Source organism: Aythya ferina, assembly GCF_964211825.1.
Source record: "Aythya ferina genome assembly, chromosome: 3".
Classification (NCBI taxonomy): Eukaryota; Metazoa; Chordata; class Aves; order Anseriformes; family Anatidae; genus Aythya; species Aythya ferina.
In genome coordinates, this window is record NC_140298.1 from 13,804,369 (window position 1) to 13,864,418 (window position 60,050).

At 54.8% G+C, this 60,050-nt stretch overlaps 2 protein-coding genes and 1 long non-coding RNA gene across 5 annotated transcripts; 1 reads left to right on the top strand and 2 right to left on the bottom strand.

The window, feature by feature from the left end:
• Positions 1-3,350: 3,350 nt before the first annotated feature.
• LOC311434568 lies at positions 3,351-3,987 on the bottom strand. The gene is made up of 2 exons (XR_014691572.1): positions 3,855-3,987; positions 3,351-3,515 (listed from the first exon to the last, which is right to left on the bottom strand). It is a non-coding gene; the product is annotated as an uncharacterized lncRNA (long non-coding RNA).
• Positions 3,988-4,084: 97 nt separating this feature from the next.
• On the top strand, positions 4,085-14,584 carry DSTN (destrin, actin depolymerizing factor). Its single transcript, XM_084514805.1, has 4 exons — positions 4,085-4,223; positions 11,421-11,728; positions 11,961-12,037; positions 13,216-14,584. Exons 1-4 carry the CDS (start codon positions 4,221-4,223, stop codon positions 13,323-13,325), a joined length of 498 nt encoding a protein of 165 aa, XP_084370931.1. The 5' UTR covers positions 4,085-4,220; the 3' UTR covers positions 13,326-14,584.
• A 1,733-nt stretch (positions 14,585-16,317) lies between these two features.
• RRBP1 (ribosome binding protein 1) lies at positions 16,318-36,145 on the bottom strand. Of its 3 annotated transcripts, none has more exons than XM_084514806.1 (24): positions 36,048-36,145; positions 30,752-31,456; positions 29,194-29,342; positions 28,805-28,927; positions 28,197-28,349; positions 27,767-27,885; positions 26,907-27,060; positions 24,520-24,658; positions 24,182-24,369; positions 23,994-24,031; positions 23,261-23,351; positions 22,532-22,624; positions 22,065-22,157; positions 21,873-21,953; positions 21,683-21,772; positions 21,136-21,228; positions 20,302-20,373; positions 19,999-20,094; positions 19,625-19,708; positions 18,707-18,799; positions 17,852-17,935; positions 17,517-17,615; positions 17,159-17,302; positions 16,318-16,898 (listed from the first exon to the last, which is right to left on the bottom strand). In XM_084514806.1, the coding sequence occupies exons 2-24, from the start codon at positions 31,434-31,436 to the stop codon at positions 16,860-16,862; spliced, it is 3,000 nt and encodes a 999-aa protein (XP_084370932.1). In that variant the 5' UTR covers positions 31,437-31,456; positions 36,048-36,145; the 3' UTR covers positions 16,318-16,859. The 3 variants fall into 3 exon arrangements, with proteins under 3 accessions (XP_084370932.1, XP_084370933.1, XP_084370934.1); XM_084514807.1 differs by lacking the exon at positions 36,048-36,145 and adding an exon at positions 35,497-35,560; XM_084514808.1 differs by lacking the exon at positions 18,707-18,799.
• Positions 36,146-60,050: the final 23,905 nt, after the last annotated feature.

The window sequence follows — 60,050 nt, forward strand, 5'->3', positions numbered from 1 at the left end:
GTGCACAGCAATGGGTTTCTCATTGCTTTGTTTCTGCCAGTGAAATAGCAATGACTGCAAGGTTTACAGAGACTTTCTGTTCCTGTCTAAAATTATCTTTGCTGAGCCTTGCGACGCCAAGAGCACAGAGCCAATATTCCATAAACCCCGAGAAATATGGACTACTGAATTTCAGGCACACAGAGCAAGTTAGGTTACAGCAGCATCCATCAGTCATGACCACGGCTCAGAGCCCCCGCCACGCCGTGCACAAGGGGACCACTTGTTTCTTTGCTGCATGAGAGCACACAAAGTCAGGGCCTGATCCTGCCACCCAGGGGCTCCACGGTTGTGGGGGGGTTGTCCAAATGAAGAGGAATCTCTGCAATCCCTGCTTGAAAAGCAGTGAACTGGGAGAGGGGGGCAAAAGGGTATGAAAAGGCAGCAGGTGGGTCTAGACAGATGGGGGAAACGTGGGGAAAAAAGGGAGACAACAGCAATTAGCATAAGCAGCAGCAGCCTCAGCTCACCAGCTGCTTTGCCAATTGTCTGCCTCCCTGAGTTGCAGCAGCAAAGCCAGTCAGTAGCCAAAACTGCCCCTCAGAACTGAAAGTATTGGGGGAAAAAAAATTGATTTCTATGGTACAAAAGCAAGGCTTGCAGGGCTGTCATGTAGGAGTTTGCCTAAGTAAGGCATGGAACAGGCGGCTCAAAACAGCTACCAAATACTTGAGAGCGAAAGGCTAAAAAAGGAAGGTTTTAGAGGAGGAAATGAGTCAGTAGCTTGGAGGACAGGAGGGGGAGTTCACATAGCTGAGGCATATAAAGTAAGCAAGTAGTCACCATCTCAACTGCTAGAAACACAGCGAGGTGGAGGTAGTATTGATCTCCAATGTCTGTAGATGCAGGGGCTCATCCCCAAACAGGAATCCGCAGACAATTTTTTCTATTGACCGTGCTGGGTTTTGAAGTGGCCCTTCAGCCGACAGAAGCTTGCTGGCTGCAGTTCATCCAGCGTTTCAGACTGCAGCCAAGGCAGAAAGCAGCCATGAGCAGCAGCAGTGCTGCTGAAGCTTCTCAGGCTTACTTGTGGCTGGGGGACAGATTTTTCTGGAGGGAGGTTTCAGGTTAATTGCAAAGGCAGCTTGCCTTGAGAGAGGGAGGGGAATTTGGAGGGGGGGGGGTCACATTTTGAGGTGGTTTGTCTGGACATCCAGCTGGAGCTTTCCACCTAGCTTACTCATAGCACTAATACCAGGAGAAAAGGACAGAGCTTATTCAGTGCTGGAAAGAAGCACATAAAAAAAAAAAAAAAAAAAAAAAAAAAAAGGCGACTCCATTTCCACAGCACAGTTGTAGCAACTGACGTGTTAATTTCTTTCTCCTTAATAATTTTGCTCTGCATTTATGTCCTGGGGCTGAAGGGGAAGGCCTGGGCTCCTGGGATCGTGGCCCCACCCAGGCAGGTGAAGGGCACAGCTTCCTCACCTCTGCCCCGGGTATCTGTCCCATCAAAGGACAGGCCCGGCGATGAGGGAATCAGTAAAAAGAAGCCCCAAAATTCCCTCCCCAAACGCGGGAGCTTCCCCTCGGCTCAGGCAGCGAGCAGGCAGCTATGGAGCAGCCTCACAGGGCCCTGCTGCCAGGCCTCTGTGAGGAAAGCCGCAGCGCCGCGAGCATCCCGGGCGATGCTCACGTTCGTGGGGCTGCAGAGAACGGGCTGCTCGGCTGCCGGGCTGGAAAAGCAGACTCCCATTCCCCGTCACAGAAGGTTTCTGTGGAGCAGGGGTTCCCAAGCTGTGACAAAGCCGAGCTGTGTTGCTCAGCGGTGCCTGTTCTGTCTGCAGAGCCAGGTCGTGCGCATCCAGCCTCCTCAGAGCACTGCACCTGCTGGGTTTACACCCCGCCGGGCTGCACCGTTTCGTCTTTTTGGGCACAAAGCCTTTAAAAAAGGCATCGTGGCTCTCTGTGACCTGCCCTTCACAGAGGGAGCACATCTGTCACACGAGATGGAAACAAGTGAGAGTCCTTGCAGAAGCGCTTCCTCGCTGAGGCGCCTTTAACTTGTCAGGTACCTTCTCAACCCGTTGCAACGTTTCCAAAAACACAACAAAACCCTCTTGAAACAGCCTGAGCCAAGGGGCCGGTTTCAATTCATTTTCCCTTATAAGTATACAGCATTGAAACAGCCCCGGCCCTGTTCTCATGGCCTTACATCATCCCTTCCCCTCCTCCCCAGGACATCTGACTTCTGCACCCCGCTCTCTCATAGTGAAACCGAATTATCGAGAGTAAGCTCAGAACAACGGCAGACAAATCACCCACATGAAGGAACACCGAAAAGCACAGCTGCCCCAGGTCCCAATCTCCTGCCACCAGAGATGGAGGTCTGCTACGACACCGTGCAGAGGCTCTGGCAGTCAGCATGTGCCTCAATTTTCCCTCCCAATACCGATGAGCTGTAGCTTTCACCCTCACCTGGCCAACAGCTAGTGTCAAAATTCAGGACCTGAAAGGGTTGTCTAGAGAAATGTACTTATAGGTCTGGTGCTCTGTTACAGAGGCATTTTACCTGACTTGTTTTAGAACTATACATTTAAAAAAAAAAAAATGTTCCCACTCAATTCTTTTTACTTTCAAAGACAAAGACTTTGCTCCCAATTTAAACATTCCTTGATTAAATACATCAGAAGGGCGCACAGGGAGGAACAACCCACCCACTCCCATTTCAGTCTAGCAAAAGACTCACCAGTACCACTTAATTTCACCACAAATCTGGTGGAAACACTTGCAAAAGAGACCCCTTGCCAGCATAAGGCACCTAACAATAGAGCCTGCCGGCACAGGACTGCTTTTTCAACACATGCATTTTCAATATGTGATCTTTCAGCAACCCGTATCTTGAGTGAGCGGGCACAACAGCATCTAAAAAGGGAAACGACAGGGCTATGCAGCAGGGAGGTTAAAAATATATATATGTGTGTGTGTGTAGCTAGAACAGAGGAATATGGATAAAAACTGTAAGGTACAGCTTACACCTTTGTTGTTGAGGCTTTATGTTAGATGTAAGCCAGAAATATCGCTGCCTCACACCCTGGCCCTGAAAACAGCCACACAAGTCCTGCTTTGTTTTCTGCTTAGAAGCAGGCACAGAGAGAGAGAGAGGCCCAACAAACAGGCGTGATGCTGGGGGTTCTGCGCTCATCGATTCCTGGCAGCACCCAGAAACGAAGCCAAACCACCGCTGCTTTTTTGCATTAGACGCTTCTGCAACCAGCTAACAGCCTGATCACAGAAACCCCGCAGCACGTCGCCCAGAAACGTTAAGGAAACGATGATATCTTTATTATTTTTATTGTGTTTTTTAGGTGTTTGTTTTTTTTTTGCAGCATTTCGGGGCGGGCTCCCCAGCAGCAGCGGCGGGCGCTTTGTCTGGGCCGGGCGCGATGCACAGGGTTTCCTCAGCTCGCCGCGGCCGGCGCCAGCCAATCACGAGTGGCTGGCTGAGATCGCACCAAAGTAGGTAGTGAAAAACCCTGAAAAAAAAAAAATGTTAGAGAGAAAAAAAAAAAAAAAAAAAAAGCGAGCGAAGCCACCTCCCCCTCACCGCCTCCTCAGCCCTCAGCCCGCCGCCCCCGCCCGGCCTCGACCCGGCCGCCTCACGGTCGCTCCCTGCCCCTCACAGCTCCCTTTTACCCCCCTAAATCCCCTTTTTACCCCCTAAAATCTCTTTTTTACCCCCTAAAATCCCCTTTTTACCCCTTTTTGTCCCCCTTTTGCCCCCTCACCCCCCCCATTTTTGCCTCCCTTCCCTTTCACCCCCCTCCCCCTTTTGCCCCCCCCATTCCCTCATGCCCCCCCCCCACCGCGCACACCTTAGGGCAGGTAGCCCCGCCCCTCTCCCCCCTCCGCGCGCCGCCATTGGCCGGCCGCCCATCCATCACCCGCCAGCTCCTCCTCCCATTGGGCAGCCCGCTCCCCACCCCTCCCACCCCTCAGCGGGCGCGCATGCGCTCTGCCTCGAGTGAAGCCATCTGGGCGTTGCCGCGGGGGGGGGTGGGGTCTCTCCCACCCATAGCAACCGCTTCCTCCTCCGGGCCCCGGCGGCCGTGACGTCGCAGCGTTTCCGCCCGGCTCGCGCCCTCGCCGCTTCCCTTCCTGCCGCCGGAGCCCGCGCCGCGCCCAGCCGCCGAGGGGAGCAGCCGCCGCCGCACCGCGCTCCGCCGCCCGCCGCCGCCGCCATGGTGAGGACCCCGCCGGGCTCCCCCTTCGCCTCCTCCCCACCTCCCCGCCCGCTCCCCGCCGCCCTCCGCTCCCTGGGGGCGCCGCGCTGTGAGGCGGCGAAATCCCCCCCACCCCCCCCTCTATACCCCCCCTCATGGAACCTTCCCCCCCCCCTTAGCTTCGCGGTGGTACGTTCCATCCCCCCCCCTCACCCCTCAGAGTGCGCCCCCCCCCCCCCATGAGGCGCGATGGTACGGCCCGCGCCGCGTGCGCGCGCGGGGGGCTGAGCGCGTCCATTGCGCGGCGCGGGGGGGGAAGGGAAGGGGGGGGGGGGACGGAGCCGCGGGGCCCCTCCCAGCGCTCCCCGCCTGTGCCGCAGGGCGCGGCCGCACCCCCCCAACCCCCCCCTCACCCCCTTCCCTTCCCCGTTATGGGGCTTTTTTGTAGGTCGGGGGGGTGGGGGGGGCCCGGCAGGAAGCTGCGGCTGCCCCCGGCCGCATCCGGCCGCGCGGCGGGAGCCATCTTCCTCGGGGCTGGGGGGGGTGGGGGGTGCTCAAGGCCGCTGGGGGGGGAGGAGGAAGAGGAGGAGGAGGAGGGGGAGGAGGAGGAGGGTGCGAGCCCTGCCCCAGCCCCCAAGGGGAGAACAACGCCCCCCAGAGCCGCCCAGCCGTTGTGTCCCGGCGGATTGGGGGGGGTGAAGGCGAAATTTGGCCCCCCACACCCCCTCTGTGTAAGCCGCGCGGCTGAGATTGATGAATTCGCATGAATTAGGGCGTAATTATCTCCTTATTCTCGCGCACAAACGCCTTCCCAGCGCCAGACATCCGGATCTCTGAGCACCCTCCGTTAGGTTGTTCACCGCCAGCTCCGAAGGGCATCGCAGCCCACCCGCAGCCTTCGCCCTTAGTGCCCCTGGCGCAGGGCGCAGCTCCCCAATGCGCTCCCCTCCCGCACGGCCCCGGCGCACAGGATGTGCTGGCCATCTCCCCGCTTCCTACACAGCGCAGCCGGAGCATCCCCGGGCCGCGGCGTGGAGCAGAGCTAATGGGAGTTGCAGATGAAGCTGCCGAAAGTCTGGCGAGACTTGCAGCTCTTGTTTAAAATAGGCTTGTCTGAACAAGCTAGCTACCACCTCTGCAGTACGCAAACCTAGTTTGAAATGACTCCTCGGCGCGTCAGGCTGCATCTTGCTTCAGAAGCAGGCAATTCCCAAGTTGGCCAGAACTCGTATTTCTCATAGTGATCTCCTTTTTGGAACAGGGTGTGGGGTTTTTTTTGGCTTCTTTTTTTTTTTTTCGGCTGTTACATTTTTAGATGCTTTCTAGTTGCAGCAAACGATCTTGCTTTTGGGCAGCGTGTAGGCCTTTTGGCAGAGTACCATAGCACCAAGCAGCAGGGCATCACTTTACATCCAAAGAACCTGGGATTTGCTACTTTTAGCTGTCTTGCCACAAGGTTCAGATTCCTTGCTACTGGATTAAATGATTCCATGGTCTTTGGGGGGCTGTGCAAATCATTTTTTCCTCGTTAGCCCCCGATCCGTGTGATTACAAGGTACGTGTGCCTCATATGCGAGCTGACAGCCTCCTGACAATGGGTGGTGTGGGTGTGTGGCGTGTTCCTGCTCGCAGCGCCGGGATATCGCTACCAGGAGGCTCCGCTGGGGAGCGAGGGCTGAGCTCAGCAATCTCAGAGCCTGCGGACAGCCAGAACTTGCATCTGAAGCTGGTTGGAGCCTTCTGCTCACCTGACTGCTCGCTGCTGGCGACAGTCTCAAGGATATCTTGATAACCATTGTCTGGGGTGCCTAGAGAGGCCTTCAGAAGCTGTTTTTAAGGGTGATCTTGAGGTTAATATAGGAGTGCGGAGGACCACGAGGAAATTCCTGCGGACAGTTGGGCTCACACTGGCTGATTTCTGTGCTGAATGTGCTGTAAGAAGCTTTGCTTTCCGGCAAGAGCCCCGCCGAGTGCCGGCTTATACCCTCATTACCTCACAAACGTGTGTTTCAGAGAGGAATGGGCGCTGCTCAAAATTTCTGCCCTCCCCCTGGCTGCCACGCTTCCTGTTTTTCAGCAGTGCTGCTGGGATTGCCTCTCTCCGCCCGCAGTGCTTGTTCTGCCTACCCAGGCAGTCACCGGGAGCTGAGTGCAGGGGATGCTTTCCTCAGCTTTCAGCCAGAGGAAATAACCTCCAGGAATTCAGCAGGGATTTATTTTTTTGTTCTGCCTCTCTGTGATTGCTCGCGTCATCTCTCCTGGTCCAGTGGGTAACCCCCTATTGGCAGGAAAAGAAATCGCTGAATAGGGTTTTGATTCCCTTCCCCGTGCCCTCCCTGCAAAAAAAGAGACCCAAGAAAGCAAAATAAAAGAAACTCGAGTCCAGCTGGCAAGGTCTGCCTGCAAGTGATATGCAAATAACCCCGTACTTCTTGCTGCTTTATGGTGTGTAAATAATGGCCTCTTACACAACAGCAGTAAAAAAAAAAAAGGCAGTTACATTTCCTGTTGTGCTTCAGGTCGGAATTGAAGCTTCGGGCTGCTCCAGGTGCTCAGACTGCCTGGTGTAACGTGGGTGTCTGGCTGTGGGGCCGTGGGCAGGGGGGGAAATCGTCCTGCTGGGATTTGGAGGTCGCCGCCGTTCCCACAGCGGTGCCGGGAGGGAGGAAGTCAAAGCAGTGCTCCTCCTGCTGCCTCCTCCCCGCCCTGCAAGGTGGGAGTGCTGCCGTCCCGGGGGTTATCGTGGCAGCAGACGAAAAGCAAAGCCGTGTTTAGAGCCCAGCCGTGTTTAACTACCCGTGGTTTCGGGCCGTTTCTCGGCCGTGGCTCGCACCTCGGTGTGGAAGCAGGCCCGGGAGAGGCGTCAGCTCATCTCCTGCTGCCTGCAGCCGGCCCGTGTGGCCTCGTGGCTGCCCTGGCTGCCTTCACACAGCGAGGGCTCGCTGCTGGCAGCATCCCAGGGCGCTGCGTGGCAGCGCAGGGGGCGGCTTCGGGAAGGCCGCTGTCCCCGAGTGGCCAGGTGCCAGCAGCTTTAATTGAAAGCGGCGTTCGTGGTGACACGGGACTGAGTCAGGTGGAAGCGCCGCCTGCTCCCCCGGGCGGTTCTGGCGGCAGGGAGGGGGCTGTAAGGGAGATAGGAGGGGTGGGGCGCTGCACCGGGCCCAGGGAGGGGTTTGCTCAGGGAATTGGGAAGCAGACGGCTGGCAGCGGGGTGAGCAGCAGGCGGGGAAGCGTGTGCTGCTCTCACATCTCCGCAGCTGAGGCGGGCACACCTCGGTGCTCCCGGTGGCGGTGGAAAAACTGATGGTGCTCCTCTGCGAAGCACAACTTTCCGCTTCAGAGGCTGTGGGCAGGCCGTGCCGCTGTGTGCAGGGCGTGCACGTGGTGCCCAAACAAACCAAGCCCAGGGCTGGTTCCCAAAATGCTTCTGTAGATAACCGTGCGCGGGCATCGCTGCCGGGGGCTCGTGGGTATCAGTGCAGCGCCTAAAAACAAGTTGAATCTTCCCAGCTTGTCGTGAGACAAACCGGGCAGTCGCTGTCCTGTCTGCCTTAGGGGTGAGGAAGGAGCAGGGACTTGTTTTGGGTAAAATATTTTAACTATTCAGGGAAAATACTGGAGGTCACAGGGCTTTTTAACAAAACCTGGAGCGATTTTCATCGGCAGAGTTACGAACCCGGTCTGTGGAGGCTCTGATGCGTCTCCCTCTCGAAGCTGCCCTGGCGAGGGCTTTGTGAGGGGAAGAAGGGGCGCTGTGTTAGCGCTGCGCACGCTGACCATGCAGTTAGAGCACCCAGCGCCTCGTGTGCTGGGGAAACACAATGGGGGCACTGCTGGGAGGGCTGTGGGGCGGCGTGGGCGGCAGGGCACGTTGCCCTCGGGGTAACCGCCTGGAAATATGGGGGGGGAGCTCGCTTGTGGCCAGCCCCGCAGAGGAACTCGCACGTTCTGCCTCGCGGGTCGCCCTGGCTGTGCTGTGGTGTCGTCATCTCTCCAGGCTGATGGTTCGGTGCCGTGCCTCCTCCTTTCAGCGAGGTTGGGCAGCCCTGGGCAGGAGCAGCCTGGCTGTTCGGCCCCGCTGTTCTCCCCCGCTGCCCCCTGAGCACGGTTTTAAGGGATTTTTGCCCGTGTCGAGGGGTCGCTGCGTCCCCTGCAATGCTGTGTGCAGCCCACAGTCAGGCAAGGGCTTCTACAAGAAAAAAGAGCAGGACCAAGCCCTCTCTCTGAGCTCAGCAGTATTCCAGCCACTGCTCACACACACACACACACACACACAAAGAATGTGCTGCATTGAGGCCTCGAGCAGCGTGGTACTGGGCCAGGGAGGGAATCCAGGCTAACAAACAGCCGCTTTATTCGCTCGCTGCTGGCGGGTGGAGGCTCCCCACCAGCTGTTCTTCAGGACGGGCCAGCAGGGGCAGGGTTAAAACGCCAGCTGAGAGCGTGGAGTTGGGAGCCCGGCCTTCCCAGACCTCCCCCTGCTGCCCTGCGCAGTTACAACACAATTGCAATTAAAATCACAACAAAAGCTGTGCAGGGTTTTGTTTTTGTTCCCTTTTTAAGTACGTTTACAGCACTCCCATCGTGGTACAAGCCCCGTGTTGAAGCCCTTTGTTCCGGGCTTTTGCCTCGTTTCAGGAAGCAGTGAGCTGCACTGGGGGTTGTGGGTTCATTTCAAGCCGTACTGGGACACAGCTGTAAGGTTTCCTCAGGCTGAAGGTATCTGGTTTGTTCCTGGCAATGTAAGAACTGCCAGCATCAGCCTGTGTGATGGCTCCAGAGGCTGCACAGCAGCTGGGAGAAGGAGCAGCACCAGCTCCTAACAACCTCCTGCTTTGGAAAGTACAAAACAAAAAAATCTAGTCCTTAACCGAGTCTCTCCAGGCTCTGCTCAGTCCCAGCAGCAGCCTAACCGTGAATTTTGAGTTTCCAGGCCGAATGCTCCCAACATTTTTGGAATCTGAACCGAGTTGCCAGCAGCGCTCGGTTCCTTTATAAGGAAACGACTCCGCTCCCAGCGTGGGGGCACGCTCCCGGCCGGGCAGCAGCGCCAGCGCACGCCGAGTAACCATGTCCTTCTGGAGCAAAGAGCAGGAGCTGATAGCGGTGGAGGTAGCTGATGCTAACTGCTTTGATAGCATCACTCCCCTGCACTACGTCAGGCTTCCTGTGCATTTTCTACACCAAATTTTAAGGTTCTTGTGAATCTATAAGCCGAGTCTTCAGTCTGTTATCAGCTGCGGAGGTGCCGTTAGCTAGAAGACAAACCTCATAGAACAAGGGGGAAAATAAAAGGGCTGAGGTCCACAGTGAACTCGAGACAACCTTAGCTAATGATGCAATGGTCCCTGTTGCTGTGCTGTTTGCTTTATTAGGGCAGCCCCGTATTGTTTCGAGTCTTCCTCTTGCCTGCACCAGCCTCAGGGACAGGAGGAAGGAGACCTTTACCCCTCGGTAGTTACCTGACAAAGTGCAGGCCCTGGGGATGGAGGAGGTGGCGGGGCAGTGAGTCACTTGGCGGCGATGTTTGCGCTTTTGCTCGAGTTTATCCTTGAATAAGCTTTATCTGCTGGCTTTTCTTGTGCTGCTGGGGACGGGCAGGAGGGTGGCCGCCTGCCAGGCAGCTGAGGCGCGGTGACTTCCTCCCTCTGCTGTGTGCCTGCTGCTCGCCGGAGTAAATGCAGGGGGTGCCAGGTAGATCTGTGGGGGCCTCTTTGAGGAAACCCCTAAAGACAGCTTCCAGCTCGGATTCCTTGCTGTAAAGGACTGGCAGCCAGATCTCCCAGCTCTGGAGAGAGAAAATCAGAGAAAATCAAGGTAAAATCCACGGTCATTGATGGTGCCAGCTGCGTGTGCCTGGGACAACCTCTGCTGGCTTAGCAGGGCTGTGCGAGCTCCTGGAAGGTACAGAAGGAATCTCGGTGGAAGAAAGTCTGAAGTCAACTGAGTGGTGATGCACAGGAGGCTTTGGGGGAAAAAAATGTGTGAAGTAGCCACCCAGTCCTTCGCCTCTCTGAAAGACAGTGAGGTTAGCACTGTGCAGGTCACCTTCATCTCCAGATTTCCCTGGTTTTGTGCCCAAACTGCTGCTTGTTCACACCTTGGTAGAGCGGGGATGTTCTCAGGGTGGTTTTTCCTTCTGAGATAGGAGTTGCCATGTCTGAGCATAAAGCCACTTGACTTTGGGAGCCCCAGAAGCAACAGGAGATGAGGCAGCAGCATAAAGGAGCTGTTTGCACTGTGTGGTGTGGTGGGGACAGGCAGCTGGGTGTTGGGCTTCGCACTGCTCTGGCCGTGTTCCTCCAGCAGCGACCAGCGTGGTTCCCGTGCTGCAGTGTTCCCTGCTGCACAGCTGACTTCAAACTCTCAAAATTTAGTGATTCCCAGTATAAAACCCAGATATAAACGCTTCTGTCCTGCCGTCTCTTCTCTCCCTTTGCATTTGGGAAAAGGCAGCAGCCTGAAAATGCAGTTCAGCCTCTTGGCGTTCCTGCTAGGCCTTGTCCTCAGTCACTGCTGCTGCCTTCAGCTCCGGGTTGGTGCTGCAGGCCCTGCACTTCCTGCCACGATTAGCACGGGAGGATGCCGCTAACGAACTGGGATTGCTCATCAGGAAGGGGGGGAGGGGATTAAAGCAGGCTGCCTTTTTACTGCTGGAGGAAGTAGACTAATTAATGGCGAGACTTGCAAGCTCTCCCTTAAAAATGCTGAATCAAGAGCAACTTCTGTTGACCTCTAAACCAAGTCCAGGTGAGGAGCATGGAGTTTGACCGTGTTTTAACTGGGTCTGATAGCAAGTATGCTAAAAATGGCCAGGAAACTGAGTGGAAGTGATCCTGGTAGCCCAGCCCGCCTGCAGAGGCTAACAAAATCAAGTTGCTGCGACGCCAAAGCGTCTGCCACAGCTGAACCTCAGAGGACAAGGGGTGGATGTGCGTGTCAAGCTGCTCTGCAACAATGTGCTAATATTAGTAGGATCGGGCCTTGTTGGGAATAGTTTTGGTTTGGCAGCTGGCTGTGGGCAGCATCGAGGCTCCAGATTCTTTGCTTGGGCTGCAGAAGGAGGGCCTGCAGCCTTCCCTCACTGGGCTCTGGAGCTGTGGGTGACTGTTGCGAGCACTGCTCGTCTTCTAGCCCCAGATTTAAGGCAGTACGGTAATGTAGCTGTGAAAACACTCAGCGGTGTGGCTCTAAAGGTCTTTGTTCTCCTCCTTGCAGGCATCTGGAGTACAAGTCGCCGATGAGGTATGCCGTATCTTCTATGACATGAAAGTGCGGAAGTGCTCTACGCCTGAGGAAATCAAGAAGAGGAAGAAGGCCGTCATCTTCTGCCTCAGTCCAGACAAAAAGTGCATTATCGTGGAAGAAGGCAAAGAGATTCTAGTGGGAGATGTCGGCGTGACAGTTACCGACCCTTTCAAGCATTTTGTGCAGATGCTTCCTGAGAAGGATTGCCGTTATGCCTTGTATGATGCAAGCTTCGAGACCAAGGAATCCAAAAAAGAAGAGCTGATGTTCTTCTTGTGGTAAGCAGGCTTGCCAGCTCGCTCATTCCTAGCATGAGGTCCAAGACTGGGCGAGGTCTGGGAGCATTTGTTTTGCTCAGGCCTGCAAGATGGCAGGCTTGAAGTGCTCAGAACAGCCTGATGCTTCTGTTGTGAGCCACGAGAGGTTTCACCTGTTCATAATCGGCAGGTTTTCTGTCCTTGCTGGGTAATAAAAGCCACTAATTTCGCTATTTTTGGTGTTTTCCACCAGGGCGCCAGAACAAGCACCTCTCAAAAGTAAGATGATCTACGCGAGCTCCAAGGATGCAATCAAAAAGAAGTTTCAAGGTAGGTAGTGCAGCCAACGCTCCTCGCTGTGCCATGCCCTCCGAGACACTTACACAGCAAGGCTTAACCATTGACTAATTGGCTTTTTTTGAGGTGCTAGTGAGGCGAGAACTTCACGGGTAAAATGCCCTGTGACAGAGCTGAGTAAGCTCAGGTTAAAACTTAAAATATTCGACTGTGTTAGAGGGGCTAGAGGACAGGAGCAGGCTTCACAGTGTGCGATGCTGCTGCACGGAGCAACTGGTTTGCACCACGCAGCCTACAAACCCTTAGATCCTTAACACCGAACTGGATTTCGAGTGTGGCAGAGGACTTCCAGGCCTGCGCCTGTTGAAGTACAGAGCCTCGTGGCCTTACCGTGCTGCTCTAGTAATTAACAAGTCACTCGATTTAGCCACGCAGCTGTGGTTACTCATTCCAAAGGCATCGCAGCTCTGAGTGGGGGAGCAGAGTTTCATTCAGCCCGTCAGGCACCGCTAACGAAGGAGTAAACACCTTGCTGCAGCGCTAAGAATTTCATTCTAGAGAAACGATGGCCCCTGGCCAGGCAGCGCTACTCCTGCAGCTCTGTGTGCCCGGGCCAAAGTCTCGCAGCGCGTAGGGCTGACAGCAGTAGCGCGCAGCAGTGCCAGTCCGTCACAGGACAGCTCACCAGTGGGTTGGAACTGCTCAGGAATAATGTGGCGTGCTGCACATGGCCAGGCTGAAACAGAAAAGGAACAACGTGCCTTTTCTGCTTTTCTCCACATAAGGCAGTGTTGGGCTCCCTGCCCTCCGAAAAAGAAACCAGCATTAACTCTGTGTACAGGCAGAGGCCTTGCAGGGTTCCCACATGGATTCTGTCAGCCATCTCAGCGCTTGCTTGTAGCTCCCTCAGCTGCCACCTCCTGGGTAGCACTCGAAATGAGACAGTTCACTCATGGATGCTTAGAGAAGACTGAAAGTCTGAGCACTGAGCTAGAGAAAAGCTTCTCCCTGGTATTTCTGTGGGGATGTGTAGCCAGATGTCCCCTGTCACATATCGGGGAGGGAAACATCCAAATTCCTTTGTTCTCTCTCTGAGGCAGGGCTTGAGTGAGCAGCTTGCCTGTTCTAATATTTCTACTAAATGTGTTTCTTTGGTTGACTACTAGCGTGTTGAAATGCTGCATTATTGAGTGTGTTGCCTCTTTTTTTAGGCATAAAGCATGAATGCCAAGCAAATGGGCCAGAGGACCTCAACCGAGCTTGTATTGCTGAGAAGCTAGGAGGCTCCCTAGTCGTAGCTTTTGAAGGAAGTCCCGTGTAGATGTCATACAGTGCCACAACTCTACAAGCATTCCATGTTTTAATATATCAGTTATGTAAAACATCCATTCTAGGCAAGGGTTTCACTAACTGTAGGGAAGCTGTCTTAGAATAAAGTAGATTATGAAGATGTAGCTTGTATGTACAAATGACCATAAATAAATCAAATTAAGGATTTATCTTGGTGTATTAATATTTGCATTGGTTGTCCAGCCCAATACTGTCCCCAATGGATTAACACTAAAGGTCTCCAAAAGTTTTGGTCCAATGCAGCAGTGTGTCGTGGGATGAAAGGGGTGGGAGGTATGAGAACAGCCTGGTTCCTGCTCTTTTCTACATCGTAATTAAGGTAAATTCAGGTAGTCTTTTCGAGGCTACTGGCCAAATTGCCAAACTCAAAACTTTCCCCTGTAACTGTGTAACGCGAAACTGAAAAGCTGCAAACCTGTAGTTAAGGGTAGGCTGAAGCAACCTGCTAGCACCAGAACAGGGTTAAACTCTCGAGTGCTTGCGGTTGCAGGGCCATACTAATTAAGGTTAATTATGAAGTTAAAATAGAGATAAAATAGACACACTTTTCTGGAGAAAGAGTCCGAATCACTCTCTCGTGAACTCACTATGCAGTGATATTTAAAGGTTCACTTGTTCTACCGGTTCGATTTCCTTGTTATGAAGTGTCTTGAGGCCTCCTCCAAGCCTGAACAATTCTATTAAATCTGCTTTCCTTTTGACATAGGTTAATTTAGAACGACCTTAGTTTCACTAACACACACTTGTAGCGGATCAGATGCTTCTAAGGCTTTTCCAAGTGCAGATTCTTCTATCAGAGCTCTCCAGCTTTGGGTAGTACGACGAGAAGGAGCCACTTGAAAAATATTGCGAGATGAGAAGTGGTGTTCTCAGCCCCAGTCTTTGGTCACTTGGTCCATTTGTCCATAATTACTCTTGATTTAACTTAGTAGAACCAATCAGCCTGACTAATACGGCTCGATCTGGGCTTTTTGTCTGTTAGCTTCTTTAATTCTGTAGAAATGCATGGAAATATCACCTACTAGAAAGTTTGACCTGAAATGCCTTTTGTATGGGGGGGGGAGGGGGGTAGAGAACATTCCTGTGCCAGCTACAGAGATCTGAAAAGCTTCCATGTTTCACCAGTGGTTGATTAAAGCTGTTTCCTTTGTGTAATGTGTACATGGGAGTTGCATAGAGTTTTCCTGTATGTCTGTAGAGAAGAAAAAAAAAAAAAGAAAAAAAAACAAACCCTTAGCCTCCAGTGCGTTACTGTGCTGTGTTCTGTGCGTGCCAAACTCGAACAGCCTGAATCCTGAATCCATGGGGTTTTTTTTCCTTCCCCTGGGTCGGTGGGGAGAAAGTGCTTTGGTTTCTCTGCAGTCTTGGTGCCCTCTTTGGCCTCGTGCACCACCCTGTGCTGTTTGCTCCCTTAACCTAGAGGCAGGCGCTGTCTGTGTGCTCTGTCTTAGCACCCAGGGGTGGGAGCACAGGTTGCTGACGTGATCCACGGCAGCGAAGCTTTCTGGCTGTGAGGACGCTGGGCTGGGACCCGTGGGTGCTCCCAGTCCCTGCCTCAGACCTCGCCCAGGTGGGTCATCGTCCCCATAAAGTGCTTGTCCTCACCTCCGTGGCTGCAGCGCTGCTGTCTGTCCAAAGTCCGGGCTCAGATAAGAAACTGGGAGTGACGGGGTGGGAGCAGGGCCTGGGAAGGGAGTTCCCGGCCAGGAGACAACCAAAAACGGCGCCTGCAGCCTGCGGGGTCCTGCCAGGAGAGGTGGAAGCTGCTGGCTCCATGCAGGAGCCCTCCTGCACCACAAGGGGAAGCAGCGACCACAGGCAGCCCTGGGGCACCCAGCAGAGCTGCTGATCTTTACAAGATCAGCACAAAATGCGACAAAAAAACCCTGTGGTGCCACTCCAGGAGCTGAAACGGGGCTAAACATCTGGCCCCAGAGTCACTTTTCCACCATCAGCTTCACCAAACACGACCAGCCCCTCTCTGCTGTCCAAAAATAGCTCCCTCCGTGCTGGCCTGAAGGAAGGGCAACGTGTCCCTTGTGCCAAGGAGCCCCAATCTCCTTTCACGTGGTTTTTGGAGCCCCAGCGGTGCCCACCCAGCCCTGCAGTGCCTGCATCACCGTCCCATCCCCTGGTTTGGGCTGTGTTTGGGGGCGCGGTTCCTGCTCTCGTGAGCGTGCTCTGCCTTGCACAAGCGAGCACCGTGAAGGAAGCGGCTGTTGCAAAAGCAAGAACGGAGCAAACCGAAGGGTTTCATCACATCGCGCTCGCTGCTTCGGGGCCCAGCCCCCCACCTGCTCTCTGACCACCCCCAGCCCCTCAGCAGCTCGTTCCAGCCTCTGGGTTTCTTGGTAGGGTGGGTTTGCTTTTGTGGTTTTAATATATATATATATGTTTCTGGGGGGTGTTGCAGCCACCCAAGGGGCTGAGGCCGCCACCCTGCAGCAGGAGGCAGCCACCAGCTCCCCTCCAGCCACATGCCTGAGTCCCACCACCCCCAAAGCCACCGCCCCACCCCAAAAATCCCCCCTCCAACACCCCAGCACTGGGCTGGGCAGCGCTCAGCCCCCAATTCCATGTGGGAGCAGGAGGAGCAGGGCCAGCAGTGGCTCTGCTCCTGAGCTGCCCCCCTCAGGGGAAGGCAGCTTTGTGGTTTTCCTGCAGGAAGAGGCAGCATTGCGCCACAGCGGGGAGGTGGAAGGGGCACCCCGCAGCTTTAGGGCTTCAGACAAGGCCCCAAAAGCTGTGGGACCCCAACCACTTTAATCACAGCTGGGGCACCACGGCTGCAGCTCTGCGCCTCCTTCGCTTGCACTGGAAGAAAAGCAGGGGCCAGCAGCTGCAGCACAGCAAGAGAACAAAGCATCCACCTCTGGGCAACGCAGGGTCAGGCTTCAGTCGTCCCCAAGACATTCCTGGCACAGCAACTTCGAAAAGTGACCAGAAAAATAAAGCACAGGCGCTTCGCTACGACGTCATTTTAATTGCATCGACACCCAGAAAGTACACAAAGGATACGCGCCGAGAGCCACCCGTCAGAGAGAGGCTTCCTTCCACTGGTGGGTCTTACTTTCACACTTCTCTCACTCCAAAAAAAAAAATAATATATATATATATTTATATATATAAAATAATAATTGCACCGGTTGATGTACAAACACAGTCTTCCCTTTTCACACATTCGCGAGTTCTGCCGCTCCAGCAGGGTCGAGCCCCGGCACCTGCCCCAACGTGTCGGGAGCAGCACCCACGGGAACGAAGGGTTGTACAAAACAGTATGAAGGTTTTCCTACAGACGTACACCTGCAGTGTTTACTGGTTGGTGGTGGTTTCTTTTTTTTTTTTTTTTGCCTTTTTTTTTTTTTTCTTAAAGTTTCAAAACTAGGTTTTGGGTCACTAATGGCTTGTATTTTATCTACAGTAAATTCAGCATATACTTTTTATTTTTAGGAATGTGTAAGGCATTTTGGTAAGTTGAAGGGTTAAGTTCTAAGTCACAGACTCGTCAAACCGAAGTCCCTTCCTTTGAACTGTCCTCTTCCCCCTGCAGAAGAAACACAGGAGAGCTCAGTTACTCGGCGGGCTCTCGCTGCAGGTTAAGCAGCAGAGCATTTCGCAGCCTGGCCACATCTTCCCTCCTGGGCAGGGAAGGACCGTGACCACCATCCAACGCAGTCCCAGGGGCTGCCAGAAGCCAGCCAGGTGGGTTCTGGCAGTGGGTGCCCCACTGCTCCCATTTTAAACCACATTTCCCCGCCTGTATCAAGGGAAGGCCTGGCTGCGGCGGGTGCTGGCAGCAAGTACCGTTTCATGAAGCTGTTCTTTCAACTTCTTCACCGTTTCTCTCTCTTTGGCCAGTTGGTCCTGGGTGACCTTCAGTAGCTCCTGGAGTTTGGTTGCTGCTTGGCCCAAGTCCTTTGTTAGTTTTTTTTCTTTTTCAAGTCTTTCCTACACAGGAGTAAAAAGAAGCCATCTGCCTGAGCCCCTCCCTGCAGTCTAGGCTGCTTGCAGGGGACCCCCTCCCTCCAAAACACATCTGCACCTTCCTTGGGAACCATCTACCCTGCCCCACCATCCCCAGGAACCACAAATCACGCCCACAGTCCTGCTGGGCAAAGGCTTTTTTGTGCCTGGTGCTGAGCCGAGGCAGCAGCCAGATCACCTTGAGATGCTGGGCCTCCTCCGTGCCTGACGCTGCTGCGTTTTCAGCCACTCTCAGCTTCTCCAGCTCCGCCTGCAAGCTGCGTGCCGAGCTCTGTGCCTGCAAGGGGGACACACAACCTTTAACAACGCACCAGCCGGTGCCAGCGGGCCCCTCCTGCACCCTGCCCCACGCAGCAGGGCCTGTGGCTGTCCCTCTGGCAGCTTGCAGAGCCACCGTCAGGCTGCTGGCTGCACTGCCCCAGCGTTTTTTGGCCGCTCTCCAGAGGTGCTTTTTCGCAGCCCCAAGGCCCTCCAGGGGCAAACCCTCGCTCCCCGCTCGCCCCCGGCACCCACCTCCTCCAGCTCCAGCACCAGCTTCTGCCTCAGCGCTTGCTCCTTCTCCACCAGCGCTTCGTTCTGCTCCAGCTGCGTTTTCAACTGCATGGAGAAGGGGAAAGTGTCCAGAAGAGAAAATAAAAATGATAATAATTTAAAAAAAAAACAAAGGCCTAGACGAGGAGCTTCTTCCAGGACCAAGGAAGCTGGGCTACACAGAAGAAACAAAACCTGGAGCTTTGTCCAAGGCACCGAGGGGCAACGGGTACCATCATTGGCCTCTGCACGAAGCCAGGAGGATGCTGATGATGAGCCCGGGGTTGGTTTTGCACTGCCAAAGGCGCTTGATCTTTTGGGCAGCACAAGCTGGGATTTGGACGAGAGGCACGACAGAGTGAAGGGTGTATCGGGCAGGTCCCCGTGCTGCAGCAGACGAGCAGTGCCCAGGAGAAGGCTCCACAGTTAACAGGATTAAAGCAGAGAGAGGCAGAGCCCAGCTTGGGGCGGCAGCTGCCACCGCCGAGAGGTGTTAGCCTGCGGGGAGCAGCCGCTGCTAATGCCTTCAGCCCGGCTCCGGCGAGATTTGCAGGGCCTCTGCCCCTGCGTGAGCTCTGTAATCCTAATCCCAGCCCCCGAGCAGGCCCGAGGCCATGTGGCAACCCCGGCTTGAGGCAGCGCTCCCTGCCTGCCTCCCCAAAAACATCCCCAGCCTGCTGCTGGCACAGAGGGCTCCCGGGGGAACAGGTGAAGGAGCGGGACGTGTGTTTGGAGGGGCTCCACGAGCCTGGCACAGGCCAGGAGAGCGAAGCCTCGTGCAGTTGGCCATGCGGGACGGGGCGCGGGACTGCGAGCCAGGGCCTCACCCCCCCTAACCTCGAAGGGCTCGGGATCGCTCGGCTCGGCTCGTGACCCCACGACTTCTCCGTCCTGCACGTGGCTCTTCATCTCACCCAGCTGCTGCCTGACCTGCAAGGAGGAGGAGCAGCGAGGCCGGCTCGGTTACACGCCCCCCAGCACGGCCCTACACAAGGAGCTAGGGAGCAGTTTGGGCAGCCTTTGTGCCAGCACACAGGGAGGAATGGCCAGAAGAAACTGAACTCCCAGCTCACTGTGCTCTGAGCACCCCTGCAAGCCAGGGATACCACCCAGGACTTTAAAAAATAAACCTCCTGACCCTCAGTTCGCCGCAGCAGGGCTCACAGGAGTGCTGAAAAGCCGGAGCCCTACCCTAACACAGACTCCTAAACCTCACTGGTGAGATATGCCTCCAAAGAATGAAGCCTTTAAATATTAAAAAGCAAAGCCGCGACTGCTGTCTCAATCAAAGGACTGATTTAAAAAGCAAAAGCCCTCATGAATTTGGCAGCTCTGATGGCTTTCCTGGCCCTTTATCCCAGGCCTCTCTCCCACTTACCCGCAGAACCCTAGCCCCATCTCCCAGCCATCCAAGCAACTCCTCCACCCAGGGGACACACGACAAAATTCACCCCACCCAGAGCTGGCTGGCTGGATGCTTAAGGCACCCAAATGTCCGCCCAGGGTGGTGGTGGGGGCAGTCAGTGTCCATCAGGGGGACAGCTGGGGTTTTGTGCTACACACCAGCTCACACAAGCTTTGCTGCTCTCCGTTCCTTCCAACCACCATCAGAGAGGAAAGAAAGGCAGGGAAAATCCCCCACTGGGCCACCAATATCAACCCTGAAACCCTGGGGTCGCCCTTTGTGAACTGCCCCCAGGCCAAGGAGCTGCCCTGCGTGCAGGCGGGCGCTGCACCCCCAGGGATCTCCCTTACCAGGGCCAGCTCTTGGCTCTGCTTCTGCGTCTCTGTCTTCGCCGCCTCCAGCTGCTCCTGGGACTCTGATAAGAGCTGCCTCAACTGGCCGGGGGAAACAGAAAGAAACAGAAAGCAGGGGGTGAGGAAGAGCGTTACGGTTGGGGCTTTTTCTTTTTTCCCCCCCCCACCTCCAAACCACCCTGGTGCCCTGTAGCACCCTGCTAATGCATCTCTTGGCATTAGGCATCCACAACCCAGACTGCAGCAAACATCCCTCTATCTTCTCCTGCTTTGCAAAGATCCAAACCCCCAGGGCACTCGTCAAATCCCCGAAACAGGATGGGTGGTGGATCAGAAGAAGAAACACTGAAGGCAATGGCTGTCGCACTTACGACTTCAACTTCTTTTGTGTAGTTCTGGCGCTCGGAGCTGGCTGTCTGCAAGTGATTTTCCAGTTGTGCCTCCAGAAGAGAGATGTATTCCTTTAGCTGGGTTAAAAGGGAAGAGCACGGAGGGTGTTTGAGGTGCCGGGCATCCCAAACGCACGCCATGCTGCAAGCCCACCTTCCACAGGGGAGTCAGGAGGTGGGCTCTGGTCCAGCCCAGGCACAGCACACCTCTGCCTGCTGCCCGAGCAGGGATTTCCCAGAGTCCTGGCATCACCCAGCTTCTCCCAAGCACCCAGAAATCCTTACCTGATCCGTGCTCTGCAGCTCTGCTTTCAACTTCTCTACCATGTCTTCAAGGGATTTCAACTGGAGTTGTGACTAAGCCAAAAAATAAATAAAAATAAAAATAAATCAAAAAGGGGCAGTAAATGGCATTTCACTGTGGTCCTGAACACACTTTGCACAACCAGTAACCAGCTGGTGGTTCGCTCCCACCTCCCCCACTTTCTTCTGTCCTGCACAGAAGGATCCCGACCCCAGCCCGGAGCTCCCCAGCCTGCAGGCAGCAGGAACATTTCCCCCCAGGAAGGGTCAGTCCAGCAAGCCCAGGCCATAAATTGTGAAGCAAGGTAACAGCCTTTGCCTGCTGGCTGCCGGCAGCTTTCAACACCCAAGAAACTGGCACCGAACTCGCCTCAACCCCTGCTGGGAGCACCGTGGGTCTGGAAGCAGCGGAGCAGTTTTTCCAATGAGGTGTCCCTGGCTTTGCTACGAAGAGGAGCCAAGCTATCCACGAGCTCAAAGTATGCTGTTTGCATTCAAGCCTGGATTTATTTCCGAGAAGGACTTCAGGCTGTGGAATTCTCCACAAAGGAGGAATTCAGCTCTTCTCCACGGAGAGGCAGCAGCCACCTCAGCACACCAGCAGCCACCTCACCCCCCTGTGCTCACCACCAGCCCTCGCACCAGCAACCGGCTGAGAAATTCAACATTTCTTGTATGGGAGCTCCCCTGTCAGGCCTCAGAGCTCAAGGCTGGCAGGAACAGTTGGGGTCAGCATCTGCCTTACAGCCACCAGCCTCCCTGCTCCAGGAGCCCCTGTCCATCAGCAGCCAAGCCAGGCGTGCCCCGCACACCCACCTTTTGGAGTTCCTCTTCGGAGACGGTGAGCTTTGCTTTCCACACCTGCTCCTCCTCCTCCACGCTCTTCTGTAGGTCTCGCAGCATCCCCTCCTGTTGGCAAAGCCCCAGCTGAGCCCCAGCACCCTCCAGCCCTCCGGAGGGGAGCACCACGGCTGCTGCCAGGGCTGGGTGCCCTGGAATACCCAATTCTTCCCAAAGGGCAAAGCATGAGCAACAGAATTGGGTGCCCCAGGTGGGGTTAGGGGCTCCCAGCTCCCAGGCTGGCTCAACCACCCTGCTTAGTGGAGCCCTTGCTTGTGCCACCATGCATCAAACAACATCCCATGTCCACCAGAAAGGTTTCCAGCATAATTAGGCTGAAGAAAAACTCTAGAAATTCATATTTCTTCTCTCCCTTTGTCTCATCAGCAAATAATCTTGTCCACGGCAGCCCCAGCATGCTGTGTGATGCCCACCACAAGCCCACCGGCAGGATCTGGGCTGCTGGGAGATGGAGCTGAGTTCCTACCAGAAGACCGAGCCGTGGCGAGGAGCTGTAACTCACCGTCTCTGCGAGGATGGCTCTGTACTGCTCACATTCTGCCTGTAAAGTGCTCTGCGCTTCCTCTGCCTCTTTTAATTTAAGTGCTGAATCCTGAAAGGGGAGGAGAAGGATGGAGAAAAAAGAGAGATGAGGGAAAGAAATGAGACTTAAACACTCCCTCGCCCCTCCACTTTCCAGCCCCTTCACTCACCGCGGGCTCTGTCGTACTGGTGTGCTGCTTTAGCACATTCACTGCCTGCTCCTTAAATTCTTGTAGCCACGTATCATAATCCTGGGCGTGAAAAAAGGACAAGGAGGGGAAAAGAAAGGAAAAGGACGCTTAGATGCCTGACAAACCTGCATGGCAGAGGCCCTGCAGGGGCCTGAGCAGGCAGGTGCCTACCTGCTGCGAGGACACGGTGACCTGCGGGAGGGCAGAGAGCAGCGTCTGCTTGGTTCGTGTCTGGAAGGCGTCGAGCTGTTGGGCCAGCTCCTCCTGTAAGAGGGACAAATTGGTGTGGAGAGGAGGTCTGAGGTGCCTGTGAGGCCAGGCTGCTTGTACCAGCCCTGCTTTTCTGTGTCTGCATGGGTAAGCTGGCATGGGGAAGCCAGCAAGCAGGGAACAGTGCTGCTGAGAGTCATGGAAATACCCCTCCCAGTTCACCCACGGCCCCAGTTCCCCAGCTGTGAGCTGTGCTGTGGTTACACAGCCCTCGTGGCAAGATTTGGAGAAGCTGTCAGCTAGGATAGGCCAGCGCTGCTCCCAAAATGAGGCAGGAAACCCAGGGCAAACAATTTGGGAGGCCTGGGGAGTGTGACTGCTTCCCCTGCACCACCACCGTCACCACTGAGCAGAAATCCCAGGCTCACCTTCGCTTTTGTAGCAGCAAGGAGCTTCTCCTCACACGCCTTCTCCACCGTGCCCAAGGCTTCCATTGCTTTCCAGTTCTTCTCACGAAGGTCCTGCCATGACCACACACACGAGGCAATGAGCCACACAGCGTGCTGAAGGCCACCGAGCTGCCTTTGGAGGACACCGAAGCCATGGGAAAACGGGCAGCCCATGGCTTTTGTCAAGGATCTCCCACCCCACTGCCCACGTGCACTCCTTTCTCCTCTAACCCTGCGGCCACCCAAGGCAGCACGTTGCTCAGGCAGTGCCTGAAGGCTCGAGCCTTCTTCGAGCAGAGCAGAGCTGGGTGGAGACAAGCTCCAAAAGCAGCCCTGAGCTGCCTGAAGAGGACGTAGGCCTGACAGAAGGCTGTGAGGTTGCCTCCAGACAACGGATGCAGCCTTGCAGTAGAGGGAAAAGGAGCAGAGAGGCAACGAGGAGTGAGGGACCACGAGCAGGGGTTCCCTTGACCTTGCTGGAGAGCATCTCCCTGCTTACCAGGCCCTAAGGCTCCCAGGAGGACAGGGGAGGGACACCCCACCCGTGCAGCCCACCAGCTCGAGCACACGAGGCGTACACCCAGCTGGGGCCCTCCTGCTCTCTGGCAGACAAGGAGACACCCCCAGAACTCCAGGGGGCTGGCAGAGCCTGGTGCTGCACCACGGAGCGATCTGAGTGGCAAATCCGTGCCCGGTTCACTCACGTACGTTGTTTTTTGTCTTCTGTTGCTCCATTGCCTCCCGCAGCTCCGCCGCTTCCCTTTCCAAAGATGAGAGCTGGTCCGTTTTCTCCTGCAGCCTGGAATGACACGATGCAGGGGTGAGCTTCCACCTCCACCTCCCACCCGGGTGGGATTTTGCATTTGGGGTCTGCTCTGGGAAGCTGCACCACCAGCTACGCCTCCGAGCCTGCAGCTTCCCTCCACACCCTCAGATCCGCCAGCTGCCCTGCAGCGAGGCTCAGCTGGATGCAAGCCCTTGATGGGAACCACTCCAATCTCTTGGGGTCCCAGGACCCTAGGTTGAACAAGTACCCTCTTTTAGAGGAGCACTGGGTGCCTGCTGACAGCAAGGGCATCTGAGAAATTCTCCTGCCATGGACAGAGCCTGAACCTCTTCAGAGGTGCCCTGAACAGGGGTAAAAGGCAACAGACACAAGTGGTGAATCTCCATCCTTGAAAATACCCCAAATTCCCCTAAAACAGCCCCAAAAGCCTTACTCTGGATGGCCCAGCTGTGAGCACAGAGGCATCCCAGGTCCCTCTCCACCCCCAGCACCCACACAGATCGCACAGGCAGTCTTACAGGAAGAGTTAGCCTTCACGTGCCTGACAGCAATCAAAGCGCCACCTCAGCACGGACTGGCTGTTATCTGGGGTCAAGGAGCAAGCTGGAAGAGAGAGCAAGCAGCTCCTGTGTGCTAGGCAGAGCTTAGACCTACCTTAATTGCGTCTGCTTCAGTTCTGCTTCGTTGGCTGCCTGGAAGACAGAAACCACTTTCATTGCCTGTCCTAAACCAGGGATGCAGATCAGCCATCTCTGTGGCACCCCACAGGGAGATAACAGAGCTAACACGGCCACTAACATTGACATTATCCTCCTCCCACCCCGATTAAAAACGCCCAGGACCTGCAGGTCTCTGTCTTTTTCTGCCTCCCTCATCTGGCCTGCTTCCAGCAGAGCTTCGATGGATTTGATCCTCTCCAGGAGCTTGGTGTTCTCCGAGCTGGCATCCTGCAGTTTCCCCTTCACGCTGTCCAGCTCCGACAGTTTGCTTTTAAGCTCTGCTTCGGAGCTCAGCAGCTTGGCCTGCAGATCTGTTGGACGAAGGGGAGAGGAACACAGTCAGGTTAGGCGCCAACAAACTCAGAGACCCCCCATCCTGAGGAGTCAGGGTCTCAAACTCAAGCTCTGCCCCGCGTTTCAGCTGCCCCACGGCTCTCCCTGCGCTGTTTCGTGGTCCTCACCAGCGATGCTCTGCTGCTGCCCTTTGGACTTCTCTGCGTCTGCTAAGAGGCTCTTGTAGCTGGCCTGGGTTTTGCGCAGCTCGTCACCTACTTCATCCAACCTCTTCTGCAGCGTCGCCTCCACCTCCCTTTGGGAAGCCTGCACAGGGGGAAGAGGAGGCTTTAAACAGCACGTTAGGTGTCCTGGCCAATGTGAGGCAAAGCTCAGTGGCACATGGTGTGATTTTCAAGCTGTGTTTTGGGGGAGTGGGGCTGTCATGCTTCCCCTCTGCATGAAGCCCCTCGTTTTGTAAGCAGGGGGCAATCAGACAACACCCTCACGTCTCAGTTCTGGGTCAGCACCACCACCAACCCTCTCTGTTCCCCTCCAGCCTGGAAGAGAGGAGCTGGATGCTGAAAAAAACCCCGACCTCCGGCCCTAAAGCACAGCCCTGGCCGGGCAGCCCCGCAGAAAGCTTCCCCTTCGCAAAGCCCCAGCCAGCGCTCGGAGCCCAGGCGACGTCTCCAAACCCTTTCTGCTGCGGGTTTGTTCTGGCAGCCGCCCCGTGGCTCCATTTCCCGACCCCGTTCACAGCTGCCACTGTGCAGGGAGGGAGAGGGGGAAAACGCCCTGCCAGCAGGCGGGGAGCGACACGTGCTCGTTACACCAGGGAGAGTGGCCTCGGTGTTTTTGGCTCCCGACGAGCAGATCCCGTGCAGGCAGCTGGTGCCCCAGCCCAGCACGGAGAGGTACCGTCAGGGCGATTAGCGGGACGCAGCCGGCCAGCCACGTGTTTCCACAGGCGGTGGAATTTTCTGTGTGGTTTGGGCCAGGGAAGGCTTTTTTCCATCTTCGAAAGCAGCAGAGGAGAGGCCTGGCCAAGGCGTGCGCTTGGAGGGGGGGGAAGGCAGAGCGAGGGGTGTGAGGCGTGCTGCGAACCAGCAGCTCCACGAGCCACACCATCACAAAAGCTTTGTGTGACGGGGACAGAACGAGGCCAACGAGCAGCCCAGGCTCTGTCTGAACGATGCTTCCAGAACTGCCAAAAAAAAGCAGTGCTTCTCCTCTTTCTGAGGCTTTACCACCAAGTCCTCAGCTCAGAGCTGCAGGAGTGACCATGAAGCACACTTTCCCCATCCCCACAGGCACCTTAAACACATCCCTGGCTTTAAAGACCTGCAGCTTATTATTATTATCATTATTATCATTATTATTATTATTATTAGACTAACATTGAGGCACGCAGCAGGCTGTCAGCCCTGGAGAACTTCTCCTAAAAACACACCTATCAATTGGGGTTTTAAGGCAGCTTCTGCCCTCGCACCGTGCCCACATCACCCCTCAGGCTCCTCACTTTCTCTGCAAAAGCAGCAAAGGCCAAAACCAGTCTGCTGGAAGAAGATCTACGCCCTCAGGCACCCCAAAAATCAAGAGCTAGGAACCTACTGCCTCCAAGGCTTTCTGCACCATCAGGAGGTAGCAGAGCGGGCTCGACGCCTGGCCACATTTGGGACAGCAGGGAGCAGCAGGCACGGCCAGCTGCAGCCTGCCAGGTCAGGCCCAGGGCATTTGGCAGCAGCAGGCACGCCGAGCAGCGCGTACAGCCTAGATTTCCCCCAACACCTTCACGCCAGGCTCAGAGATGTGTGAGGAGAATGGTTTTAACTGGGTCTCGTGCTGCCTGGGCTTTGCTGGTGACAGATGATGCAAGAAAGCCACAATGCGTGAGACGAACTAACACAGGAGAGGTGATTAAGAGATCTGCAAGGCAGTTTGCCTTCCAGCTGTGGCTGGTAAGCTCTCTCCGAGCTCCTTCCAAGGCCAAGGCCAAGCAATTCAGCTCCCCTTCAGGACATCAGAGCCTCGTAGCCCCTAACTAACCTGGAAAGGGACAATTTTACTGACAGGGGAAGGTGTGTGTGCAAAATACTCCTGCATCAGGAGCACACATGCAGCCTTATCTCTGGAGAGCTGAATTAACAGAGCCCGATTCCCTACAGGCAGTGTCCCTTGTGAGCACCCCCCTGCAGAGGGGGGAGAAGGCAGGGGGTGACATTAGCACCTTCCAAAGGGTGCCGAGGGAGAAGGGGCATTACGGGACGCCTTTCCTCTGAGCAGCTGCCATTTTCAATTTCCATTGGAAAAAAAAATAATAATTAAAAAAAAAGACCACCTAAGGTCCCAAACCCAGCACACCACGGGGCTTGGCTCTCCCGGTGAGCTCTCCCTCTCTCCGTCCACCCTCCTGCATGTGCTTTTCCGAGAGAATGACCAGAGCCACACGGAGATGAAGCAACCCAGACAAGATCAGAGGGAAAACATCTGGCAAAGCCCCGCGCTCCTGCTTTGCCTCAGCCAGCTGTCCCCTCGCCACAAGCCACCGCGGCCCTGCCAGCGCCTGCCTGACCTGCGACTGCTCGAGCTGCTTCTCGGAGGCCACCGCTTTCATCTCCCAGCTCTTTCTCTGCTGCTCCTCCTGCTGCAGCACCTCGGATTTTTCAGACAGCTCTTTCACCAGCTTGTTGCATTCCTGCCGCAGCTTGGCCAGCTCAGCGTTTTGCCTGGAGCAGAGAAAACAGGGTTATTTCAGCCCGCAGGACGGCCGAGTGTCCTGGGCGTTACGTACAGGGGGACACGACCCCCCACGGGCCTGATACGGGACTCGAAACATTCTCGTGGCTGCATTTTCCTATTTCTAGGGCACGCCTGCTGCTCCAGGGAGGGGGTGGAAAGAGTTGACAAATCTCCTTTCAGAAGCGGTATTTCAATCACAGGAGACATTCCTTTCGTATGAAGTAGAGGACATGAGGATCTGTGTTCCCAGACACCAGAGGAAGTTCTCTAAGCATCTGGAGTCCAGTCTGTAATTATTTTACCGCTGTTAATCACCAGCTATTTCGTATTTTCTATAAAAAGGAGTGCGAAATTCTTCTATCTAGCTCGTATTTGTTCTACAGGCATCAGGCACGTCTCGGTTCTTTCTCTGCAGCATCACTCGTTTCCGAGAGCCAGCTGGCTTTCTTCTCAAGCCAGGAAGCAGGAGCTCACCTAGGCAGGGAAGGGCCTCACTACCTCCCAGTCCCTTCTCCTCCCACTGCCCGCTGGCTCCAGCATCAGCACAAGTAGCCCTCGCCTCAGGGCAGGGAGGGCTTCCCCTGCCCTCCCACTTTGTCACGAGCCACAGCATGGGAAAAACATCCTCATTTCCCCTGCCAGTCCCAGAAGGGCAGCCCCAGCCTCTGCCCCAAAGCCCAGCCGTGGTCTTACTTGCTCTCCGTCTGGCTGGTGGCCTGGTTGAGCGCATCCCTCAGGATGGAGTTCTCCTGCTGCAGGCGGGCGAGCTGCGTGTTGGGGCCGTTCTCCAGCTGCTCCTGCAGGGTCCGAATCTAGGGGAAGGCAGCAAGGGTTACGCCACTTGGTGGGGAGCAGGCGACACCCCAGCCCAGCCTGCTGGGCACAGAGGGACGTGCCCACGGGAGCTTCACCCCCTTCCTCAGTCTACAGACACTGATGGCCCCCAGGAACACGATGTCTCGTGAGGATGCTCCCACATGCCTGCACCACAATCCAGGAAAGCCCTCACAGAGGAACTGAGCATCACAGGGTCACCCCCACCTCCCCACGCCTCTGGTCTCCCCGCTCTCCATCTCTGTAGACTCCCAGAGGCCAAAATCCGTCAGGATGCTCCGGAGCCTACCTTTCCCTGGAGCTGCTGTGTTTCACTGACGTGGTCCTGGTAGCTCGCCTGCATCCGTGCCTGAACAGCGGTGATCTCCCGCTCACGAGCAACCAGCTGCTCCTTCAGCTTGCTCTCGCTGGCCACCGCCTTGGCCTTCTCCGCTGCAAGTTCCTGCAAGGAGAGGAGTCACCTGCTTAGTCCTCGGTGCTCCAGTTCCCTCGTTTCAAGGAAATGCAGAACTGGGCCTTCTAATTCAGAAGATTTAAAAGTTCTGCCTTGTAAGAGCTACCAGCCACCTGCGCAGCACAGCCAGGCCAAGTCGCCTAGCGCTTTGATTTCCTTTCGCATTTTGTTTTGGGCACTGTGGCCACTGGATGCCACTGTTGTTCCACACTGGGCCAGCAGTGAGGAAGGAGTAAGACAGTCTAGATATTTTTTTTTCTGGATCATCACACAAAATTTGGCACGAGGCAGGGAGGAAAAAAAAAACAAACACCAAATACCAAACACTAAATACTGCACTTCCCAGGGGGATGAGATGTGGGGGAGCGAGAGGCTCGTGGCACCGCTGCTTTGTCAGAACAGGGTGAGCTACCACAACACCAGGAAAGCTGTGCAGCACCTACCTTGCTCAGCTCCCGCAGCTTGTTTCTGGCAGCAGAGACGTCCTCCTGCTCAGCAGCGAGCTGCTTCTCCTTCTCTTCCAGCTGGCGTTTCAGGACGGTGACCGGGTCCCCCTTCTGTGTCGCCTGCGAGCGCGAGGCAGCGCATCAGTGGGGCCCACCACCTCCAAACCCGCCCTCTTCCCCCACAGGCAGGAGCCACCCAACATGCAGGACAGGATCCTGCCCTCTCTTTCCAACAACAAAAAAATAATCAGCTCTAGGTCTCCAGAACTGGCCCTCGGGGTTAGCAGGGCCCCAACCTGCCAAAAAAACGTGGAGCTCTCCCTCCCAAGGCTCGGCAGAGAGGCAGGGCCAGCAGTAAATGGCCACCGAGGTGCCGAGAGCCCTACCGTGTGCCAGGTGTCCTGGACGATGCCTGCTTTCTCCGACAGGATCTCGATGAGCTGCTGGGCCTCTCCCTCGCTGAACACCATGCTGCTGATGCTGGACACGAGTGTCTTGTAGGGCAGGTAGAGGGGCCCATCCGCGTCCGCAGGGGCTTAGGGAGGAAAGAAGAGGAGCTGGGACCACTCAGGTTATGGCAGAGCATCACCTGCTCTTAAAACAAACACCCGAGGCAGGCTCCAGCCCCACAACTGATGTTTTAGTTCCTTCCCCGTCTGGGCAAGCAGCTCTAGGAGTCCCTGCGTGAGCAGGGGCTGGCCCAGACGGCCTCCAGAGGTGCCTTCCAACCTCACCCACCCTGCATTTCCATGATTCCCTATCCTTCTGCTCACGTGTGGCACCGGAGACGTGAATTGCTCCTTCCCTGGAGGCCCAAAGGCAGGAGCTGATTCAGCAGCGCAGCCCTGAGCAGGCACCCACGCGCGTTTCAAGGCAGAGCCCGGCTCTGCTCTCAGAGCTAACGACCTGGGACCCAAGTCCACATTAACCACCTGCAAGCAAGCGGTTTTCGCAACGCCAGAGACTGAAAACAAACCACACGAGACCCCCAGGCCGCTCCCGTCGGGTTTTGCCGTCTGTTCCAGCGCTGAGGACGCGCCTGTGAGCACCCCGGGTTTTTATCTGCCGCGGGATAATTTGTTGCTCCTGCCTTTGCAAAGGGGAGACATCGCAGCCCGTGCTGACAGGCTGCCCACAACACTGCAGCCAGCTTCGTGGTGCAAATGTTGCCAGGAGCTTTCCTTTGAAAAATCCCGCAGGAGCGCCTCAGACACTCTCGGCCTCCAAGACACGCGGGATCTGTGCTTCGTACCTGAAGGAATGGATGCGCCCGGCAGCCAAAAACCTCCCCGCGGTAAACAAGAGCTGAGGGTTTGTCTCCCATCCACGCTGCCCCAGCTGTTCCAGCTTGGGTTCAGGGTGATGTTTGTCAGTGCTGGAGCAGCGGTGCTGGATCCCCAGGTGCCCATGCCAAACCAGTCACCCCCGGCATGCCCAGCCACCTCCCATTTCCCTCACTGTTATACGGAGCCGGCCTTTAATAAAATCCTTTCCCCAAAGGAGCCGGTCCAAGGGCTTTAACCCGACCTTGGAGACCAGACGTCCTGCTGAGTAGCAGGTCCTCTCCCAAAACATGGGTGCACGGGAACACAGGCATCACATTTTTGAGAACACCTGAGAGATTTCTGCCACATGGCCGTATGGAGACACTTCCACATTATTTACACCCTGCAGAGTCCAAGCCTCTGATTTTTTTCTCTCTTCTATCTCCAAGTCAACCAAGTGAGGCTTGACCTGTGATGGGCAAATGTCCCTTTGCCCCGACACATCCCGTCACTTCTCTCCAACCACTCCATGATGAGTCCCCTGCAGTGTGAAACAACCTCATTCCTCTCTCCTCCACTAGGCAGCTTTTTTCACCTCCACTGAACGCGGAGGAAACTTTTAGAGTCACCCACCTTCCCTGCTTTCTCAGCGGGGATACACACCAGAATTTGGCCTTACCTGGCTCAGCCTTCTTCTTGGACGCGGCCTTCTTCTTGGCAGGTCCATCGTGCTTCTGCTCCTCGGGGGCTGGAAGAGCCTCGTTTTTTTTGACGGGGACAGAGCTGACAACGGGGGCACTTTGCTGCGTGCCCACTGGTGGCACGGCCACAACAGGCACCTCCTTGGGGGTCACCTCCAAGACGGGAGAACCTTTGGGAACGCTGACGGGAGGGGAAGCCAACGCCGGGCTAGGAGCAGGCTCTACCTTTGCCACCTTCTTCTCCTTCTTCCTCTTCTCCTTCGGAGACGGAGCAGGTTTCTCCTTTTCCTGGGGGGGCACCGACACCACTGCGATCGGAGGCTCGACGGGAGTTACGGGCTCAGGCACCACAGCAGGCTCAAGAACCACGTCCTTGGAAGAGTCCGTCCCTTCCTGAGGCAGCTGCTGCTCTGGTATCTTCCCATTCGGTTTTTCTTCCTTTTTCTTTGCTTTTCCTTTTTTCTCGACAGGTTTCTCCTTCTTCTTTTTCTCTATTTTGTGCTGGTTGGTCTTCTCGAGCTCTTTACGTTGCTTTGCCAAGGCTTCCTCATAAGACGTCTCCTTCATGGAGAAGGTGGACACCAGAAAGATCCCAATGGCTGATATCACCATAAAGCCTCCGAAGACCACAACACCCAGCGTCTGAGGGTCATACACATCCATCCTGCCTTATTCTTCTGCGCCTGCAAGACAGGAGAGCAGCAGTTAGCCAGGGGAAAACCCAAAGACGCGATCACCTCGCCAAGCAGGGAGTTTGCAAGGACATTTGCATCTCCAAACATCACCTTGCAGTGACGGCCAAGATTCACAGACCCCTGGCGAGGGCCAGCAGGACACAGACATCACCAGCTTTTGCTCCTCCACTACGCTGCCTATCCACAGTGCTTGTCCCAAGCCCCTAAACCAATCCCTTCCCTGCTGTCCCACTCGCATTTCTCCTACCAGAGGAGAAGCTCCACGTGGTTGCAATGCGGCTCGTTAGCCCCCAGCTGGGGATGCAGGAGCTGAAGAGCTGAGATGCAAAGGAACGCTTTCCAGGAAGGCAACGAGAGTTTCTCGTCATTGCGCCTCAAAAACATAATCAGGAAAATGCAGAAAGTCCTTGGAAGTTCCCATCCCCACACTTAACTGAAAACATTATCAAGTTTCCTTTCTAAGAGGTTGCGGGTTGAGGAGGGAGGGGAGCAGGCAAAAATAAGAAAAACTAAGGAGATCAGCATCTTTTCAAAACTTTGCTGCTCGAAGGGGAGACCTCAGAGGCTTTTTCTTGCCACCACCCGGAGCAGCGAACTCACACCCGGAGCTGAAGCCCAAGCCACACTTGCAGCTAGCGGGTGACAGCGCGATGAAGACAGCCACCACAACACACACCACGCACATCAAAACCTTTCTTCATCGCTAAAGAAGAAGATGCAGAGCCAGGAGGAGCCACAGCCCGGCCCTCTCTCGCTGCAGACACTCACCTGCCCGGGGAGGAGCACTGCCACCAGGAGCCCAGCTCTCCCCGAGCATCCCGGGAGAACACACATCTCCAACCTCATACCGGTTTTAGGGTTACGCTGAGCTGTTGAGCTGCTTCTGGGGACAGAACACGGTGCCCTGCATTTCTCACCCAGCAGCCGCCGCACGTTGGTAAGGCCCAACCCTTCCTGACCTCACGCTGTTTGTACCTGGAGCAAACGTGCTGCTCCAGCTCGGGGCCAGGGCATCACCGAGTGCTGGCAAACCCCACCAGCTGCCACCACCGCCTCCAAAAGCAGCTGCATGGAGCCTGGGGAGGACAGGAATGGAAGAGAAAAAAAGGAAAACCAACAGCCTGGCACCAGAAGCACCTTTCCAGAGCAGTGCCCGTGGCAGGGTGCTGCAGAGGGGGCTCCTGCAGCTCCAGCCTCTGCTGCGGACACGTCCCACGTGCACGGGGAGCCCCAGGAGGCAGGATGGTGTTAGCACACAGGGGTTGGAGCAGTGAGGGGGTGAGGCAGGCAGCTCCTTGCCCACCCCACGTCCCACCCCACGCTGCTGCCCCTCCGCGAAGCCCACGCGGGGACCCGCAGCGGGGTGCCCGAGCCTCACCCAGCCACGCCGCAGTAAAAGCCTGGACCTTGCCTCCTCGTGCACTTTACAGCCAGGGCAAGATAACGGCGGAGATTAGCAGTGAGAAGTCCTTCCTAGCTAAACCAAACAGCCCCCACCTCCAAAAAAAAAAAGTACAAAAAAAAAAAAAACAAAACAAACAAACCCACAGCACCAGCCGTTGCCCGGCACGAAGGGTCCTGATTTTCTGCCCCGGGGCTCCAGCACCTTCAGTGGTTTTGCTGCTGAACAAGGGAGAAAATCTGACCTGGCACGTTAACATCCACGTGGCAAAACTGCGGGGATGGGGCAACGTTCAGGGGGTTTTGCTGAAGCCGTGAAGCCTCTTTGCGAGGAAGGAGGCAGCAGCTTACCCCACTGACCTAGGAGGATGCCCTGAACCTGCTGGCAGGGCGGTCGCAGAGCTCCTCGGGAGCTCCCGGAGGCAGCAGAGAGGAGGCAGATCCCGATGTGGCCCCTCGGCTGCTCCCAAGGACAAAATCCAAAAGGAGGACGAGAAACACCAAGCGGGCAGCAACGCCTGCAGGCGAAGGGGATGTCAGTCCTGTCACACACAGCCTGGGCTGGGAGTTTTCTTAAAAAGGCTTCCCCCAGGATCTCCCCGCTGCACAAACATAAGACAAAGCGCCAGGATCGGGAGCAAAGCTCCGCTTTGGCATTTCCTGAGCTTGCTGCCTGCCCCAGGAGCTCCAGCTCTGCCTTTGGAGGGCTCAAAGTTTGCTTCTGGGTTTTCATGGCACGGCACAGCCCCTCTCACGAGCTTGGTGACAGAGGAAAGCCTGCCAGCGCTTTATGTCTGCACAAAGCCTCAGCGAGGGCAGGGTTGAAATAGGGCACGGGAGGCACCACGGCTTATCTGCTCGCAGATGCCTCGAGCGACATCTCACACTTGATGGCCTTGGCTCAACGGCTGGGCTCTGAAGAGGCTCCAAGACTTCAGCATCTTCCCCTCTGTACCGGCTCCTTTTACCACCACCAGAACAGGAACAAGGCAGACAACCGCTATTTTGCCTTTTCACCTAAAGGAGCTACCTGCGAAGTCATCCTCTACCTCTGCAGTCCCTGTGGCGTTTTCTAGCGACCCACCAAACTTCCCAAAACCCCAGCTAACAGCCCAGGAGAGCAGGTTTCCCTCAGCACCCCGCACCGCACAGCCACCTCTGTTTGCCCCGAGCAAAAGTCCAACTCCCCACGAGGAAGTGAAAGGAGCAAAGCTCTCAGCCTCGTGGGCTTTACGCGCAGCACAGCCTCCAGGAGCTGTGCCCACACACGTGTGCCACGCGGGCCACGCTCGGTGCCTTGCACGTGCATTTGCCAGGAGCAGGGAAGAGCCAAAACTCCAGCTGTGGAGGCAGGAGAAAAGGGAGAGACAGGTTGTGCAGCAACCACAGAAACCTTATTTCCCTACAGCCAAAGGGAAACGCACCTACCATGTACCCTGCTTTTGAAGGGAAAAGATGCTCTTTGCAGCCAGGGCACGGTGTCCCCCTGCAATCCAAAGCTTGCACCTTGCTCCAGTGCCAAAGCAGCGCCTCCAGCTAGAGTAATGCAGAAAAAACTGTGAACGGGTGTTGGAGGGCAGGGAACGGGGTTTGTGCAGCTGGGCTCTGCACAGCCCGAAGCCACATCTGCCTGCACGGCGCCTGCAGCTCCCTTTGCTCGACAGCACCCTAACCACACGCAGGTGGGTCGAGGCTGGCTGAGCTGGCACACAGGTTTCCAGGCTGAGATTTCAGCTCCTGCCAAAGGGCAAAGTTATCTCCCGGGCCACCAGCCTGAGCAGGGGACAGAGGCATCCCCAGGGCCAGCGCTCCTCCAGCACGAAGGAGCGAGAGGGAACTTGGAGGCCAGATCCTGCCGACAGCGGGGCAGCCTGGCAGCAGCAGAAGGCAGCGCTGTCAGCAGATAAAAGACGATCACCAGATCCGTCTCCTGAAGCTTCTCCCTCCACCCGGCTGCAACAGACAGAGGCAAAACTGAAAGCCCAACCAAACACAGACTCCTCAAGAGGGATCCTACCCACGTCCCTGGGAGCTTTGGGGTAAACAGGCTTTCTGAGTAAGTGGCCGTGCACTTCTGGTCTCGCCTGGCACGTGGCACTCATATATACCACACGTATACGGACTGGAAGGAAGCACAGCGCGACATGTAGCACAGCTGTGGCTTGACCCCTCTCGGTGGCAGCTTTTACACCTCTCTCTCCTCTCCCCAGCCCGAAGTGGCATTCAGCTGCTGGGTCTCGACCCTTCTGCGATGTGAACAAGCAGCAGCCACAGCCTGAAAGCCAACAGCTCGGGCACAGGGGTGGCCTCGCAGACGCTCTCCCCACCATGCTCCTGCCCTGGTGGGACGTCCCGCTGCGGGCACCACATGCAGGACAGCTCGTAAGAGCCAAGCTGGGAATCCCGTGGTGCCCACGGGGGTGCCAGCCACCCCGTCCCACCCCACCTTCCCCACACCTCTGTCCTGCGGTCCCCTCCAGCATCTCTCCCGTGAGAAAAAAAAAAAAAAAAAAAAAAAAAAAAAAAGGAACAACCTCCTCGCAGCCGTGACCTTTTTTTTTTTTTTTTTTTTTGGTTTTTTCTTTTTTTTTTTTTTTTTTTTTTGCAACCGCGCTTCATCAGCTTACGGCATTTCCTACGGCCGGCTCTTGGCAATTTCTTCGGGACAGCCGCAGACGGGGCGAGCGGGGCGCCAAGTTATAGGGGAAAAACAAGGGGGGGGGGTGCCGGGGATGGGATTGAAAAGGGGTGGGGGGGGGGGGGGGGGGTAGCAAGCAGAGGGCTTGGAGGGAATGGGGGGGGTGTCCCCTCATCCGGAGGGGGGCTGGAGGGGGAGGAAGAGGAGGCGGCGGCTTCGTCCATCATCCGGCGGGGCGGCCCCTCCCCGGCCGCCTGCACACGTCGCCATTCCGCAGCGCCCTGCACGCCGCGGGCCATTCATCCCCCGCCGCCCCAAAAACCGGGGACACCCCGGGGACACCCCCCCGGACCCCTTCGTCCCCCTTTTTCCCCTCTCTGTGGGACTCAGCATGAGCAGGAGGGGGGGCACGGGATGGGTGTCCCCCCCCCGCACACTCCCCATTGCCTCTCCCCGCTCGGGTGCCCCCCTCGCACGGAGCCGCAGCCCGGTTCCCCGAGCCCCCCCCCCCCGTTCCCCGCTGTCCCCCCCGGTCCCTACCGGCGCCGTGTCGCGGTCGCTGCCCGCCGCCGCGGCCGTGTGGAGTCGTGGCACTTTCTGCCGGGCCCGCCCCGCTCCCGGCCGCGGGGCCACTCAGCGAGGCGGGGCGGGACGGGGACGGGACGGGACGGGACGGGGAAGGGAAGGGAAAGGAAGGGAAGGGCCGCCACGGCCCCTGGGGGCTGTAGTTTCGCCCTCCTCCTTCGAGCCGACCCGCTGGGCAATGGGGGAATTGGGGTTGGGGGAGGTGAGGGGGGATCGCCGGGAGGTGGGGGTGGCCCGGCTCGGGGTGGGGTAAGGGGGTGTGGGGCGCCGCGGGCAGCCTTTGGGAGATTCTCTACCCTGATGGGTGCTGTGGGAGCCATCCTGGTATGGTCTGAGGCTTGTCTGTGGAGGACTGTGTCTCCAAAACCAACCCCCAAACAACCAACCCACCACCCTACAAGCCAACTACCTGCTCAACCACCCAATAAAACAACAAACCACCCAACAAAACAACCATCTGCTCAACCAAACCCCCAACCAACCAGCCCACCTCCCCAAAAAACAACTACCTGCTCAAACAACCCCCCAACCAACCCACCTCCCCAAAAAACAACTACCTGCTCAACCAACCCTCCAACCAACAAACCAACCATCTGCTCAACCAACGACCCAACAAAACAACAAACAACCCAACAAACCAACTGCCTGCTCAACCAACCCCCCACCCAACCAGCCCACCACCCAACAAATCAACTGGCCACCCAACCTGGCAGAAGCCATGGGCTGATGAGCATTGCAAAGGGCCAGAACAGAAGTTTGCTGCCTACTCTGTAACCCAGGAATTGCGTTATTTATGCTTTTCACCCAAAGCTGCACAAAAGGCCTGGAACTCAGGTGGGAATGCCCCTCGTGTCTCCACATCTTCAGCCAAGCTCAAGGCCATCTCCTGCCTTCTCCTGCTCAGCCCTGGCCATGTTGTGGTGCACACTGTGGCTCCTGCACTTAATGGGCACTGAATGTAGAGAAAAAAAGTTCATTTCTGATGGCAGGAGGGGGAGATTATTTAACATTATTGCAGGGAGTTGTCAGCATGGAGGCAGCAGAGCTGGGTCCCAGGGAAAATTCAGCATTTGGGCAGAAGGAAATTTCAGGTGATTGAAGAGTGAAGGGGGATAACAACGTTAATGCATTTCAGTGGACAGAGTCCCTCGCAGGGTGGCAATCCCTGGGATTTACATCAGCTGCCACGGCATTGCCACCCCGTGCGCAGAGAACAAGCTGTGCTATTGAGGCCGGGCTGGGCCGGGCAGCAGGTCCTGTCCTCAGCCTGGTACATCTCGACACAATGGCAAGGAGAATAAGCGACTGTTTCATGCAGGCTGGTGTGAGGAAATTTGAGGAAAATATGCTAATGGGAGAAACGTTTCGGCTAATTACGATAACGCAGCTTCTGCAGAGGGACCTGAAATAGGCACCGACACTTCCATGCTCAGCACTCGTGAGATCTTGGAGACTTTTGTGGGTTTTCTGCCTGCTGCAGGCTAAGTAGGTGGTTGGGCAAGGCAAGGCAGGGCTCCCTGCCATGGGCTGGACCTGGACTGGCAAGACCCACGAGCACAAAGGATGGAGGTGGGCAGAGAGTGATCCAACTCTCAGCCCTTCAGGCAAAGGCATGGAAGGTATGGACCTGGCTGTCCTCTGCCCAGCCCTTGCCCAGAGGCAGCACCCAGCCCAAATCCAGCCCCACCAGAGCCCTGTGTACCCTGTTGTTAAAATAACCAAAGTGCTGGCGACTCTCCACGGTCATCCTCACCGCTAGAAAGTTTTTCTTGGGTTCGATCTGAAACGCACCCCTCCCCCCCCCCCCCCCCCCGCTCCAGCTCAGGTTTTTTAGTCCCTAGTTATTTTTGCATCCACAAGTCCTTGGCCGCCGGTGAAGAAGCTGTTGTTTAGCCCTGGAGCAGCTCCAAATCTTCCCGCTGGATGTATTAGTTATCCTAAACTCATAACCATCGCGGGGATATTTTTAGCTCTGTGCCTCGGCCGTCAAACAAACCCTGCTGCGAGGCCGGGGGACACTCCGCAGGGCTCCCCGGCTCCCTTCTCCTCCTGGAGGGCCAGGCGGGACCGAGGCCTGCCTCAGGGCCGGGGTTCGGCTCTCACACAGCCTGTGTTGTGTTACGGGACCTGGTGGTGCCCACGGGGACGTGGGGACGTGTCTACCACCCGTGCTGCCATGGTGTGCCAGTGCAGAAACACGCCGCAAAGGCTGGCAGGAGGCAGAGGAGAGGCGGCCTTTGACTCGGGATGTGACTGCACCACAAGCACTGCTTTATTTACCAGCCATGCAGACACACAGAGCTCACAGCAATCGCCTCTGGATCGCTCCTGCCCCTCCTTGCAGACATTTCTGTGGTGGTGTGGCCGAGTTTTGGGTTGGAAAGATCCCCGTGTCACTGCAGAGGTGACCAGGCCTGCTTCTGCAGCAAGGTATTCCCCTGAGAATAGCACAGCTAGGAAGAGCAGAGCGTTAAGTGAGGTGTTACGAGGCTGTTCGGGCAGAGAAACAAGCACAAAACCCATCCACAGATTTTCAGCCTGCAAAACAAGGCACCTGGCACGGCCAACCCATGGCGGGGGTGAGCACACAGCCACAAAGCCCAGCCACAACAGAGCACGGGGAGGTTATAAAAAGGGTGTCACAGCACAGCTGTCCCCAGGCGAGGAGACCACCTTGGCTGCGTGATGCTGAAGCTGCTGGCCGGCCCCTGCTCTTGCAACATCTCCACTAGCCTGCACCGAATCACAAGCCACACGTCTGTATTTTAGTTTGTGCTTTTCCTCGTTTTTCCAGGCACTCCAGCCTGCAGAAATGGCAACCAGGAGCCAAAAGTTCTTTAAGCACTTTATCTTTCAGACCTCTGACAATAAAACCATTAGAGAAGTAGATGGCATTGATGGGGAGCCTGGAGCTGAATTAGCTGATGAAGTGATAAAGTTTTGTACCAGATAATCTCTTTCTTTCCTCCCCAGCTACTTCCCGCTTTGCCCGCTGACCTCATCGAGGACATCACATTTTTGTGGTGTCCTTTCTTCTGCCTCCCCGGCCGTAACAGGGCTCCCCCTGTGTAGGCCTGCCTGAAGTCTGGTGTCCGATTGCTCCGGGCCATTTGAAGGCACAGTGACATGTGCTTTGAAGCAGGGCAAGGTCAAACGTCCGTGTGGTTCCTCAGTGCCGTCATCTGTCTTCAGAGAGGCTTTAGGCAGAGCACATTTAAAATCGTGCTGCTGCTGGATTTTCTTGGACAGACTTATTTCAGCTGAGAGGGGGTTGTGAAACTGCAATGCCACCAACTCAGCCAGCTGTGTTAGCTGATTTGGGACCCCTGGACACACATTCTGGGGACAAGACTAGGCACCAAAGAGACCTGCCAACCACTAGCTTCAGCTTCCCAGCTGCATGCCTGACCAGAGCTGCTCTGCAAGCAGGTCCTGCTCTCCGTGGCACTCAGGGGTCCCTGATGGACCACCACAAGCAGGAAGGGGGCTTTGCACGCTGATTTCTCCCATCTCTAGTGCCAGTGGGACCTGTGAGCAGGAGATGTAGCTCCATAGCTGCTCCCTTCCTTCTCTGAAGACACGTGGGGAAGCCAACAAGAGGGATTTGAGGTTGGCAGCAGCAAAATGAGCCATCCCAGCTGCATTTGCCTACAGACATTACCCAGAGCCATGGCTTTCAGAGCAGCTAACATGGTTTGCAGGCAAGTCGTATGTCTCCTGTGACGTAAATTGTAAGCCAACATATTCTCTCCTGCTTCACTTTCCAGGCATGTGTCCTGCTAGGCCGGATCCTCCTCCTGAAAAAGGGTCACTTGGTCTTCTCTGGGCTTAAATGATTTTTTTTTTTTTTTTTTTTTTTTTTTTTTTTTTTTTTTTTTTTTTTTTTTGGGAAAAGCAACAACCCTGGTGGCTTATGAACTTAAAGGGAAAGGGATGACCGCAGAGCTGAGGAACAAGATGTGCACAGACCTGGTGGGATGACGCCTGTGGCTCTGGAGGTGAAGCACCAACACGAGGTGAAGCACCAGCAGGGCCTAATTTCCCTGCAGGAGAGCAGAGAAAGCCTAATTTCCCTGTGCCAGGCACTGGAACAATGTGCAAGGCGAAGCAGGGAGCAGTTTGTCTGTAGGCACACGGAGAGAGCCCTGAGGAACAATGGCAGGTGTGGTCACTCGAGGAAAACAGGGGTAAGGGAACAAAAGCCCTGCAGGGGCTGGTCAGTGTGCCTGTCTGGCCGTGCTGTGTGCCTGATCAGCACAGTCTGTCCTCGCTCCTCTGTAAACTCTACCTCCAACCCTTTCCTCCATGTTCTCTCTGATGCCATGGCAGAGGAGATGCACCTTTGTGCCTTCTGCTGCTGGTCTCAGCCCAGCACTTGCCATGGTCCCACAAGCCTCACATCAAAGCCTGTTTGTCTGAAAGCTTCAACACACCTGTCCCAGGCACTGGAGAGCAGCAGGACGTGCTTTTTGTGGTCTCACCATGAGGTACATGAACTCTGGAAGGGCAGCTATTGGACGGGGCATAGCCAGATCCATCCTGATCCAAAAGCTGATGGCTCACGGGGTGTCTCAGTGAATGATAGGGGCAACATAGGCACACCTGGACCAGGGGACCTCCTGAGGTCCCTTCCCACCTCAGCCATCCTCTGACAGGCACCAAGTCTGATCTTCTCGCCATCTTCATCTAATCTTCATCTTACAGCTGTGCAAAGGAAAGAAATGAATCACTAAGAACAGCTGGATCCACCTTTATGGCCCGAAAGCACCTTTTCCTGTTAAAATGTCTTCATTTCGTGTGTCCTTCTGGCAGGGCTGCAGGACTCCCAGCTGTTGTACAGCTTCTTCTGGGCAGCCTGGCAATGACAGGCCTGAGGAAATCTTGGAAAAGCTCATCAGCGACCTCAGCATGGTTTGTGACTGCCTATGTGTAATTCAGACAAGGAGAGATGCCAGCTACTGGCATGACATACGTCCATCCACCCCATGCATGCTGACCCTCTCGTCTCATCTGCCAGCCCCCGAGGCCAAGGAGGACCAGGGGCTGCAGGCAGTTCATCTTTGCTTTGGTTTTATCAGGATCAGGCCCCTGCCTCCCACCCGATGCACCAGCAGTGCCAGCGGGGTGGCTGGGACGTCAGCAGCAGGCTGGTGGAAAGCTGTATCGCAGTGCCAGAGCCTGCTTGTGACAGGAAGAGCCAGCCTAAAGGCAAAGCCAGAGACAGGAGCTAATTTGGGAACACAATGGTCATGCTAATCAAAGCACCTTCCATACGGGGAGGGAAGGAAATTACCTAATCCTTCGCCATGCAACCGAGGGCTGTACACAGCTTGGAAGAAAGGGCATCCCCCTCCGGGCAAGGAAAAGGTAGTGGGAGCTCCTCCAGGGGCCCTTCATCCTCAGGAGGGGACATTCATGGAGGGGGAGCATCCCATCTCCCTCCCAAACCGCCTTTAGGTGCAGGTAACTTTATGCCTCTCCCCAAAGTTTGACTGGACAGAAGCTCTGTGACTCCAAAATGAGAAACACCAAATGCTGCAGGACGTACAAAATCTGGTGAGGTGACTCAGGGACAGGCAGCTTGTTTCCCTCCACTGCTGGCAGATGGTAACAGGGCAATCACTGGTCATAAGGCCAAAGAGAAGAGGGAGCTGAAAGCGTGGCTGGCAGGCAAATCAGGACAGCCATCAGCGTGCCACACCAGCTCCCCATACTCTTCTCTCCAGGCTGTTTGTTTTTGTTTATTTTTATTTTCCTGGAGCCAAAGGGAGAAAAGTTTGAACCACCTCTGTGGTCGGAGGCTTTGGTGTACCCGGAGGGATGGCAAAATGATGGCAAAAGGGAAAGCGAAGCTCTGAAAGGGTTTCTGCTCTTCCGTAATGCAATCAAAGCTGCAGGCAGAGATAACGCCTTCCACCCGGCCGCTCGCCTGCAGACAGGTAATTTGGTTTTACGTCTTTATTTATAACCACCACGTCATCCTGGCACGCAGCGTTTACCATGTGTGAGGCTCTCCTACCCTGGGTCCTGCTCAACAGTGACTAGTGGGAAAGGCAAACACACGTGTCTGAAGGCACCGTCCTGGGCTGCCCAGGGGCGCTTGGGCACGAGCCAGCAGGAAAATCTCTCCCTGAGGCTTTGGGTTGGGTTCTCACGGACACGCTAGGAATGCCAACTTCCAGAATGTGACACCAAGCAGCTGTGAAGCACTCGGGATAGAAAGGCAGCAGCATCCACCCTGCTTTTTAGGAAAAGAAGCTCAGTCAGGAGAATGCAGCCTCTCCTAGGTCTCTGCTGGGCCAGTGGTGGAGGGATCTCCTACGTCCTAGCTGAGTGTGCGGACTCCCCTTTGAGCATGTCCCACCATCTGTGCTTGGGAGACCTCAGGGAGACCTCAGCGAGTCCTTTCAGTACTTAAAGGGCTTATAAAAGGATGGAGAGTGACTTCGCACCACTGCGATGGGGGCTAGGCAAAAGGGCCGGCAGTGCCTCTCCGTCTGTGCAGGAAAAGCCTGGCTGCAGAGCTCCTGGGATCTGCCACATCAGCATGGAAATGTGTCCAGACACACCTAGGGATGGTTATTTACCCAGCGAGGCAGAGCAGCTGTCAGGGGAGCGCTCGGAGCACACGGCCTCCGTGACGGCGCTGGGGAACCAGATCCTGAGGGGAAGACGAAGAAGTAGGAGAAGGAGAAAAAGAAGAGAAGAAGTTAAGAGAGAAAATGAGAAGGAAAAAAAAAGGGGGGGGGGGAGGAGGAGGGAGGAGGGAAAATAAATGTTAAGCAGTTTTCCTTCCAAAAAATCCATCGGGGAACGTCAGGCCTTGGGAGAGGTTAAACCTGTGTGAGGTGGCACCAAGCGATGCCAAGGTAAATCCCAGCTCTGAATTGCTCTTCTTAGGGCAGCGCCGCGTACCTGCGCCCCGCCGTCCCAGAACACGCTGTGCTCGCCTTTCAGCCTCAAAACAACGCCTTGTGCTCAGGGGTTTTTACCTTAGCAAATAAGGCAGACCTCTCCCAGTACGAGCATGATTGCACCCCGGGCCCAGGCTGATGTTTGAGCCCGGTGCGGGGTCCTCCCGACCCATGGGTGAGCGGCGGGGAGCGCAGCGGCACGGAGGACTTTTGGCCAGCGCTCGCCTTGGCAAAGGGGAACATTTTTCGGTCTTTGTCCACGGCCTTAAAAATAAAACCAGGCCACGAAGAGGCCGCACGAGGGAAAGCTGGGGAAATAAGGTCATCGCGACATGTGTCAGTTTGAAGCGCTCTGACACGGCAGCGCCGCGCCGCCCGGGCTCCTCCTGGGACCACGCAGTGGGAGCAGTGGGGAGGTTTCAGGCAGCCCCATGCAAAGGGAAAACGCCTCCCAAAGCACTGTCCTGCTCGGGGGATGGCTGCAGAGGGGACAGCAGGGCTCCACCACTACTGTTTGGAGACCCGTGTGCTGTATCCCTGCTTGCCAGGCTCGCGTGCCGCTCGGGTGCCAGGGAGGAGGAGGAGCGCGCCCAGGCAGAGCCTGTGTGCAGAACCAGCTTGGCTCCAGCCCAGCCAGCAGGAGCGGTTCCTGCTCCCACTGCCAGAGGCTGCGACTCTCGTAAAGTTAATTAATCCCTTCATACGACGTAATTGAGCTGTGGAAGTCGCTCGCAAAGAACAACGTGTCGTAAACCCCGAGCATTATGATGGGACATACGTGCCAAGATTATCTTAAAACAAAGCAAAACAAAACAAAAAGCACTGGATCCCTTCAAATAATTCATTTGGGGTCCTTCTCACTCAATAGGACTTCGTGGAGGGAAGAGGGTCATAGTTTCTAGGCTTTTTCCCAGCCATCCGGGTTAGAAATGGACACGCAGGCTTTCTGACAGCAGCTGCAATCTCCCGTGTCCACACAACGCTGGAGGAGCAGGCTTGGGGCAGAGCTTCACAGCGGCAGCAGCCCCTGCTATAACTGCAAGAGGTCGCAGCACCCGGGCAGAAGAGGGCTGTGCCAGCACTGACCCAGAATAAAACAGGGATATTCGCTGCTGGAAAGCTGCAGCTTGTCCCTGGTTTTATATATATGCAAGCTGTACTTTGGCTCTGTGTGCTCAAGGGAAATATTTACCTGGAGCGTGGCAATGTAAAGCTGCTCTACAATCCACCTCTGCTCCTAATTGTAGACTAACTCATCAACTTCTGAAATGCAAATCACTAGTTAAAAATAAATGAACGAAGCTCAAAGTAGACCCCAAGCCCAGCTGAAATGGCAGTCCAGGGTCAGACGCTCAGGTTGAACACTGTCTCCAGAAAATACACAGCATGTGCAGACAGGCTGTCCCCCACGTAGGAGACCAGGTCTACTTGGAGGGCTTAGAAATGCTCGAGGGAAGAGGGGGTTGGCTTAAAAGCTGTTCTTTTTTTCTCATTTGGAGCCCAAAATTAAAGGGCTATCTCAACTCCTGGATGAAAAACAAATGTATTTTCCTGAAAGACTGAGATTTCCATCAGCACCTGTATCAGCACAGTACAGTACATCACAGCTTGTACTATGGACTGCGCAAACTCAGGGCCTTGCTTTCGCTCTCACTGACAGCAGGCAGGTCTCCGTGCCTTGGAGAGAGAGGGTCTGAGGCTCCAAAAGAAAAGCATCATAATTCTTTCTGACACTCCTTCAGCTGCTTCAGAAGGTTCAACCCCTCCTGCAAGAGGGAAATTCACAGAGGATCTGACTTGGTAAGGGTTACACGGAGCCAGCCAGGGCAGGGGACACCCAGGGACCTCCGTGGCTGATTGCGAGACAGCGACGTGGCCCCTGCGACCAGCAGCTGCCGGGAACTTGTTGCAATCCAACTGCGGGAGTTAAAGAAGAAAGAAGGCTGGCAGTAAATATACTTAGCAAATTCAAACAGCGAACGAGTTCCAGGAAATTGAGATAACCCTGTAGGCACAAAGATCCCGATCCAAAGCCCACGGAAGTCAGTGGAAAAAATCACGTTAGCTTTAGCAAACTTTGGATGAAGCCCAAAGAAAGTCAAATAAGCAATCCAGTCCCAATGACTCGGTAATTCTCCCCAATTAAATACCCACCCAAATCTCACACGCCTCCCCTGGCAGCTCCTCACCTGCAGCCTGGCCCCACGCTGGGAGTTTGCACCAGCCTGCACGCATTGTGCATAAGCATCTCTTCTGGAGCAGCTGCCCCTATGAGAACCGAAATCACTAGAAAAAGTAAGAATAATCACAACCCCTGCCTTTTGGTGTCTCTGTGCTTTAGGGGTGCAATGCTCTGGTTTAAGCAGGATCCTTAATTTGGGTGCTCAGCAGCTGGCAGAGCATGGCTGGAGGTGGACAGGCCCTTCTTATTATTATTTTTGGTGATGGCCACAGAGGCACCAAGGTGGGCAAGGGGGCATCTTTCCCTCCCCCAGAGAATCACCCCTCCTTTATTTACCTTTAAAATGAATGTGTTTTTTTTTTTTTCTTCGGTTCCTTTAACCATGATCGTCCATATAACAAATAACAGCTACACAGTGCCTGCTGCCGAGACCACTGACATCAGCAGCAAACTGCTCCTGCCTTCAGTGGGCTTTGAATCAGATCCCAGATATGCAGCCCAGCCCATCCACATCAGCACTGCCACAGTCAGCAATGAGTTCAGGCATCCTAGAAACCCAGAGACGCTGGGGAGGCGGGAATGAAACCCAAGGTGACATCTAGGAAAAGAAATGTGCCTTGAGTCAGCAGCTGCAGTACAGCTTCGGGGTTTGCTCGCGGGTGGGATCGCTCAGCACCGGTGCAGCGGAGTCAGAGGAAAAGTTTCCGGTGCTGCCATGAGTGCTGTTCCCTTCTGGCCAGGCCACTCAGTTTCTCCACGCTGACAAGTTTTACCACCAGTTTCAGGTCAGGGCAGAGCTTAGAAAACCACTTTCCAAAGATCTTTGTCAGAAAAAAAAAAAAAAAAAAAATGTCTTCATAAGAACAAGCTGTGAGAAAGCACAGACCTTTTTTTTTTCTCTACATCTGCCATTATTTCTGAGCACTCCCTTCCCCCCCAGAATTTACAACATTAAAGTGCAGAAAAAAAATAAGACTGTTGGTTTTGTATATGTTTTTTAATTTTTTTTTTTTTTTTTTTTTAATCAAAGAGCAGCTTTCATGACCCTGGAAAGGAAATGAAGCTGAGACTTTTGAAAACTTTTCCTGGAAATAACTCTTTTTTCTTAACTTGTTTTTAGCTCGGGTCCTTAAGGCCATAAAAATTAAGGAAGAGCTGCATCTGCTCCTCACTCCCCCTCTTCTAACATCTTAACCCACCGAGAGCTTTCAGATTTGGCAGGGTGTGAGAGCTGTTGAAGATAGTTAAGTTCCCATGAGTTTTCTGAGGACAAGGGAGATGGAGAAGAGCTCCTACAAAGCCCAACAGCAAGGAACATGAGTTCAACCACCATCAAACATCAGAAAAGCCATTGCCAGGCACAGATCCCTAGTCCCAGGCATCAGACAGGCACAACCACTTGGGGTAGATCCTTGTCCTGAGGGACGTGAGCCTGATGGGCTTCGGTGCCAACAGCTGGGAGCAGCTTTGCCACCCATGAGACCCACAGCTGGCATCTGCCCGTGGGCGAGGAGAAAACCAAGGTGGGATGACGTGGCAGCGAAGTTTCAGGTTTTCCATGCCCCCCATCCGCTCCCCGGAGGTCACATCCTCGCCGAATGAGGCAGGCAGTGTGTCACCACCCACGTGGTGCCACCCTCTGTGCCGGTGACAGCACAGGTCCAGAGTTGGCACCCAAAATTAGTGACGTTCAGGATCACTGGTGGTGGCGTGATGCACCCCACCTCTGTGGTGTGACCTCCAAGGACCTCTGGGAAGGTGTGGACCATGCCCTGTTCTCTCCCTTCTGGGCAGTTTGGGCTCAGTAGGCCACCTCGGAGGTCCAGGCTGTGTCCTGCTAATGGTTTAAAGGTGCTTCCAGGGGACTTCCCCTGCTGCCAACTTGCATGTCTTTTCCCCTAGTTTTCTCCCCACCACAGCAACCAGATGGGTTTCCTTTTTACGAAATCAAAGGCCAGCAGATCAGGTGCCCGTAGTCTGGCCAGGTCTGCTTTTGCAGAAGATGTCAGGCACATGGCTGAAGTGAAACTCGCCTTCCCACCCACGTCGCCTCCCAGAACCAAACCTCTTCCAAGAGCCAGAGAAGCACCTCAGACATTAGTGCCATCATCAGCATTTGGGGATTTTCGTCCTTTACTGAGGCACAGTATGATCTTCTGGCATTTGTGAGTGTTGCAGCTGATGTTCCTATTGACTTCCCTTTCTCAAGTGGAATTTGTGACTGTGCCAGGGAGGGTCAGGACACACGTTCTCAAGGGCCATCAGCATTACAAAGGCATCTGCCTCCCTGCCAATCCCTAGAGCTAGAGATACCCAACTGTTGTTAGAGGAAGAGCCGGAAGGATCCATGTCCCAGCCTCTTGGAGCTTTGTCCAAGGACTAGAGACATGCTGCTCAAGGCACAGAGCTAGCCTAATACTCTGGCCAAAGGAAAGCAACCAATTTCTGAAGTCTAACAAAGGCAAGTTAAGTCCTGACTTCCACAATGCAGACAGAACCAGGCAGAGAAATGCAAGAAGACTAGCCAGAAATAATGAGAACTGCCCTCTAATGGTCCAGAAGGAACAGAGAGAGATCTCATCTCTCCATCAGAGGACAGATGAGCCAGTTCCCGTGCTAGATTCAGCATCACCTACCAGAACCAGCTCTGCATTGACCCAGATGAGGTTACCATCTCAGCAGAGGCTCAGATCAGGTGCACAACTTAACTTCTGGATAGGCTGGACCGATGGACTGAGGTCAACTGCATGAAGTTCAACAAGGCCAAGTGCCGGGTCCTGCACCTGGGGCGCAATAACCCCAAGCAGAGCTACAGGCTGGGAGAGGAATGGTTGGAGAGCTGCCAGGCAGAGAAGGACCTGGGAGTGATGGTGGAAAGTCGGCTGAATATGAGCCAGCAGTGTGCTCAGGTGGCCAAGAAGGCCAACGGCATCCTGGCTTGTATCAGAAACAGCGTGACCAGCAGGGCTAGGGAGGTGATCGTCCCCCTGTACTCGGCTCTGGTGAGGCCGCACCTCGAGTACTGTGTTCAGTTTTGGGCCCCTCGCTACAAGAAGGACATCGAGGTGCTTGAGCGGGTGCAGAGAAGGGCGACGAAGCTGGTGAGGGGCCTGGAGAACAAGTCCTATGAGGAGCGGCTGAGGGAGCTGGGCTTGTTCAGCCTGGAGAAGAGGAGGCTCAGGGGCGACCTTATCGCTCTCTACAGATACCTTAAAGGAGGCTGTAGTGAGGTGGGGGTTGGCCTGTTCTCCCACGTGCCTGGTGACAGGACGAGGGGGAATGGGCTAAAGTTGAGCCAGGGGAGTTTTAGGTTAGATGTTAGGAAGAACTTCTTTACTGAAAGGGTTGTAAGGCATTGGAACAGGCTGCCCAGGGAAGTGGTGGAGTCACCATCCCTGGAAGTCTTCAAAAGACGTTTAGATGTAGAGCTTAGGGATATGGTTTAGTGGGGACTGCTAGTGTTAGGTCAGAGGTTGGACTCGATGATCTTGAGGTCTCTTCCAACCTAGAAATTCTGTGATTCTGTGATTCTCTGCAGGTCAAGAACAGAGGCTCCATCCCTTTCCCCCCTTTCCCCAGGTCACCTTACACTAGAGGACAAAGACCTGGTCTTTATTTCCTCACAGTTATTTCCTTCTCATCGTAGTATTTTGAAGTGTCAAAAGGTCTTTCCTACATACAACTTAATGGTATTTCCCCAGGAGCCTCTGCTACTCATGATCTCTCCTGAGGCTTTCAAAGACAGCCTGGAAGGCCTCCTTGCTGACGTGTGTGTTAGCCAGCACAACCTCTTGGGTCTGACACAGGCTAACTATGATGTTCAGGAGTATCTTGGACAAACTCATCATGGACAAGATGACATGAAGAGCCCTGCTAGCCTGAAATGTGTGACCAGGGTGCTAAACCCCTCTGTGACCAGGGTGGTAAACATCTATCCCAGGTAGATGGTCTCACCAAAGCACTAAGCAGTGTTGGGATGGGTCCGTGAGCCTGTAGGCTATCTCACGAACATCGGCAGTGCTCTTCGACGTTCCTTGGACACAGCTTGTCATTGGGGCATAATAACAAGGGCCTGTCCACCAGACGCTGCAGGCTCTGGGAGCCTCTGCTGCTTGAGGAGCATCAGGCGATATTTTTGGTGCTCTGTCCCTCTGCTCTGAGTCTGGCAGGGCTTTTGGTGGCCAACCTACCAGGCCATCCTGCATGGGAATTTCCAGGGCCTGTGCAGGAAAATGACACCTTCCCCTCCACAGCGGCCCACCACAGTTCACCCTGTCACGGGTCTGATGAGGGAACAGATCCAGCTTAAAATAAATACACAAATAAAGCGGATAGTGGGCAGACAGAGGATTATTTTTGGAGGCAGGACCTGCCCTGGGTCCCAGCACTGTGGTGGCATTGCTCCCAAGCAGGCTGCAGCTCCAGGAGATGAGGAGGGGCAGCCAGGGTGCAAAGAGTTCCCTAAGGCAGCAGAGCGATGCCAAACACACAATGAGTTTGTGCACATCCTACCCCAGCCCCCAGCTCTGCACCCTGCCGTAAATAAATTAAAAAAAAAAAAAAAAAAGAGGGACATACAGTAAGTCTTAGGAAACATCCTCTCTGACCCGCCAAGAGGACTACAACTACAACTACAGGCCAGTTGTGCCTACTCCCTGGTGCTCGGCTCTATTTGCCTTCCCAACACGTGGAAAGAGCCTTTTGGCCGGCGTGGCGGTGTTTTAGAAGGCTGAGCTTACAGCAGCCCCGCGCAGGGAAGCCCTTGACCCGTGGCTGGCAGCGGCGCACGGCTCCTCCTCACCCCCTCGCACCACATGGCCTGCAGCTGAAGCGGCCCAGGGCAGCTCCATCCCCGGGGCTGCAGCACTGTCCTGTGCCAAACCAGGGGTTTCTCTGGCCCCACTTTACCTCAGAAAAACCTTTCTGAAGAAAAGTGCACTTGGGAGAGCCTTGCCAGAGGGCACTGGTGAATTTGGCCAGGGCCTGGCACTGGGTGCTGCAGGAATGAAGACCTCCTGGAGGAACCCCGCCTGTGAGGATTTCTGTTGACCTGCCCTGCTTCCAGGTCCCTGCTGCAATCCCAAGTGGCTGCCAGCGTAGCTGCAGCCGAAATCACCCCCATGATGGGAATGCCGGAAGGTCACAGATGCAAACAAATATTTGACGAAGCGATAGAAGGCAGCCTTGAACACTGGAGGACCCCTTCCTTTGTGTCTGCATGTGAACACCTGCCAGCATGCCACCCACGCCGTGTTTGAGCTGCTCCGCTGTGTGCACACCGCTTGGCTTGTTAATGTTTAGACGTTCACTGAAAGGCCTGTCTAGGCTCGGTGAGCAGGAATCAGCACCGTTAAATAGCTGGAGACAAAGCATTTATCTCCAACACTACTGTCATCTCTCTTTTCTGTAGGCAGAAGACCTGTAGGTTTCTCCTTCAACCCTCCTTCCATGCCTGACCAGGCTCAGCCCAACTCCTTAACATCCGAAGGGCATTGAGGGACAAGTGTGTCTTCTGCTCTCGCAGAGCAGAGCAAGGCAACCAGCTGAGTGAGAGAAGCAGGCCCCAGCTCTGTGTGAAAGCCCTGGTCCTCACAGTAAAAGGATGTGAGATTGTTCGTAAGATGATGGTCCTGCTGTGCTGACGCACATAACATTGCCCTCAGGATGCATGGGGCTGTGCTAAAAGGATTAAGAGGCACCAGAGCAGTCTCAGGGTTGTACTCACCTGCTGTTGTTGATAAACCACGGATATTGCTTGTAAAATCATGGGAGGTTGTACAAGATGCCAGGGAACATGTTTTTGACATGCTCACTAGCTTTTAGCTACATTTACATGTTGATCATCTCAATCAGCCTGTCCCCTGTCTTTCTCCATCTTCTCTTTGTCTCTCCCCTCTCTGTTTCCTTCCAAGTCCCGTGGGATTTCCTCCAGCCATGTCCCAGCACCATGAAAAACCAGCAGCCTCAGATCCTGATGCAGGAATATCAGCCCTACGGGTTTAGTACACCATTGGGTTTAGACCTTTTGCTCCCTCAGGACCCGGAAAACTGGGGGATTTCCTTCCCCTCTAAATTTCATTGCAGGAGGTCTGCAAACTGCATGGCACAGTGCTCTCACTTAACAAGATATTCTTCATGGGGTAAAGAAGAAACCAGGGACTTGGTGCGATGTGTTTTGTGTCTTGTCTCTGGACTCAGCAAACCTGGATGGACCCCCTGCCTACGCCCCAAGTGACTGCACTCCTGGGACTTTTTCTCCTTGATTTTTCTGTAGAAAGCTGGACAAGGAAAGAAAGAATTTTAAGGGTTGTTTCCCCCCCCCCCCTTTCTATTTATACATATTAAATATAAAAAAAATATTTTATATATATATATTAAATTAAAAAAAAAGGCTGGCCATCCCACAGGCCCTCCAGCCAAATTTATTGCCCCATCAAGGGGTGGCAGGAGAGCATGAGACCCACCAGCCCTTCCAGCTCCCTGCCCAGCATCTCAGCTCAGCTCATCCAAACTGTGATTCAAGGCAACGGGAAACGTCTGAACACAGCCTGCACTGATTCAGGCCTCTGCTGTGGTTATCCCGAGGAAAGTCTGGTTTAGAGGGAATTAAGAGGATGTTGCAGCATTTTTACAGGATTAGTTCAGCTGAAATCTGTGCCACAGACAGAGGCAGCACAGACAGCCAAAAGAGGACTCTGTAAGACAGATCTTTCCACAGATCTCTCTCTTATCCAAAAGTCAGTTCTTTCCCCCAGAACGTCTTGGCAAAGGCGAACCATTTCACGGTTCCTGATTAAAACCCCCCTCTTCTCTCAAGAGCTCAGGTTTCGTTGCCCAGACACCGTGCACCACCCGACCCCAGAGCACTTCAGTGGTAAGAAGATGGCATTAATCCTGGCAGACTGTGGTCCCTGTCACTGCAGGAACCGGGTATTTCTTTTCACCAAATCCCCCCAAACCCTCTTCGCAGAGCAGCAATGTTCCCCAGCGACCATTTTCTCCCCAGCCCCACTGCATCTCCCCAGCTGGGGAACCACGACAGCTTTTGTTTGAATTCTCTAACTACGTGGCTTTTCCTTTCTCAACGCCTGGCTGCCCAAGCGCAGCTGCTTGGTTTGGCAGGGCGGGCTTGACTTTCAGACTCCGAGGTGTTTTCAGGCCTAAAACACCTAAAACCCTGGTGCTAAAAATACACCCTGGGACTTTCAAGAACTAAAAGGGTGGCTAGTAGTGGTGTTAATTCACCTGTTAGGCCAACTTCAGTGTCCCTGTTTGGCTGCTAGCAAGCTATTTCCCACAACAAAGAGGCGTACTATCTTTTTTCGCTTTACATCTTAGCTCATAGTGCCTGATGCAGGGGGCATTTAAAACAGCATCGTGCTCTTCTGCCACAGTTTCAGGTGCACTGGTATCTCCCAGCCCTGCAGCTGCGTGGGTTTCTGGACAGAAACATGTGCATAATAGTGATTTCTCTCAAAAGTGCCAAGGGCTGGCCCAGCACCGATAATTCCCGGCCTACAAATGCACAAGGTCCCATCCTGTCAGCCTCGAGTGCCCTGGGGCTGGGATCTGCTGGGCTGAGCATGCTGTTGGGCCCACGGGCAAACCTGTTGGTTACAGACCCCGTCTGCTCCAGATCTGGTCCCAGATCCCAGAAGGGCTGAGGTGGGAAGGGAGCTCTGGGGCCATCTGGTGCACCCCCTGCTCAAGCAGGGCCACCCGGAGCTGCTTGCCCAGGACCACATCCAGGTGGGGCCTGAAGATCCCCAAGGAGGAGACCCCACAGCCTCTGTGGGCAGCCTGTGCCAGGGCTCCATCACCCGCACAGTGAAGGAGCATTTTCTCCTCATGACACGGCTGACTTGCTAACACACACCACACAGCAGGTGCGCTGACATCGGAGGCCACACGAAAGACACACATCCTGCCACCAGGCCACGTGCTCCTGGTTCTCCTTATCCATAAAGCTGCATACAGGAGCATCGAAGCCAGGTTTCTTCTCAGTTTTGAGGAGCTGTAGCCCTGTTATATGTGAAATGCAGACTTCTGTCCTTCCTCCTTGGCAGCAACCGCTCTCCAAAGCACTGGTCAAACATCTCGCTGAGCACCCTTCTTTGGGCTCAGCAGCATCCCTATAAGAAAGATACCCAATTTTAGCTGTAACTATGTATGTTTAAGGCTGGGCTCACCTTGTGTCATTCCAGACTTTCAGCTGTGCAAATGCCCTGCAGCCGATGAGGTAACATGGCAAAAGTGGTGGAGCCCTAAAACTGCAATAAAGCTACAGTCTCAGCCTGCACTGAGGAGGTTTAGCTTGGGAATTAGGAAAAATTCCTTCATGAAAAAGGTGATTATAATGGGAATGGGCTGCCCAGGGTAGTGGTGGAGTCCCCATCCCTGGAGATATTCTAGAGCCATGGATGTGACACTAAGGGACATGCTTATTTCCAGCAAGTACGCTGCAATAAGCCCCACCAGCAGGAGGAGTGCCCAGCCCTCGGGGAAGGAGAGGAGCCAACCAACTCCGTGCAACGCAGGCGGCATCACGGGACCCAACGTTTACAACCTCCGTAGCACCCTGAGGCTGTGAGGATTTTAATAAAGCTGCGGCTTGGTTTCCCACAAATGTGGGAGCTGTGTGGCGGGCAGCGGTGTTGGGTGGAGATGAGAGAGCACAGATTTCCCACTTCTGTTACCCACAGAAGTAAATGGGCGAGGAAAGAGTGAGAAACTGTCTCCAGAAACAGCGTTGGAAACACTCGACTAGCAGGTGGGAAGCACTAGGCAAGAACGGCAAACAGAGCTGGTGCAATTATTCAGGTGACTAATTCCTGTTGCCAAAATATGCAGCTCCAGCTGAAACAAGTGTTTGCAGATTCACGCCATAACCAGTGAACCGTTCTGCCAAAAAAAGAAAAAAAATCCTTTTTTTTTTTTTTTAATGTCTAAACTTCTTGTTTGAGAAGGTGTGAGAACTCTTCTCATTTTGAAACGATGTTTTAAGGTTTAAGTCCTGCTGGGAATATTAGAAGCAAACAAATCCTTCCATGCTCAGCTTGTTTTGTGGCAAGTTATCAAAACCTTCTTTCGTCCAGGTGAGCCCCAAATCAATATTTTGGTTTGCGAGCCAAACTGCCAAAACACTTATTCACAGCGCTGTCCCTGCAACCGAAAGAGACTGCAGCTGCAGAGGGGGGGTTAACACGAAACCAAGCAGCAGAAGTGGGAACAAAACCCTCACAGCGCAGAGATTTCACACATTTACATGTAATTAGGAGACTTGGCAAGGTGGGTGTTACTAAGCCCTCCCAGGCCGTTTCTGAGACCTGCAATGCTGACGTATGGCTGGGGATGTGGCTGGGGGTGCCGCAGTGCCTGCAGCCCTCCGGGGACACCTCGAGCCCGTGCCTCGCCTCCACCCCAGCCCCACGTCACCCCCACAAAGAGGGTCCTGTGCGGGAGCCGGGGTGCACGCCGTGCCCGGAGGAGCCATAAAGCTCCTTTAAGCCGGCCAGCACAAAGCCCGGCCTGTTCGGGCGCGGGTCGGGGGCCGCCTGCCCTCCCTGCCTCCACCAGGCACGGAGTCATCCCGCGGGCACGGGAGATGCTTCCAGCAGCTGACGGCAGAAGAAAGGCACCGACCGGCACGTAGGCTTTCCCCATGGCCACGCCACACCACACCACACGGCTGCCCACAGCCCCGCTAGGCAAGGCAGAAAGTTTGCCTCCAGGTGTTTCTTTGTCCCAGAGATGTGGATGCTCTCCCAAACTTGAAATGTCGTGGAAAATGCCTGCGTCTGCCAGGAAAAGGGGCAGCCACAGGGAAGGTGGCGTGGGGGGGTCACGTGCGAGCTGCCTGGTTTTCAGCTGCTGCCTCAAAGTCCTTTCAAATCTCTTTTCTTGCATAAAGAAAGAAGCGAGGCTTTCTACCTGCTTCCTCTTACAGGCCAGGGAGGGAAAGTGGAAGATGTTTTCCAGCTCACAACGCTCGTGGCTCTCATGGTGTCTGGCAGGGGCTTCTCCACTGCAGATGAGTCAGGAGTGCGAAGAAATGTCAGCTTTTGTGCAAAGCAGCACACACACAAGACACACGGACTTCTGCTCTTTTAGGTCATGGAGAAAAATATGTTAAAAGCGGGTTTCGGCACTTTTTCATTTTTCTGAAGCACTTCTGGTTCCCTCCTTTTTGACACTGAGCTGGCAGCAAAATGATGCTCGCGGGTCAGAGGCTTTAATAGGATCAAAATGTTGGTTCTCTCTCCCTGGAAAAGTGCAGCCCAACTCCCTAAGGGTAAATGGAGACGTGTCCCTCCTCCGGGGATCTGATCCACATTACTAGCAGGGAAGGAGGACAGCCAGAGATACGCATCGTGCTTTCAGCCTACCATCTCTTAAGACTTAGCAGTATAAAAGGAAAATAAAAGGCAGAACGTCCTAAAGCTGGGAGAAGGGTCCCGTTCAGAAGACAGGAATACGGGTGGGCTGCAGAAGTGTCCTGCTGACCCCCTTGCCCTGCCCATGCCCATGACGCAGGTGCACACTCCCCTAAAGGAAAGCTCAGCAGCCAGTTTGAAATTGAGGGAAATGGGAGACTTCGGGCCAAAAAAACAAAGCCCTTGAGCACTCACCTGCACCCGACCGTGCAAGCTGAACAGCTGAGAGCACCGGGCACTCGCTGTTCCAAAGGCTGAGTCACGCTCCTCAACACACCCCAGCTGCTGGTTTTGCTTAGCGATTGCCATTTTACACTGAGGGGGAAGAAAAAGGGAGGGGGGCTGGTGTAACCACACAGCTGATAGGTCTGCAAGTTGAGAGAAAAGCAACTTCTGCACCCCAAGAAAAAGTCAATGCAGGCAGGAATTAATTCTCTCAGTTTATGATCTGCGTTCCTAACCTCGCCTTTCCTCCTCCCATCTCTTTCAGGTTATTCAGGGCACCCTGACCACAGAGGCTCTGCCAGCATCACCCCAGCATCCTGCTGAGATCCTAAACCAAGCACCGAGGACTGACTTGCACACGGCTGACTCCACAAGAGCTGGGTGAGAACGAGTCTCACCAAACGAGCAATTTTCCACCAGGCTCTCCTTTGATTTCCAAGGGCCAGACCCCCCACCCCGAAGGATGCTCTGCCCACAATGCACCCCAGAAAAAGGCACGCTGAGGAGGAAGCACGGTGAAGCAGCTTGGCTCTGATCTTGGCTCCCGCAGCCCCAGCCCCACCACGTGTTTTGTTCAGAGCTCTGGGGACAGAGCTCAGGCTGTAGACACACAGCCCAACACTGTGAGTGATGGGATAAAGCACAATATTAGCCCCTCCACGCTCACCAGGCAGAAGCAAATCTGGCAAATCCGTGCTGGAGAGGTTCACACGGACCAAACCAGGATTCGCCATCAAATAGACCTTTTGCAGAACAGCACTGCAATGTGCTGCAGGCATTTAAGTGAGGGAGGGTCCAGCTGGATCCTCCCCTGAGCTAAGGCACCTCGCTGCAGTCTTCACCTCCCTGCGAGGTCTTGGAGTCACCGTGCTGCTCCTCTGTCCTGGTGCCTGCCTCTCCCAGGGCTCCTCCTGAACGGCATTTCCTTGCAAGGAAAAGCCCAAGCACACCACAGCCCTTCCCTCCCGTTAAACACACTCCTGCTCAACTTCACCAGGCTGTCGGTGCTGGCTGTGCTCCACAGCAAAGCCGGGCAGGTATTCCCACTGCTGCAGGACAGTCTGCGGGCAAGGCACAAGTGTAATTTAACTCACAAATTAAACACACAGAAGTCAGATGGGAAAGTGCTCGAGGAAACACAGGGCAGTGACACCCTGAAATCTGAGGGCCTGACCTCATGGAAGTGCTGCCCAGCATCGGTTGGAAACGTGGAAACTGCTGGAAACATGTTGGGGAAGGACCCGTGGCTCAGAAGTCCTGGGTTTGGCTTCCTACGCAGGTGGCCAGCTTTTGGAGGGTGAAAGCCACCAGCAGATGTAGGCTTGGTGCTGAGAAACTGCCCAGGCCTGGCATTTGCAGCAGCCACCAGGAAGAGCTCAGTCCTTATCCAACCAAGGATAGGATCAGCCAAGGAGGGAGACCCTCTGCCTCTGCTCGGGATGCCCAGCCAGGAGCTCTGTCCCAGACGTAAATCTCAAAGCAAAGTCAGCCCTGCCTGCAGGGATGAAGAAACCTGGTCTCCAGCCCACTCACCCAGAGAGTCGTTCTGCCCAAAGGGAACAAGAAACTCCCATCCCGTGACTGAATCATCCTGAAGACACCTCCTCCACCTCCCCTCAACCCCCCAGATTCCTTCTTCCCCTGCTTTCTCTCCTGAATTCCCCATTTCACACAGTCCCATAGCCTGGGACAGAAATTGAGAAGAGATTTGATGAAAACCCATCTCAGAATAATGGGATCCTCCATGTGGTGTAGAATGGGGGAAACCTCTGCTCACAGGGCTTTGAGGCTTTAGGTCATTTAGTGGGGATTTAAAAGGGATGGGATTTAATGCATGTTGCTTAGTCCCACCTATGTCCCGTGATTCATGGCTTACCAGGGATCTTTCTGCTTATTCCCTAGGGCAAGGGTGGCTCTGTTCATAGCCCAGCCTCCCTAAAACCCTGCTTTTGGGCAGCCAGGAGCAGGCAGGCACCTCTCCAGCTCTGGACCTGTCAAGAGGGGGAGGCAACAATTAATCCACACCGAAGGCTTGTCCCATGCTATCAGCATCTCCAGCTGGCTGGAGATGGGAAGAAAAGACCACAACACAGTCACGATGTTCCTTTACTCTTCGTTTTCCTTTATTTTTTTAAAGCTTTTCCTTCCCCCTCATCATGTGTGCTGCCAACCAGCCCTCACGTGTGTCTGGCCGCAGCCAGGGATGCAGCAAGTGCCTGCGATCCCAGTGCAGTGCAGCCAGCACAGGCCGTTTGGCTGCGGACGGATCACAGGATACATTAAAGCAGCTTATTAAACTAGCTCTGGTCACGCTCCAAAGTGCGTTGAAAGTCACTGGAAAGTCTCCCGTTGACATGAATGGGTTTTGGAGCCGGGTAGATCCCATTAACCTGCGCACTCGGGAGCTGCTGCGAACCCAGCTGAGCCCTGTGGTTATTGCCGCACGTCAGCCATCCCCAATAAAACACGGGAGACAAACTGCCCTCCTGTGTTTAATAATCTGTGCTGACTAATGGATCGCTTGTTAACGTCCATCTCTGACACAGCCTTGTCTTCCCCAGCTCGTCCTGGCTTCCCTGCAGAAGGTGAGCTCCTCCCAGAGCCACATGGAATTTGCTGCAAGCTACCCCTTTAAATCCGGGCTTTTAAATCTAATTACTCCAGAGAATATGAGGAATGCCTCCCTGGTTTCTTTAGCTGAGCCCATTTAGCCTTTTTTGGGCAGAGGGAAACATCAGTGAGGGAGGGCGCATTTTTCCCCCTTTGACTCACAAAAGGAGCACCACGGCTCATTCCTTGTGTCCACGCCGCTTAACCCTTCAATATCAAAATGTCTCTCCATGGTTCCTCCGTTGGCACGGGATTGGAAGCCAGGTAAACATGCTCATTTCCACCCAGAAAAAAAAAAAAAAAAAAAAAAAAAGCTGGGGGCTCAGCCATCCTTTGAGGGCTGCAGCCAAGACCATTACTCCCACCTGGGTCCCACGGTAAAACCCCAAACCTCGCTGCAGGGCCCTAAGCACAAAACACACAGAGATTTCTCTGTCTCCGAAACAGGGAAATAGTGTTTTTTGCTCCCTAGCTGTTTACCCGCTGCCCCAGCAGCTGGTCTCCCAGGCTTACCCTACAGCTCCCAGGCTTAGCTCAGTCTCCAAGCGCGCTAAATTCGCCTCCACGCCACATGACCCACGCACTAAGCCTGCCCGCACGGCTGGCAAACAGCTCGCTGGCACAAGTCGGGCTGCAGGGGCTGGCTTCCTGATGGTCATAACATTTTTAAGAGATTCCCCAGCCCCGTGCTCCTCCTCACGCCCCCGCGGGACAGCAGCGCGCAGCCGGCACCGCCTCTGGGGTTCACGCTGTATCCACAGGCAGAAGGTGCTGGAGTAATTTTGATCTGGTGTCTGAGAGCAGGTTAAGTTATCCCTGTAGGCATAGCCAAGAAGGATGAAAGCAAATCGGATCACAGCTTCTCTCTGCCACCACCCAGGGAGCGAGGAGAGATGACCGCATTTTTACTGTCATGTAGACTGATTTTTTTTTTTATGCCTTTTTTTTTTTTTTTAAGTTAAAACATTCCCCAAAATGACGTTAGGAAAGCTGACCTTTAGGCATGCTTTTAAACTGAGGTGGTTATTGAGATGTTCGGTAAAAGCCCACTTCTAATAAAAATCATACACAGAATGCTGTCAAATGTCAAAATCTGACAGATTTGCCCATCCGGAAGGTTGCAACATGTAATTACATGGCAACAATTTTACAGCAGGAAAAAAAAAAAATTGATTCCAGACCCTACAAACTGTGAGGACTTCATGAATGAGCCGCATAACCACGAACCTGCAGCCGAGGCTGTGGAGAAGACCGAGCGATGGAGCAGCATCGCCCACCCCGAGACAGGACCACACCGGGTCTCCCGTCCCCGCGGGCTGCGCTTCCTCGCTCAGCAACACGACATCTGTGCACCAGAGCGCTGAGAAGCACACATTTGGTCTAGGTTTTGCCCGAGCAGAACATCTAATTTCTGCCCGATTAGCCACGGCTGTGGGGTTTACGCTGTGTGTGTGCGGGCACACAGGCAGTGCGCGACCCGACACGCAGGGCACGGACACGGGGAGGGCAGCGCCCGATGTGGCACAAGGCTCTCCAGTCGGCCTGCCAGAAGTATTTAACAGATCCGAACCAGAAAAGTGAGTTTGCATTGGTA

Bases quoted from the DNA above. Each gene is read 5' to 3' on its own strand.
- DSTN (XM_084514805.1), top strand. The intron at 11,729-11,960 runs GTAAGCAGGCTT...GTTTTCCACCAG, and splicing joins GAGCTGATGTTCTTCTTGTG to GGCGCCAGAACAAGCACCTC. The intron at 12,038-13,215 runs GTAGGTAGTGCA...CTCTTTTTTTAG, and splicing joins AATCAAAAAGAAGTTTCAAG to GCATAAAGCATGAATGCCAA.
- RRBP1 (XM_084514806.1), bottom strand. From the start codon at position 31,436: ATGGATGTGTATGACCCTCAGACGCTGGGTGTTGTGGTCTTCGGAGGC. The intron at 22,158-22,531 runs GTGAGCCTGGGA...TCCCTCTTACAG, and splicing joins TTGCTGCTACAAAAGCGAAG to GAGGAGCTGGCCCAACAGCT. The intron at 17,616-17,851 runs GTGGGTGCCGGG...TCCCCCTTGCAG, and splicing joins TGGTGCTGGAGCTGGAGGAG to GCACAGAGCTCGGCACGCAG.